This window comes from Myxine glutinosa, chromosome 1 (genome assembly GCF_964187855.1).
Source record: "Myxine glutinosa chromosome 1, kmMyxGlut1.1, whole genome shotgun sequence".
NCBI lineage: Eukaryota > Metazoa > Chordata > Myxini > Myxiniformes > Myxinidae > Myxine > Myxine glutinosa.
In genome coordinates this window covers 392,900,450-392,972,538 of record NC_136261.1, presented here as the reverse complement: position 1 = coordinate 392,972,538, position 72,089 = coordinate 392,900,450, and the positions used below count along the sequence as shown (strand labels likewise).

The following is a 72,089-nucleotide window of genomic DNA, read 5'->3' as shown; positions in this document are numbered from 1 at the left end:
TTTTAAACGATATGTGATTTGTTCCACACCTCCTTCCCAATTCCTCATTTCCATTTCATGGTTTCCAAGATAAACTCCAAGATATTTGACCCCGTCTGTTTTCCATACCAGATTTTGTGGGAGTGATGGTGGTGATATGACTGAGGGGTTACCTGAACTACACCACAAGGCTACACTTTTACTCCAGTTTACTTCACCAGAAGAGGCTGCAGAGAAGTCTTTTAAGCACTGCTGTACTGCAGCTACACTGCCCGGGCCTTTAAGTAAAACACAAACATCATCAGCATAAGCTGTTACGACAAATTTTAACCCCTCTACCCCCATATCCTGAGGCAGTCGTTTCCTGAAGGATGCCAAAAGTGGTTCAAGGGCAATTGTGTACAACAGTCCCGAGAGAGGACAGCCTTGGCGGATACCCCGTCGAAAGGGAAAGGGGGAGCATAAGTTATTATTTACTTTCAATATACAGAAAGTGTTTGTATATAACAGTTTAACATATGCTGTGAAGGTTTCACCAAAACCCATCCCCTTAAGAACCGAAAACAAGTATGCATGATCAACACGATCAAAAGCCTTTGTTTGATCCAGAAACAATAACCCAAAACTGGCAGGCACATACTTTTTACAGGAAATAATATCTCTTACCAGAAACAGGTTATCATGCATGGACCGTCCAGGAACACAGTAGGTTTGATCCGGCTGTATGACAGAGCTGATCACCTCTTTCAGCCGATTCGCTAATACTTTAGACAAGATTTTGTAGTCAGTACACAGTAAGGAAACAGGTCGCCAGTTCTCAATGAGTTGAATGTTCCCAGGCTTCGGCAAAAGGCATACGACCGCCCTTCTACAGGACAGAGGAAGTTCTCCAGCGCGAAGGCTTTCGTCAAGGACTTCAAGCAGATCCGGTCCCACAAGATTCCAAAATGTCTTATAAAACTCTCCAGGCAGCCCGTCAATCCCCGAGGCTTTACCATCTTTCAAGCCTCGCATGGCTGCTTCAAGTTCATCAGGTGAAATTGACGATTCCAGTGTGTGCTGCTTGTCCTCCTCGACTTCTGGGAGCCCAGCAATCAGCTCCTGTATCGCCTCACTGTTGATACTCTGGGCAGAATACAGGTCAGAGTAAAATGCTTTCAAGGCCGCTTTAATCTCCAGTTGGGAGGTAACCGTTGACCCATTAGCAGTACAGAGCTTATGAATTTGCTGCGAGTTTTTCACCGAATTCTCCAAGCTAAAGAAGTCCTTATTTGGCATATCCAAAGTCAAGTAACTCATCCTCATACGCACCAAGGTGCCCATTGCCCGCTGCCTCACCATTTCGGTCAGTAATGACCTTTTTGTCCATAGCAACTGATCATATCCAAAATCTTTCCCAGCCCCATTACGATTCTGTTCCAATTCTGCAATTTCGGCCTTTAATGAGTCAATTGAGAGACTTTGCATTTTAGTAGTAAACAGACTATACTGTTGACAAAACGTTTTAACTTGACACTTTGCAAGGTCCCACCATATGCGAAGGTTGGCATGCTCAAGCTTAGATGACCGGATTTTCCCCCACACGGTTCGGAAGGCATCTTTAAATTTCTTATCACTTAACAACCGAGTATTGAGTGACCAGTATGCGCTACCTCCTGATGTCAGGGGTAATTTAAAGGACATTGCCACTAAATTATGATCTGAAAACCCTGTTGGGAGTATTTGGGTAGTGGACACCACATTCAGCATTGGCTTATTGATATAGATCCTGTCCAGCCTTGCCCATGATATGACGCCATCATGACATCTGCACCACGTGTAGGCCCGTGAAGTTGGATGCTGCAACCTCCACACATCCTCAAAGCAATAGTTCTTGATGAGGCTCGCTAACACCTTTGCAGAAGCGCCGTGGGGTTCATGTCCATTCCTGTCAACTGAAGGATCAATTGTACAGTTAAAGTCCCCTGCGATACAGGTGAGAGCAGCTGGATCCAGTCCCTCTACAAAGTCCCGCAGTGTGGAAAAAATGTTCTTCTTTCTATAGGTTCACTTGGTGCATACACATTTACTATAATAAGCTTTTGTGTATTGCAGTAGAACTCCACCGCTATCAAATGTGCCTTATAGACCTCCCTATAAATAACACTCTGAGTGGGAAGCCTGGGACTTAAGGCGATGGCAACACCAGCCTTGGGTGTGGAAACCCCACTCAGCCACCATTGCCCTTTAAAAAGTTTACACCATTCAGCTGCCAAATTGTTTGTGGCATGGGTCTCTTGCAATAGAATGACATCTGCTTTTACCCTCTCCATTGCCTGGATTGCTTGAATTTTCCGTAAGGGGGCACATCCCCCATTGATGTTCAGGGAGGCAATATGTATTTCTCGCGTTGTCATTCTAAGGTGGTAGCTCACCGTCTGCCTGCAATTCTATATGTATTTCTCGCGTTGTCATTCTAAGGTGGTAGCTCACCGTCTGCCTGCAATTCTTTGTTCGCCTTTGTTACTGCTTTACGAAGACGTTGAAATTGAGGCTCTGAGAGCATGGGGTCATTTTTCTGTAAAAGAGGTTTCGAAACCTTAATGAAAGCTTGGACATCAGGGAAGTGATCTCTAATTACAACGTGACGTTGTCTAAACGTTACGTTTAAGAAATCAATGACCTTCCCTTTTGTCACCTCTGCTTGCCTCACCTGCTCCTTCTGAGACTCACTCAGGGCAGCAAGACTGCATCCTTCCTCATCAGCCTCGACCCCACTCTCACCCAGTGGTGTGTCAGGTACTGGCACCTCATCTGTGTCATTGTCACCATGGTATTTTTGTTGCGTCTGCATGGCACCAACTACCCCATCGTTGTTGTCTGCCACCGACTTATCAATCTCTTTCTCATCATCTTCCGTTGAGATGGGGGTCCTTAACTGCTCGTCGCATGGTGCAGGGTGTCCACCATCACACACGGTGACACGCTCGGTAATGCTTCGATTCTCTTCATCCTGTGAAATGGGCAGATTCGCATCTCTACCTATTGCATTACCATTTTGCTCATGGTCATCAGGTTGGTCTGTATTACCATCTTCCTGCACGAGAACCATTTTGTTTCCTTTTCCTCCATTCTCATCGCTCGCAAGAGAGCGTTTCAAGTTTCTCCTCGACTCGGTCTCCATCAGCTTCACCTCCTCGAAGTCCCTTTGTTCTTGAGGTTGCAGCCTCTCCTCCACATATGGTTGCTCCACTACCGTATGGGCTTCTCCACCAGCACCACTGTCACCCGCACCCTCGTATTCCGGTGTTGACCTTTTTTCGACACCTGGCTCATCTACAGGGTCGTTCAAGTCATTTACAGGTGGGGGTGGGGTGGGGTGGTGGGGGGGTGGGGTGGGGGGGGGGCTGCCCCAGCTGCTGTGGCATAACTCTTCCTCACATCAGGACAATACTGCCGAGTGTGTCCGTATGCCCCACATATATAGCAAATCAAGGTCTCAGTAGCTGCAAAGATCCGGTAATCATGATCTCCTATTTTAAAATTTATAGATATGTTCAGCTGTTTTGCCTCATCCTTTAGTACGAGGAAACAAAAACGTCTAAACGACTCTACATGCTTCAGCCTTCCGTTCCTGGTTCGCAGGGGGACCGTGATAATTCGTGAGACGACAGTCCCATGCTCCCCTAATTTTCGTAGGATTTCTTCATTCCTCAGAAAGGGCGGAACGTTACTTAAAATAACTTTAACCGCCGGCGTGTCCATGGACGATACCGGAACAAATTGGTCGTTCCCCAACGTTAACCCGTTTTGCACCACGATGTCTGCAAGGCTAACTTGTGACACGAAAACCACCACTTTGTGGTTCATTCGAGACGCAGCACGAATGTTATTTACCCCGATCAAGTCCCCGATTGCAAGTAGAACATCGTCCATTTGCACGTCTTCCGGCGGAACAAGGCACAGCCCGTGCTTACGCGATAACACCTCATCACTAACACGATCAGCAGTCCTTTGACTATTCCTATTAGCCATTTATCGGCAATCAACTAAACAAACTGAACAGTAACAATGCAATAAACTAACCAAACAAATCAAAATTAGTTAAATAAGTAAATAAATAAATAAATAATCGGCACGATATAACCAACCCACGTTATAAATTAATACAGGTGGCTAACCGTTACCGTGCTGTCTCTCTCTCCCTCTCTTGTCTCAAGAGCAGAAGGGAAACACGGAGAAACTTCACAAACTCGTACAAGGACACAAATGGAGTGAAAGGAGGATAGGAAAGACCACCAACACAGCACCGTACTCACAGCTCAACACCCACAGCCGCCATGATTACCACACCCACGCACGACTCACAACCATGAGAGAGAGAGAGAGAGAGAGAGATAGAGAGAGATAGAGATAGAGATAGAGATAGAGATAGAGATAGAGATAGAGAGAGAGAGATAGAGATAGAGATAGAGATAGAGATAGAGATAGAGATAGAGAGAGAGAGAGAGAGAGAGAGAGAGAGAGAGAGAGAGAGAGAGAGAGAGAGAGAGAGAGACTGAGACTGACTGTTTCTTCCTTTTATTACAAGAGTACAAAAAATCAGTTATGTTCAGTCACAAAGAAACAAAACACAATAAAATGGTCTCAAGGAAAGGTTATTTTCAAATCATCATCATCAAGTGTGCATATGACATCATTAAAAACCCACTTTTCTTTAAAACATGTTAAATTCTTGTTCATTTTAAAAAACCGGTACTCTAGCTTTAGTCTTGCATTTACAAGAGCCTTAAGGGTGAGCAGTACATCACATGACGAGTCAGAAGCGTTTCCCATTTTTTTCTTCCTGGATTTATAAATTGCAAACTTGGCCTGGCCAATTAAAAAATTCATTAAAACCACATTCCTAAGGGAAGACGGTCCTAAAACACCATAAATAAAAACATTGTGATTGAAGAGGGAACCAAGCTTCACAAAGCGTTCCTGAAGGAATGTAAAAAGAGGTTGCAATCGTTCACACTCCAGGTATATATGCGGTAGGGTTTCAATGGATGCACAGAAAGGGCATAGATTAGAGTTAGCAGTAGAAAACCGGTTCAGTAAAACATTATAAGGTAAAATCCAGTGTACAAGTTTCCATTGAATATCTCCAACATACTTTGGAGTAGGCAAGAGATAAAAACTTCGCCAATTGGGGCAATTGGGTGGTATTGGGGGTAAAACATCCCGCCATCGAAGCCTCGGGTGCTCAGAAAATGTTTTTGCGTATAAAATTTTAACGTACGCGTTGTACAGAGTTTTCTTTGGAAAGGCGGGAAGGGATAATGCAGTATCATCAGGGCTGTTCAGGCCAGGGGACAGATTAAGTGGCGGGCTGAAAACTAGGAGTTTGGGGAAGTCACCCGCTGTTTCCTCGGGGGAAGGGCCAAGTTCCTCGCAGGTATTACGATACGTTGTGGATATCCCTTGAAGGAACCGAGAGATGATCCTGACAGATTTTATTCCGGTTTTTTGTGCCACAGCGGCAGCACTCAGCCGGCAGCTCCCAGACTCTGTCATGAGGTCTTTCACTCGCAGCAGCTTGGCATCAACAAAACGTTGAACGAGTCCCCTATTATTCAAGCTGTTTTCCAGGAAGGGGTTGTAGCATAGGGGCTCGTTCAACAACATTTCCATGTTGTATGTTGCCATTTCACGGGAAAAGGACAGGGCTTGCCAGGCGTTCATCACCCCTTGGTAAAAGGTGGGCAGCAAGGATGAATCGATTTGATGAGGGTTCATTAAGAAAAGTTCTCGGTCGTAACCCAGCTTGCATGTAAGCTGTAATATGCAGTTACCCAGAGGCCTCCAGAGTAGGGCTTCATCTCCATATACAAGTTGGCGCACGATATGAAGCCGGAAGACCATAATCCGGCTGCGGATATCAATAAGACCTTGGCCACCTTCAGCGAGTGGCAAGTATGCCACGGGGGGTTGGAGCCAGTGTTTCCCGCTCCAGAAAAAGTCGACAATGCTCTTTTGCAGTGTAATAAGAAGGCTCCCAGGCGGTTGTAGGCATATCATCTTATGCCATAGCATAGAGGCGACAAGATTGTTAATGACGAGAGTTCTTCCGCGGTACGAAAGTTGGAAAAGAAGTCCTTTCCAGCGGGCCAGTTTTGCCATTACCTTGTCTGGTAATCCCACCCAGTTCTGCTGCTCAAAGGTGTTGTCTCCGAGGAAAATACCGAGGTATTTAATGCCACTTTTCTGCCAGTTCACTCCTCCTGGTAGGACAATTGGCGGGCAATCTCCAGGTCCTATCCAAAGGGCTTCACTCTTCTTCCAGTTTACCTGGCCTGAACAAGCCTGACAATATGTTTTTAGTGCCTGAGCCACCGCAGTGACGTCAGTACTATTTTTTATATAAATACAGACATCATCTGCATAGGCAGAGACTTTTAGCGGTGTGGTAAGAATTGATCCAGTGAAGCCAGAAATGTGCGTACGTAATTGGAGCAGAAGAGGTTCGATGGCAAGAGAGTATAAAAGTCCAGATAGCGGGCAACCTTGCCGTACTCCCCGTTGTACAGCAATGGGGCTACACAATACTTGATTAATTTTAAGAACACTGGATATATTACAATACAAAAGTTTAACGTACGAGATAAAAATAGGTCCAAACCCAAAATTCTCTAAAACTCTAAAAAGGTACATGTGGTCAATACAGTCAAAGGCTTTTCCTTGGTCAATAAAAAACAGACCAACATTCATATTAAAATTGTTACAAAACCGAATGGTATCACGGATAAGAAAGATATTATTAAAAATAGTACGTCCAGGAATACAAAAGGATTGATGTTCTCCTATTAGTACATTCATAAAAGGTTTCATTCGATTAGACAAGGCTTTGGCTAAAATTTTATAATCCGTACATAAAACAGAAATAGGACGCCAGTTCTCTATAAGTTGAGTGTCCGCTTTCTTAGGAATTAAGGTGGTGACTGCTCTCCGGCAACTCCACGGCAGTTGTCCATCCTCTAAACATTCATTCAATACCCGCAGTAGGTGAGGTCCAATGGTGTCCCAAAAAAACTGGAAAAATTCACTTGTCAGCCCATCCAGTCCAGGGGCTTTATCAGGTTCCAAGGCCTTCAAGGCAGCGGTGAGCTCAGGTAACCTAAGAGGATCCTCCAACTGCTGCTTCTGATCCTCCGCCAATGTTGGAAGGTTAGAAACAAGTTCCGATATTGCATCCTGGTTAATGTCATGCCGCATAAACCGTTGTTTAAAATGTTTCCGGGCACATTCCCTGATTCTGCCATCTTCATAAAGGAGTTCCCCATCATGGAGCAAGCGTGTAATCATTGACGAAGAGGCCCCCCTTTTAAGGCTGAAGAAGAATTTGGTTGGAGCATCAAGGTCGTGTATGTACCTCATCTTCAGGCGCAATAAAGCATTTTGTGCTCGCCTTTCGGATATGGAATTCAGTAAGGCCGTTTTTCCATGGATTTGTTGCCTCATTCCCTGGTAGCTCACACTTGCGGTTCCCTGAAGCTGTTCCTGTAATTCCAGGATTTCATCTTCAAGTAAGGTTGTGGTTTTTCTTTCCTCTTGAACACCATACGCACGATATTGTTGGCAGAACAGTCTGATGTGCGTTTTGGCATTATCCCACCATTGTCTGAGGTTGGAGAAATTCCCTTGGGAGGCAACCAGAATATTCCAAATTTCCGGAAAAATGTCCTTAAAGGTACTATCATCAAGTAAGTTGTTATTAAATTTCCAAAAAGCACTCTTGTGTTTCGGGCAGGGGGCAGAAATTTTGAGAAATGTTGCGCTGTGGTCCGAGAATCCTGATGGGCAAATTTTGGATGACAGAACGAGGCGTTCAAGTGGAGGATTAATATAAAACTTGTCCAAGCGAGCAAGTACAATATTACCCTGAATGCATCGACACCATGTGTATTGCCTGATTGATGGGTGCTGTACCCGCCATATATCTGTCAAATTCATTTGTTTTAAAAATTTGGTGAGAGGGATTGTGGAGGCAGGATGGGGCTCTGCACTGTTCCTGTCGAGTTGGGGTTGGAGGGTGCAGTTAAAATCTCCACCAATACAAACATGATTGTCTTGGTTTTTTAGGGCGTTTTGACTGTCGAGGGACGTTAGGTGTGTCCCAAGGTCATTAAAAAAAACTCGCCGAGCTACAGGCGTACTTGGGGCATAGATATTAAAAATAGTATAGAATTTTCCATAGTAGTGGAATTCTAGGGATGCTAAGGATCCCTTGTGTATTTCGTCGAATTTAAGCGATGAAGGCGAAAAGGAGGGGCTAAGAATTATTGCGACACCGCCTTTGCGGGAGTCACCGTTACTAAAGAAGGACAGGCCGGGGAAGAGCCTACACCACTCTGCGACACAGCAGTCGTTGGCATGGGTCTCTTGTAAGAGGGCAATGTCAACTTTCTTCTGTAATAAAAAATCCCTTACTTGAACTTTACGGACAGAGCTACATCCTCCGTTAATATTCAGGCTACAAATGGAAAAACTCATTACAGCTATAAGGAGGAGTGACCACCACTCAATTTTTTGATAGCAGTTCATTCTTAGCTTTTTGCAACCACTTCTTTAAACGGTGACGTTGGGAGGAATTGAAATTAAAAACGTGGGGCCGTTTTACCATCAGTTTAGCGGAATGTATAAAATCAGGTAGCTCCGGAAAAAAGGTTTCTATTACAACATTCCTTTTTCGGAATGTGTCCTTAAGAAACCTTTTTATCTCGGAGGGAGGGATTGGAGGGATTTCTTCTTCCTTAAGGCTACCACATTCACTAACAGAGTCATCTATATCAGATGGCTCAGATGGTGTGTCACACTGGTTTTCATCATTTATCTCCTCACCGTCATCACATCCCTCCACGTTATCGGATGGGGCATAGTCCATAGAGGGGGGGGACGGGGAGGGAGAGAAATGAGCCATCTTCAGGGGAGGGGGGGGGGAGGGGGGGGGTACTAATTTTTGTGGTTCAACCATATCAGTTTCTAGGTCAGTAGACAAGGGCGAGGATTCATCCACATCTATGTCCTCCAATACCGAGAAACGATTTTCTGTGACGAGGGGCAAATCTAGGCCAGAGAGGAGGGGCTGTCGGTTTTCAGTTGTAGGTTTTTTAAAGAGGTGACCGTTTTCATCTGTTGTTTGCAGATGTCTTTTTCCTTTTGGGCAGACTAATTGAAACTCGTCCTGGTTAGTGGGAAGAGATTGCAAGGGTTTGGGGGGAGGGGGGGGGGAGGGAGGACGTGATCATCGGGAGGGGGATCCCATCGGCTACCACGGCGGGAGAGGTAGGATCAGTTATAGCAGGCAACAAGCTGTGATTGGACGATGTCGCCTGGGGGGTGAGATCTATAGTTAACAGGAGATGGCTGCAATTAGATCCTTCAGTAGAGGGAGGGGCCCCTGTTTCAAGGGGAGGGGAGGGGGGTACGGCGGGGGGGTTTGGATTGGTGGTAAGAGGGCTTGGGTCGGTGGTGGACAGATTGGGATCAGTGGTGGTAAGGCTTGGGTCGATGGTGGGAAGGTTCGGGTCGGTGGTGGGAGGGCTTGGTTCGGCGGCGGGAGGGCTTGGTTCGGTGGTGGGAAGGTTTGGTTCGGTGGTGGGAAGGCTTGGGTCGGTGGTGGGAGGGCTTGGGTCAGTGGTGGGAGGGTTTGGACCGGTGGTGGGGAGGTGGGGGGGGGTTGCTTATTCCCGGTTCGGAGGGGAGGTTGCACTTGTGGAGAATTCTCTTTTCGGGGGCAGTCATGCTTAACATGCCCAAATTGTCCGCAGCCAAAACATTTTAGAACGTTGGTGGACACGTACACTGTATATTCGTTCTGTTGATGTTTTAATTTTATTATAAGGTTTAAATCCTTCTGGGAATTTTTTAAAATCATAAACACTTGCCGCCGGAATGAAACCACGTGCCTTAAATCGTTGTTTCGTGACCCGAAGGGAATCATGGAGATACGAGACACGATGGTACCGTATCGGGACAACTCTTTAATTAGTACATCGTCGGATACAAATGGGGGGCAATTTGATATCACGACTTTTATCGCTGGGCTATCTAGTGGGGAAATCATTACAAATAAATCTGGATCGATTGTGTTAGTGTGATTGGACTTGGACCTTTTGGATTGGACCCTTTGGACCTTTTGGACCTTTTGGACCTTTTGGACCTTTTGGACCTTTTGGACCCTTTGGATTGAAAAACGGGCCTGCTACATTTCAACGGCTGATTAATAAGCTTATTGCAGACCTTGAGGGGGTGGAGGCTTATCTGGATGATGTCATCATCCACACCATGACCATGGAAGATCATATTAAACAAATTCATGCATTTTTCAAGAAATTGACCGAGGCAGGGTTGACCATCAACTTATCTAAGAGTGAGTTTGTCAAAGCACAGGTGGTGTTCCTAGGCCATGTAGTAGGTTAGTGTCAGCTGCAACCAGTGACAGCCAAGATGGAAGCCATTGATTGCCTCCAAGTTCCAAAAGGGAAGAAGGGGCTTATGAGATTCTTGGGTATGGCTGGTTGGTACCGGTGGTTCTGCAATAATCTTTCTGATGGGGTAGCCCCTTTAACGAATTTGCTGAGGAAAGAGACCAAGTTTATTTGGGATGACAAATGTCAAGCTACCTTTGCCCACGTCAAAGCGATATTAATGAGCTCTCCTGTCCTTGTAGGCCGGTCATTTTACGAATATACCCACCACAAATTGCAATAGTAATGAAACTTGGCATTTTTGCTTCTTTTGACCCATGTAATAACATAGTAAAAGTCAAGGAATAACGAGGCATTGGAACACATTCATTTCGAGCAACCACTTTTTGACAGTTATGCACGAAAATAAGCTAATAAAAATGGCACAAAATAATGCACTTAATTTGTTATTTCGTTCACATTCTCAAAAGATGTCAGAAATGTAAGTGTTTAAGAGTGTAAGACAGGCCTTATGCCCTTGTTCTTGTTCTCAAAGTTCTTGATCGACACGCTCCATGCTCACGGATATTGCAGTTCTTATCATGAGATACAAAGGTATGAACGGAGTGCAGCAGTTACACTAGGGACAGACATACCAAACTACCGGCCAGAGCAGGTCATCCAATATATGGCGGACAATGTCGATCACAACATCCATACAATAGATGGCCTCAACACATTCCACGGGATGGGAATGATTGCGTCTGTCACTCCTGGCCCCCGCCGGACATCAACAAGAGTGCCACGTTTATCTGTGACACTGAAGGATGTTGAAGCTGTGGGTCGGATAAACATCCGGCATCTGACATCACCTTGCGATGGTCTAGATACTCTGAGGTATGAGGTTCTGCAAGATGAGATGGAAAAGGACAGATCTACCAACCTTGACCTCCTCTGGAAGCTGTCCCTCACATTGCGCTCACCACGACCAGCATGGTCTGGCATGATGCAAGCCGTGCACACTGGTGTACATCCAGGTCAGTCTGCAATCTTTCTGCTTCCCATGATCGACATGAACAGCAGTGATCCAACTTGCATCTATTCAACATTGACATTTCTATGTGAGCACGCCAAACAGTACAACGCAAAGGTCATCATCACATTTGACCAACCACTTTGGTGGAAGGTGCTTACCATCATCGAAAGCCAACCGGAGGGCAGTGACTTGCGTAAGGTTGTACTGCGCTTGGGAGGCTTCCACACGTTGATGAGCTTCTTGGGGAGTATTGGAAATATCATGTCAGGATCTGGACTGCGCTCTGTTCTGGAACTGGTGTATGCTGAGAACACTGTAACGCACATGCTCTCTGGCAAGGCATATGACCGAGCTATCCGTGGTCATCTCTTGGTTGATGCAGCACTGAACACTCTCCTCACAGAAAGGGTACTTGGTACGCTAGTGCCTGCTTGTTCGCAGGCTCAGGATGATGGCCCTCAGGGCACTACAGGAGATGACGAACCAAGTGAAGACGCGATAATGCAAAGCATAGATGAGGCACAGGCAGCCATGGATCCGCATGATACCGAGGCAGGACAGGCAGCCATGGATCCGCGTGATACCGAGTCAGGGTCGCAAAGTGTGGGAGCTGGCCCAGTTGACCTGTGTGAGCTACGAAACCTGTATGATTCATTGTTGAAGGGTGAGGGTTGCACTGAAGATATCCTTTCAGCCCCGGTTCTGGACTCTGTTCGTGACATCATGAATGTTGCTCGACAATCGAAGAAGGATCTGCGTACAGCACAGCTATGGCTGCAATACATGGACATGATAGACATTCTGAGGACATTCCTGAGGTCGGAACGCACTGGTGACTGGCGTCTGCACGTGCACGCTTTGCACGACATGTTGCCCTACCTAGCAGCTGCAGGCCACAATCTGTACACAACATCTGTGTACATCTACCTGCAGCGACTGGCACAACTGTCTATTCAGCATCCGGAGGTCCACCATCAGTTCCAGAATGGATTTCACGTAGTGCGGCGTTCAGATCGGTACTGGGCCGGCTTGTCCACAGATCTTGTGATCGAGCAAGTGCTCATGAGAAGTGTGAAAACCACAGGGGGACTAACAAGGGGTCGTGGAATGAGCGAGCCGCAAAGGATCACGTGGCTGCTGTCCACCCCCATATGTGCAGAGGTCAACATGGCTTTGCAAGAGTACACATCAGTGCAGTATGGGACCAGTGACCAGCACAAAGAACAAAGCGCAGCTCGACAAGGACGGGACACAAATGACACGCACAAACTTATTCGCTACCTGTCATCAAAGGATCCCTTTGGAAACGATCCAACTCTGCAAAGCATTGACACTGGCATCACAGCTGGAGATTCGGTCAATGCTGACCAAGCAGCGTCAGTCGGCAGGAAGATCTTAGATGGAATGCTTGACAAAAAGGTTCTTGATCACACGTTCAAGAAGAAAGATCAGGTTGTGACTCTTGACACACGTTCATCATTGAAAACTGGCAGACAATCCGTTCTGATAGATCCACAACTGTTGTTCCAACGTCTGAGTACGGCAGGATCACGCTGTGATGACCTCAAAGATGTCTTCAAGTACGAACTAAGCAGTTTCCCACCAGCACTTTTTAAGACCACTGATATCCTGCTTGAGGCCGACAAGCCAGCGCTAGCCGAAGCCATTTGGAAACAACTCCCCCTTGACGTTCGCAACACAGTGCTGCCACAGAATGTGCAATATGTTCTGGATGGTGGGGCATTGCTACACAGAATTCCTTGGAATTCTGGCGAGACATATGGAGGAATCGCCAGTCACTACGTGCGATATGTTGGAGACAGGTATGGTAACGCTGTCATAGTGTTCGATGGATATGTGAGCGCACCCTCCACCAAAGATGTAGCGCACAGCAGGCGCGTTCGATCTCACAGCAGTCCCCTTGTCAACTTCACAACGGACATGGTATGTACTATGAAGAAAGATGACTTCCTTGCCAACCAAACAAATAAACAACGTTTCATCAATCTACTGAGTGATGACCTTCAACGGCGGCACAACGCTGTTCATCATGCCAGGGCAGATGCAGATGTTCTCATAGTGGAGACAGCCATTGCATGTGCAAACACCAAGGACACCTTGGTTGGCGACGACACCGATCTTCTTGTTCTCCTTTGCAGTCGTGCAGGGCCCACATCTCACAACCTGTTCTTCCGACCTGAGCCTAAGCTGACGTCAAGGAGGCAAGCAAGATGTTGGAATATCGAGCAAGTGCAAAAGACACTTGGACGCAATGTTTGTGACAAGCTTCTTGTTGCACATGGACTCCTGGGTTGTGATACCACGTCAAGAATTTACTCGATTGGCAAATCAACAGCCTTGAAGAAGCTGAACTCCAGTGCGTATTTCTCCGAGCTTTTGGCAAACTTCAACACTCCTGGAGCGTCAAAAGAGGATGTCATGACAGCTGGAGAGAATGCCCTGGTTTGCTTGTATAATGCCCAGCCCGGGGAAACACTGGACATGCTGAGGCTTCAACGCTTCCACCAGAAGGTTTCAACAAGCACTGTCAGAGTTGAGCCTCGTACCCTGCCCCCTACATCAGCATCTGCAAAGCAACATTGCCTACGGGTGTATGTTCAGGTTCAGCAGTGGCAAGGAGTTGCCATGGATGCCAATGGTTGGGGATGGGCTATCCGTGATGAGAGAATGGTTCCCGTGATGACCGAGATGAAGCCTGCTCCAGATTACCTTCTAGATGCCATCCACTGTGGCTGCAAAACAGACTGCAGCACCCTACGATGCAGCTGTCGCAAGTACAGCCTGGAATGCTCTTACGCATGCAGTGAATGCAAAGGACTTCACTGTTCTAATGTGACCTTGTCAGAACCAGAAAGTGATCCAGAAGAAGAATAAGCTCTTAGGTTGGTGCTTGAATCGCAGTTCATTCAATTATTAAATAAAACACTTTTTTTTTTCAATTTTTTTTTTTTCAATATTATTTTCAATATTATTTAACGATTTTTTTTGTATATATAGTACGATATGAACTTGTTCACATAAAGCCATTACATTGCAGGCCTCAGGGACATAAAATTGCAGGATCTCATAAGGATTTAGCACGGAAACAGTTTTTGGTCTGAAAATTTTATGCAGATTTTCGCTTAAAACCTTCTCTTAAAGATTGCAAAAATTGGAAATGTTCCAATGCTCCGATTCTCCTTGACTTTTAGTATGTCATTCTCCACTAAATTTGACATTGAAAAATGCATGTTTCATTACTATTGCAATTTGTGGTGGGTTCGACCCCAAAATGGCGTAGATTGACTGGACTATTGCAGCCACGGATTTTCAAGAACCATTTAAGTTGGCCATTGATGCAAGTGATGTGGGGGCTGGGGTAGTTCTATTACAGGAAGATGGTGATGGCATGGACCACCCGGTGTGCTACTATTGGAAAAAGTTTAACAAACATCAGGCAAATTATGCCACCGTGGAAAAAGAGACCCTTGCTCTCCTGCTAGCGCTTCAGCATTGTGAGGTGTATCTGGGAACGACTACCTTTCCTATAAAAGTCTTCACTGATCACAACTCCTTAACCTTCATTCAAAAAATGAAAAATAAAAATCAGAGGTTGATGAGATGGAGTTTGGCTTTGCAGGAGTTCAACTTGGAAATTGAGCATGTAAAGGGCAGGGACAATGTCGTTGCTGATGCTTTTTCCAGAGTGAACTAACTTTGGAAATTCCTGTAGGTTGTTTGGAAGTTTTGTTGCTTTATTTTGGCGAATATAAATTATTGTTGCTCACGTGAATTGATCATTTGGGTGTGAGTTTTACTTTTGTTTATCAAAAGGGTTTTTGCAGGAAAAGAAAGTTTTCACTATTTTCAAACTTTCTTTCTTGAGGGGGGGAAGTGTTACGGATTCGTCACTTCCGTTGTTGTGGTTCTCATCCACTGTAAACATTTTTGGTTCCATGTACTATTATTGTTTTCAAAAGGTTTATTGTTTATGAACTGTTTTCTATTATTGTTTATTGTTTATGAACTATTTTGTTTATGAACTGTTTTTAAAAGGTGCAAAAGTTAGTGTTTAAAGAAACCGGAAACCGGATCTGGAACCGGACGACGAAGAGGAGGAGGAGAAAAAGGAGGCGGAGCAAGTGAGGTTTGACAAGAAAGCCGAGCTGCTTTGAGGCCCGGAGGAGACACTGGCGAACGGGGGTCATGAGTGAACTTTGGGTTTCCTGGGAAAGGGATTCCTGCGACAGAGTTATCGCTGTGACAGATAAACCTGCGTGTCAGGTTTTTCGGTTGATTCCGAAGAGAATCGTCGTTCGATGGCAGTTACGCCTTGAGTACGGGGCCCGTTGGCCGTTTTTGCCTCGCGCCCGATTTCGCATTGCTCTGGGCTCTTCGCCTCGCTTCAACCATTTCACCGCACCCAGACGTTAACCTGGTGTGTATGTGTAACGTGTATTTTGAGTGGGAATTTGCGGTTCGCCGTAAAGGGAGCCGTTGAACGTCCATACCCAAAGGTGTGATTTCCCAGTCGCTTCTTGATGGTACTTTTGCCCATCTTTGGCAGTGTGACTCAACCGAATGGGATTCTGGTCTCAATACGACATTGTTCTGACGATCACTGGAGCATGGATCGACTTCGCCTTGATGCCGGGATAGAGACTTTGGGGATGTTCTTTTCGCTCACTTGGAGCACAGTGAGTTATATTGTACGAAACTGATGGTACCATCATAGGAATGATATATTGGTTGTACAATTGATTACATACTGTTGTTTTTGTGCTGTTATTTTTGTGTGACCTGAATACAATACATGTTTGTTGGTAACAATCGGTGTGGTTTCACCATTGATCTTTGACACACAGAATAACACATCTTTCTGCCGTGACTCCTCTCGGGGCTCGGAGGCACACCGTGACCGCGGTTTGGGGAGGAGCAAGTAATACACTGGAGGATGCGTATGTGCATATGGCCAAGAAGAATGCAGAAACAGAAGAGACTAGGACTTACTCAGAGTAAGAATGAATACCAAAGCAATGAGTGGATGGACAGAAAGGAGGAACAATTAATCATGATTTTGTGTGCTTATTTCAAGAAATAGTAATACAAAACACACTACTGTACTACAGAACAAAGCAAGGTGTTGGTTTTCCAGAACAACTATTTCCAATATTGACCTTTTGTATCCAAAACTCCATGTCGGTAAATGAGGGGTATTGCACAGGTAAAGCACTGCTAAAGTAAATTTCAGCTACTTTGCAGCTAGATCCCGGGTACCAGGTGCAAGATACCATTCTGGTGTAGGTTATGTATTGATTTGATGGACAATGGGTAGATTTTAATTATCATTGACACATGGCAATCAACTGATGATCTCTCTGAAGCATTGCTAAATTTCAAACCAAATCATACCGTGGTACCCAAAATGGACACGTCCAAATTCACCTTCATCTGCCAGGATCGTTGGAATCTACTTTAAGAGGCAGCATGTGCTTAATTACTCACACGAGGGAGTAATGCATTCGATCGTGTGTGTGTGTGTGTGTGTGTGTGTGTGTGTGTGTGTGTGTGTGTGTGTGTGTGTGTGTGTGTGTGTGTGTGTGTGTGCACGCCCGCGCGCGCGCGCGCAAGATATCTGGAAAAGTTCTGAACGGATTTGAATGAAGGTTGGTGGGATGATTGCCCTTGGGATAAGGAAGAATTGATTCGTTTTTGGTGAAGCTGAGGATATTATTCCAGATCCAGGAATTTTTTGAAGGATTTTTTTACCATTGGAAGATCGGGCTCATTTTTTTTTGACATTATCTCCTATATATTCTATATTTAACATTGTGACATGAAAATAGTTTTCATATTTGTTGTAAATGTAGTTTAAACTCGTGGTTATGCGATAGAGCGGTGTATTTTTTTTGGCAGCGTCGTCTTCAATGTTCATTTGTTTTTTCTCTAATAAAGACATATTCTGTCATTTTAAAACCAAATTGTGTATTAGGTTTCCCCGTTTCATAAAATGTATCGTTTGATACGTACAATGCTTTAAAACTGTTTATTTTATTTTATTTTTATTTTTTACCTCAGAAGAGATGTCGACATTTACCTCAGCGAATGTCAATCGCGGTGTCAGTATTTGATGAACTTATAAAGACTTCGGTGACTTCTAAGTGTGACAAGCATGTGCACGGGATTCTTCCCAGAAGAATGAGTGGTCGCATTCGCTTGTATGAGTTAAAATGAGCGAGTTTTGTTTTCACGTTTGGGCCAGTTTTACATGTTGTATCCCTAAGGAATGAAACGAACGTTTTTCCTGGCTTACAATTTTATTTGAAGTCACACACGCCTCAAAATACACTCACCTATATGGAAATGAACGCTGAATCTGAAAATGTAAGTAAAATTGCCTTGTTTTTTTTTTTTTACATTATCTTCCATATTTATATCTAAATATATATCTTCTAAATATATATCTGTGCAGTGTCTGTCTTGTCTTGTGTTGTCACTGAATACCCCTCAAACTTTTGTGAAATCGTACTATTCCAACTTGATCCACGGCGGGAGTATGCGCTCTACTGAGTGGCGTTCTAGTTCATGTACGTACTTTGAATAATGATTTCACGTCATACTAATTTATCATAAAACTTTGAATTCAAGATGGCAGGCACACCAAACTGGTTACAACTTATGTGGAAGCTTTTCTTTTTTTGGGGGAAACTTTGGTATTACAGACATGGGTATTGTCATCATTTTAAACACTAGGGCATGCCCGTACTATATATATATCTAAAATTATATCCCCCCCCCCTCTATTTACATGAAATGGTTTGGTCCATTCGCAAAGCCAAAGCGAACGGCTTGCGAGTACGGTGACAATCCCCCCCCCTCTATTTACATGAAATGGTTTGGTCCAAAGCGAACGGCTTGCGAGTACGGTGACAATCCCCCCCCCCCCCTCTATTTACATGAAATGGTTTGGTCCAAAGCGAACGGCTTGCGAGTACGGTGACAACCCCCCCCCTCTATTTACATGAAATGGTTTGGTCCAAAGCGAACGGCTTGCGAGTACGGTGACAATCCCCCCCCCCCCCCCTCTATTTACATGAAATGGTTTGGTCCAAAGCGAACGGCTTGCAGAGTTTGGTAAAGAAATCGCCATAGCTCGGTAACTACTTCTCCGATTAATATGAAACCTTGAAAAGGCACATCCTCGGGTCCCCCGCAATATACCTGGCAAGTTTCAAGTATATCGGACCCGTGGTTGTCGAGAAACAGCGGTCACAGACAAACAAACACACAGACACACAGACACACAGAGATTACTGGAATTATAGATAGACTAGGGCATGCCCGTACTATATATATATCTAAAATTATATCCCCCCCCCCCTCTATTTACATGAAATGGTTTGGTCCATTCGCAAAGCCAAAGCGAACGGCTTGCGAGTACGGTGACAATCCCCCCCCCCTCTATTTACATGAAATGGTTTGGTCCAAAGCGAACGGCTTGCGAGTACGGTGACAATCCCCCCCCTCTATTTACATGAAATGGTTTGGTCCAAAGCGAACGGCTTGCGAGTACGGTGACAATCCCCCCCCCCCCCTCTATTTACATGAAATGGTTTGGTACAAAGCGAACGGCTTGCGGAGTTTGGTAAAGAAATCGCCATAGCTCGGTAACTACTTCTCCGATTAATATGAAACCTTGAAAAGGCACATCCTCAGGTCCCCAACAATATACCTGGCAAGTTTCAAGTATATCGGACCCGTGGTTGTCGAGAAACAGCGGTCACAGACAAACACACAGACACACAGACAAACACACACACACACAGAGATTACTGGAATTATAGATAGATAAGTGTTATTTCTGCCGATGGGCTGATTAATGCATTTTGTGAATAATGGCGGCCATCTTGGAATTCAAGATGGCAGATAAACCAAACGAGATACAACTTAGATGACATATTTGGAATCCTTGGTATCACAAACATCGGTATTGCCACCATTTTAAAACTTCAATAATGCTTAGAAGCCAAGTTATAAGGCAAAAAAGATGAAAAATGGTGGCCATTTTTCTTTTGTCAAATTTGAGGGTCAAAATTTCAACATTCAGCCTGGCAAACAATTTTTTTGAATTCAGCATTCTCAAATTATCCTAAAAAACTTGTTTGCCCAATTTTAACATGAAATTCCGACAACATGCAATTTTTCTCAATTCTGGACCCGTCTATTAACCACACAAATATCATCGACATAACGACACGTACGAGACAATATTTGAGCTAATCCTACTTTTTCGCCTTCATCAGTGTTTGCACAAATGAAAATTCACAGAAAATAAGAAAAATGTCCGCCAGAAGGGGGCTGCAATTCCCACCCACGGGAATACCCTGAAACTGTTGAAACATAATCCCACAAAAGTATTAAACAAAATAAAATTAACAGCATCCTTAAACTTCTGCTTATCAAAACAATGAAAACCTGAGTATTTATTTTTTGAAAAGAATGTTCCATCAAACCTGACACATAAAAGCTTATTAAAAGAGCTAAAAACCATGTCAATTATTTTGAAGAGTGAATCCCTTACTTGTGCTAAATCCAAATTTGTATATGAAGTTGAAAAATCAAAAACCTCAACTGACTTGATATTGAAGCATCTAATCCTATCTAAGAACTCCAAAGTATAATTAATGCTCCAGAAAGTGTTCACACCAGAATTCTTCTCAATTGCCAAACAATATTTCCTGAACTGTTCCCTAACAACTTTTAATCCTCAGTTAACTATAACCAAAATCCGTTTGATGGTACATTGCCTGGAACCAGCAAAAAAACCTATACTTGTGTGGGTTCATATGAAACATTGGGATCCAGAAAATCCAAGGAATACAAAGATTCACCTCTTTACATTTATTTAATACTGAAATGATTAACTAAAACTTCCTGATGCTCAGAGATAATATCCTGGAGCGACTCATGACAAGGAACATTCGTGCTATTTCCTATGCTCGTGAAGGCAACCGTATCGAAGCCGAACTCTCTTAATAAAACCTCCACAAAATCATTCGCCGCCTTATCCGCTGGAGCTGTGACGTATCTATCATGCAGATCCTGAATATCTTTACGAACACTCGCCTTGTCCAACACTGGTTTAGACCGACCCAGTGAAGGCAAGCCCCGACAAGTAAAAAACTTAATCCTATTTTCCAGGACTTCCACAACTCTGTTAAACCATGCATTGAAAGTGTTTACAGATAACTTAAACTTGTAATTTTAACTTGGCAGCAATCAGTGATGGCATGAAGTGCAGTCATGTCATGATGGTATATGCCATACAAGGCTTTCAACTGGTTTGATGAACAGCTCGCTGTTTGCTCAAGGTTACTTGTGGGGGATATGGACAACTCCAAACTCTCCGCTGATTGATATAATTGATCATAATGGAGCATTACGTATTGTTATGAATTTGGGGTAGGGGATAATATATAGATTTAGGGAGATCTGTATAGGTAGGTGTCTGGCTGTCGTAATAGGGAACCTCACCTGTAATAAGTTCTGTGTTCAGGCAGTTTGTCGGATTAAGGTGTGTCTTCATCCCCATTACGAGGAATGGGGCCTGATAAATAGTTTTAGAGAATAAGGATAAGACCCCTGTGTGTGAAACCTGGTGATCACACCTGTGTCCCTGATGGCAACGCACTCTTGTAGACATTAGATAGGCCCATCAGTGCACCACATTAATTAAATCCCCTCCCCACCCCCCTTTACAATGACCGACGATAAAACTGACTCGAAGAAACAAGCAGGAAGGGGCCGTGCAGTGGTACACCATGGCGATCAAGCATTGACCAGGCAGGCTGGGAGCCACGCCCAGTACTAGTGATTGGCCAGTGGAGGAGCGAGCAACAAAGACCACACCGATTGGCAGAGTAGGGGAGGACATGTGATTGGTCAAAGGAAGGGCAGAGAGCTGCTCCATGATTGGGGGTGAGAAAGGTAAAGGAGTGACACACTGATTGGCCACCAACCCAAGAGACCACGGCCAATCAGTGCAGAAGGCGTGAACGAACGACCAACAAGCTACGCACTGGTTGGAGGGCAAGCGCCAGTGACGAAAAAGGGCGTGAAAGGCGACAAGTTAGCGATGCACTGGTTGGAGGGGGAGGGAGCTGACGTCAGGAGACCACCAGTAAAACCGCTCGCTCGCCAGCATTTTGAGCTTCTCTTCCCTTGTTCTCTCGTCCCTGGTTCCTTCCTGCCCGGAGCTCTTCCCTTTGCCTTTTGCTCTGGACTGTCCCTTCGTGCTGGACCTGTTCTTGCCTTTGGACTTTGGTGGAGAGACCAGCGCCGACGATCATCCTCCCCTGTTGTTCGTGCTCCTGGTGCCTGCGTGCTGTGTGGTGCGGGACGGCCGGTGCAGAGAGGTGTGTTCGCATCACGCCCGAGCGGTTTGCACCAAGCGGAGCCGCGTCCGGACACGAGCTTGGGGCCTGGACGACAACAGACAGACAAGACGCACCACATTCCACAACACGACGAGACATTTATTTTATTCATCCACTCCCATTGTTTCGTATCTGAAGTCTGTGCGGGGACGTCCCAACTTAGGTTTTAGTTTCTTCTGTCGCGTTTCCTTGTTCTCGGTTTCGTCAATAAATATTTATTGTTATACATTTTACCTCCGTCTCGGGTTGAGTTCATAATTTGCAGGGAGAAGACATCGTCAGGCCAGAAAAAGTAAGCGCGGCATCCTCCCCCAATCGCCCGGCCCGTGTGTCGATCTGCCATTGATTTGAGGAAATGCCTCCATTAAAGCTCGATTCATCCATGGTGACGCTCGGTCTTAACAAGGAAAAACCACACGACAACTGGAGTCAAGGAGTGAGATACGGACCCGACGGACAACTTTTTGTCCAAGGGCGAGATCGACAGGGTCGGGCGTACATCGCGCCCGGCATTCGGACGCAAAAATTTTCAAAGTCGGAGGTGCTATAAACGATTTTTTAGTCAATTGGTGTGTGCGAAACGTGAAATTACGGTTCGAAAATTTAAATTCTTCTTTTATTCTTGAGGTAAAATACGCAAGCATGAAACGCGTTAGCCAACAGGGCAATGGCGGACGCCGACCTGGACGCACGTGAGGGAAATGCCGTTGGAATTGGAAGTGGGCCGAATGCTGGGGAAAAGCATAGTGATGGAGCTTTCCCCACTGTCAAGACGGTCCCAAACGCTTTCCAGGTCGAGATGATGAGTTTTTTGAAGGGAACGAGGAATGACATTAATGCCCATTATGAACAAATGAATAGCAAACTGGATGCCCACATTGCACAATTTAAGGAATGCACGAATGAATCAAAGGAAGAACTAAATAATTGTGCTGATGGGGCACCGGAGCAGGGAATTGTCATAGGAATCAAATTAAAACGGGAGACTGCATGTTTGGAGGTGAATGGGGAATGTGAAAATTTTAATGAGGAATGTTGGATACATGAAGGCCTGGGAAGTTATCGGGGCCAGGTGGGTGTCACAACACAGCGACTGGGGGATGGATTGGGATCCTTGCTGCACAAGTGCAGTTGTGCAGAGCAAGAGGTATTGGGGGTCCGTGTGGCGGAACCGGACCGGGTGTGTAATGATGGAGGCCTGTGGGGGTCAGAAATGATTGATGTGAATTATAAGCATGATGTGAGGAGACAGCGGTTGGGGACCTGGGACAGTCCCATGGAGGACAAGGTTGACCAGGTCCAAAGGAGTTTGTGGGTTGAGGTGAGTTGGTCCGGGGAGGAGGTTGAAGTGACTGAGGGGACCCTCACCATGCACACCAATTGGGTACCAGAGGCTCCGAAATTGAATAACTAGCAGGGGGAGTGTGTTGGCTCCAAGCTGGATTTGGACCTGGGAGAGTCGGGAGATAGAGCCTCGGATAATTTAATCCCCATAGGGAACTTGGAACAGCTGCAGGGAGGGGCAGAACAGCCTGGAGGAGTTGTTACCTGCAGCTGCGGGTTGGCATGGGAAATCAAAATTTTTAAAAGGAAAAATAAATTTATGTTTAAATGGGAATTTGATTTGGCACAGCCTTGGAGGGAGTTGGTCCCTGGGCTGTGGAATATGGACCTGGAGAGGTCATTGGGGATGGCGTTGGGGAAAATTTGCCCCTTTCAAAATTTGGGTATGCCAGCCAGCTGGGGGGCTGTGCTGGCGAGATTTGGATGTGGGGTTCGACCCTGGATGTCATGATACGAACTGGGCCCCACGGGGGGTCTGGTGGAGTGTGGCGTCCCTTGTCCATCGGGGTGCCGCCCGAGTGGATGGCTCGGGCAGGTAGGGTCACCGGACCCTGGTGGGGGTTACGACCTCCAGGGGTCTGAGGTGGTTTCTCATCGGCCTAGGATGGCGTATTAAGAGGACAAGTCGGGGGGGGGGGGGTGTTGTGGGTCGCGCTTTGATGGTGGCACTGCAGATGGCCAACATGGGCCTGATGTGGTGACCGCCCAGGCATGCGGCCTGACACCCTCTCCCTGAGACTCTGGGACAGCCAGCATGTGATGACCTGCCATGCTGTGCTGGTCTATGGACATGGGTCGATCCGCATGGACATAGCATGCCGGACAACCATTGGGGCATCTGTGGAACGTGATGGTGTGAGAATGACCTTCCGCAGATGTTCCGTTATGATTTGTGGACTCTTGGCTTGGAAAGAGAGCCATGGGAGTGTTGAATTGGGAATGTGTAACATGCCAAGCATATGGGCCAGGCTCGGCTGGCATGTGTATGGAGAAGCACCCTTCTTTGGTGAGATTAGTAAAATGTGAGAAATGTTTGGCATGGGTAATCTGAGGGAAGATGCAAATTCAAGGGTTCATTTTGTGATGCTGTGGTGGTCACTGACATCAGTGGCACCATTATTGATCCAGGTGTGTCAGACCAAAGTGTTGGAGGCTGGGTAATATCTGGGATCATCCTCCCCTGTTGTTCATCCTCCTGGTGCCTGCGTGCTGTGTGGAGCAGGATGGACTGTGCAGAGAAGGGTGTTCGTGCCAACCGGAGCCACGTCCGGACGCGAGCTTGGGGCCTGGAGAGCAGACAGATAAGATGCACCACATTCCACAACACGACAAGACATTAATTTTATTCATCCTCTCCCAATGTTTCGAATCTGAAGTCTGTGCGGGGACGTCCCAACTTAGGTTTTAGTTTATTCCATCGCGTTTCCTTGTTCTCGGTTCCGTTAATAAATATTTCTTGTTGTACATTTTACCTCCGTCTCGGGTTGAGTTAATAATTTGCAGGGAGAAGACATCGTCAGGCCAGAAAAAGTAAGTGCGGCATCCTCCCCCAATCGCCCGGCCCGTGTGTCGATCCGCCATTGATTTGAATAAACGCCTCCATTAAAGCTTGATTCATCCATGGTGACGCTCAGTCTTAACTGGGCAAACCATACGACAATATTCCCAATAACACAGACAGTGCATTTGAACTTTAAGAACCTCTCTTTATCGTGAAATCCTTCACAAATTCAAGTTTCATGAAATGCATCTGCAGGATTCTTTGAAAACAATTTTACAACAAGGGTGTTCTCCCCATATCACACATAATGAAACATGGACTTCAGCAAAGATTGAGTAAAAATTAATGTTCAAGCTGCCATGGAAAGATGCCATCTGAGCATAACCAAAAAGGAACAAGAAAAACAACTAAATCAAAAAGAAAACAAAATTCACAACACTGGTCACAATCAAAAAAATTCAAATGGAACTTGGCTGGATACATGGCAAGGACAGAGACAAGAATTACAAACTGTAAAACTCAGGAAGACCCTGAAAGAAGCACGATGAGATCCAAGATCAGTTTGAGAGATAAAGTTATCATTTGTGTTTTTGGCATCAAATTTACAACGATTCTCGATTATGAGAATATGGAGAATCTAATAAATTTTACATTTTTTTTTTATAGGCTGTAATTTTCTTTAAACTTGATCAGATGGGGTTAGCATTTTGAGGTTAGCATTGTTGTCTTTTGGCAGCAATTTGCATTCATTGTTGTGGACATTCTAGTGACAGCCAGCTGTATGGTTTTCATAAAGGGGTGTGGGATGCTGGCTGGTTGTCATGGATTACAGATAGTACTCTGAGAGGTTGTATGACAAGGTATATCCCCAAAGCACTGTATGCTTTCACGATAGCTTTCTCCTTGCTGGTTCACAGCATACCTTGCCTGCTGCTGTGGATCGCATACATCGCTGAGGATCCGGATTCTCTGTGGCTCCGACTATCAATGGTACAATTGCAGATTTCATCAATTTCAAAATCGACATCACATCTTTTTTCATATCCTGGTATTTCAGATTTCAGCTCTCCTGTATGGATCTTCATATGTTTATTCAAATTGCCTTGATGAGAGAAACCTTCATCACATATCGAGCATTTGTGTGGTCGCTCTCCTGTATGGATCTTCATATGTGATTTCAAACTGCTGCTCTGAGAGAAACCTTTGTCACATATCGAGCATTTGTTGGGTCGCTCTCCTGTATGGATCATCATATGTTGATTCAAATTGCTGCTCTGAGAGAAACCTTTATCACATATCGAGCATTTGTGAGGACGCTCTCCTGTATGGATCGTCATATGTAATTTCAAACTGCTGCTATGAGAGAAACCTTTATCACATAACGAGCATTTGTAAGGTTGCTCTCCTGTATGGATCCTCATATGTACTTTCAAACTGTCGCCACGAGAGAAACCTTTATCACATATCGAGCATTTGTGAGGACGCTCTTCTGTATGGATCCTCATATGTAATTTCAAACTGCTGCTATGAGAGAAACCTTTATCACATAACGAGCATTTGTAAGGTTGCTCTCCTGTATGGATCCTCATATGTAATTTCAAACTGCTGCTATGAGAGAAACCTTTATCACATAACGAGCATTTGTGAGGACGCTCTCCTGTATGGATCCTCATATGTACTTTCAAACTGTCGCCACGAGAGAAACCTTTATCACATAACGAGCATTTGTGAGGACGCTCTTCTGTATGGATCCTCATATGTAATTTCAAATTGCTGCCACGAGAGAAACCTTGATCACATATCGAGCATTTGTGAGGTTGCTCTCCTGTATGGATCCTCATATGTAATTTCAAATTGCTGCTCTGAGAGAAACCTTTATCACATATCGAGCATTTGTGAGGTCGCTCTCCTGTATGGATCCTCATATGTAATTTCACTTTGCCGCCATGAGAGAAACCTCTTTCACATATCGAGCATTTGTGCGGTCGCTCTCCTGTATGGATCCTCATATGTGATTTCAAACTGTCGCCACGAGAGAAACCTTTATCACATATCGAGCATTTGTGCGGACGCTCTCCTGTATGGATCGTCATATGTAATTTCAAACTGCTGTTATGAGAGAAACCTTTATCACATATCGAGCATTTTTGAGGATGCTCTCCTGTATGGATCATCATATGGAATTTCAAATTGTGTTTATGAGAGAAACCTTTGTCACATATCGAGCATTTGTGCGGACGCTCTCCTGTATGGATCCTCATATGTAATTTCAAACTGCCGCTTTGAGAGAAACCTTTATCACATATCGAGCATTTGTGTGGTCGCTCTCCTGTATGGATCCTCATATGTTCATTCAAATTGCTTTTTGTCTTGAAACCTTTATCACATATCGAGCATTTGTGGGGGTGTTTTCCAGTGTGAATCCTCATGTGTATTTTGAGGTAACTCGTTGAAGCAAAATCCATTCTGCACACATTACACTTGTAACGTATTTGCCTTTCTGGAACCTTTTCATGTTTGTTTAATTCAATATTAATATTGGTGTTGTGAGGCCCAGTCAGGCACTTGAATTTTATCGGAAGTCGGTCTTGATTTCGTGATTGTTTCTTCAAAAATTGCTTCTTCATCACTGTCAAACTGCGACTGGACCTTATTTGTCCCATATTACTTCTGGATTGTTCTACAGAAACAAAAAACACAACATTTTCTTTTTTTGTCAAAATCAAAATATTGAACAATATTCCTAAAATTATATATTTTTTCAACATCAAAGATTGAATGTTAATTTTTTGCATTTCTACTCACCAGTTGCAAAACAGGAAGCACTTCCGTTTGTCATGTGAATATCATCTGAACCTTCCTTTGCAGAAGCACATTTTGAATCTTCTTTGGCAGATGAATCGTTGTTGTGTTGTCTGTCTTCCACATTTACAGAAAAGACATCACCTGTGTACAAATCAGCGTCAATCTTTTGCAGGGAAATGAGATTGAGAACGTTCTTGAGACTTCATGGAACATGTTACGTCATGGAATGTGAACATCAATTTATATATAAAAATGAAGTTAAAGATTGTTTAAAAGAAATCTTAAGCGCTAATGAGGCAGTCTTCTCAATCACCCTGAAACACCGCCCTATTTCACATGTCCAAGTACTGCTGCACCGTAGGTTAGTGGAAGTAACAAGGCGATTTGTGTTCAACAATATTTAAGCATTTAATTCAATTTAAAGAAAATAAAGATTGGAAAATTCATTTTGAAAAATTTCTGGAATTTACCGACATTGCACAGAGTTTATCACATCACTCCAACACAATACATTAGTTATTTATTATCTAAATTATCTAAATATCACAGAATCAGCACCATCACAGGACATTTAGTCCATCTCTTCACTGCAACCTCCTCCCAGCACATGTATCAAAATAAGACATTGCTAATTAGACAGTTGGCTCCAAACCTTACGAGGAAGCTACTTTTCCAATGCCTTTTTTGAAAATACCCCATTTGATGTGGCATACTCTGTAATATAGGGTCGGTGCTGCTGAAGCAGTTCCTTGGCAAGGGTCAGGCTGGGCAATGTGCCATCTCCATATCACCAACATTTAGCTAATCACAGCCGTTATCTAATCAGGTTGAGACAATGACATGAGGGATGGATATCTGCAATATGAAAGCTAAATGTCAAATGGTTTTTGAAATATCGTGTACACAAAAATACATGGACAGATGATCGGTCGGTCAAGCTTATTATACACGAATATAGTCACAAAATAATTGAAGCACACATAGTAAAAACAAAAAAGGTGTCTGTTGATGGTAAAAAGCAATTAAACTTTTTCTGGCTGATTTTTTCCCTTTTTTCTGATTGTCTCCGACCTTGTCTGCAGGGCAGAAAAAAAAGTTAAATTGTTTTTACTTATTTGGCGATAATTATTTTGATACTATATTATTTTGTTACTACATATGACGACTATTTTGTTATCATATTTCATACCTGTCCCAAGTTCGGTAAAATAAATAAATCCCTTCAACGTTTCACAAGTTATTGCGCTGACAAATGGACAGACAACCCAAGTTCATAATACCTGCATATCGGTACATAAAAAGGTACGGGAACATTTGTACATGCTCACAAAATGCGGGGAGTTGTTGTTGTTGTCCTCCTCTTCCCTTTGTAAGGGGTGAGGTCCAACGGTACCAAGCCCCTGCCCTGCTTTGACCATGATACTCCTCCACTCCATTCCACTCCGTCTTCAACCAACTCTCTGCACCCTCACTTTACTGAGATCTTTCTTCACACAATCCTCCCACCTGAACAACAGTCTACCTCTCTTCCTCCTACCTTATTTCCTCAACCCACTTTCTTTGCCATTCTTTCTTCCCCCATCCACACCAAATGTCGAGCCCATTTCAGCCGACATTTCACCAATGTCCCCGTTAAGCTCATCTACACACCAATCTCCTCCCTCAGTTCATCCATTCTCCTTTTATCCACCCTCTTCACTCCAGCAATCCTCTTCACTCAGTTGTTCTTGCAAATCTGCAGCTTCTGTTGTTGTCTCTCTGTCAGTGCCACCATCTCCAGACCCAAAAGGCAGTCCGGTGGTACACACCATACCAGAACCTTCCATTCAATCTCATTTAATTTTTTTTGTCTGCCATTACTCTTTGAATCCTCTTCCACACCTCTGCCTCTGACTTACCATCTCCAGTCACTGCCCCCCCCCCCCCCCGCCCAGAAACTCAAACCTATTTCCTTCTCTGATCTCATTCCCCTCCAACCTGATATTCATTTATTTTCTCTTCTGCCCAACCCACATCACCTCCGTCTTCTCCATGCTCATTTTCTGCCCATGTTTCAAAAATGCCCCCTTCCACTCCCCCAGTACTTCCTGCATTGCCTGCCCACTCCCCACCACAAGTCAGATCATCCTCACACAATATTCTCCGCATAATATCTTTCATGCTTACCTTCCTGCTTACCAGCTCCATCATCATGATGAACAGGAGTGGACAGAGAGGACGTCTCTGCCTCAAACTGATGTTCACATTGAACTCCAACATCCAAGGACCAACCAAAACTCTTGCCTTTGTTCCCTTGCACACCACTCCCAATCCCGCCCTTCACCAACCTCACTTCTGCTTCTGTCACTCCCATCCATTTCAGTGTCGCCATCACCATCTCTCTCTCGAGACAGTGCAATAGGCCTTCTCCAGATCCACAAGTCCCAATGCCATTTCACCTTGCATCTCCAACCTCCTCTCCACCAGATGTCTCAGCATGAACATCCGTTCTGTCATTCCCTTTCTGAACACCTGCTGCCCTTCTCAGATCTGCTTCTCCACACTCTTCCTCATACTCTCATCCAGAATCCTCTCCAGCACCTTCATAACATGACTAAGGAGTGTAATTCCCCTTAACTTCCCCAGATCTTGAAGACTCCCCATCCCCTTTCATGTCGGAACAATAAACCCTATCCTTCACTCCTCTGGAATTGACCCATCTCTCATATGGACATTCAACAACCTCTTTGTTCACCTGACTCCAACTTCTCCAGCTGCAATTATAATTTGTGTACATGCCTCATCAACGCCGAGCTTCTTCCCCTTTTCATCCTCTTCAATGCCGTCCGCACTTCCTCTTCCGTGATCTCTGCTTTTCCCTCCACATAACTCTGTAGTTCCAGCTCACTGTTGCTTCCTTCCTGATTCAACAGCTTGGAAAGATCCTTCACACACCTTCAATCGTGCACCCCTCTCTGTCACTGGCCTTCCACCTCTATCCTTCATCTCCGCCCCTCCTTTCATGTCTTTCTATCCTCATTCCTGTCACGAGCCAATTTATGGATAATCTTTCTCCCACCATCATCTTCGAACTTGTTGTACACTTCCTCTTTCATATCATTCCTCGCCTTAACCACATATTTTCTTGCTGCTTTCTTCTTCTGCCCATACAGGTGTAGCACCCCGCATCAGGCTATCTCCCTCTATCATCGATTTTCAATATCCTCTTCCAAATCTCCTTCTTTTCACCAACTTCCAAGCCCGATATCCCTGCTCTCAAATGTTGTACTTGTGTGCTTCCCTCTCTCTTCCCATCTTGACTCCTGCTCCTTTTATCAAATGTTTTATGTGTCAGTTTGTCTTTTTGTGATCTATGCTAGCTCTTACACGAGCCTCGATCTTGTATACAAAAAACAAACAAACAAAAAAACTGCCTTCGCTACTTCCTCTGTCCACCATACCTGGTTTCTATCCCTCGACAATGCACCCTCTCCTGACGTCCTTCCACGCAACACTTCTGCAATTCCCTTACATGCCGCTGCATACTTCCATTCCTTCTCCAAACCTTCCGCTTCTTCGCTACGTTGCTCATACCTGACCCTCACCCTCTCCTTGTACTCTTCGGTTGTGGTCCACATAACCAACAAAACACACCATTTGCCTCGAAACCACCACCCATGTCATAACTATCCATCCCTCCCATCGTCCCACTCTGACCACCTGCTGGCTGATGTCTCCCGAAACTTTTATTCCTACGCCATTACTCAATTCATCCTCACTCGGGTGCAACAGCATGTATCCTCCTACGAACCTCCTGGCCCTATCCCCCATCTGGTCTTCTGCACACACACAACACTTCCAACCTCCTTCTCTGCATCATCTCCACCACCTCAACCCCTCTCACAATCCCCCCCCCCCCCTCCACCCCTCCAACCGCATTATTTCACGCATTCAAACTACCGATCCGAGCTTCGCTTCTGAATCTCTGCCCACCTGGCCGAACGAATTACATGTTGATGAGTTTGTGACACTCATAGGAAAATTTAAAAGCTGAAATATGCATATGTAGGAATGGGAAAATGGGAAGGTGATTGGGGGATTGGAAGAGGAAGGAAAGAGGTTTTGGGGTGGTGGAATTAAAGAGGGTAATCCATCTATGTGTGTGCCGTCCCTTGGATGTTCATTAAACTGGTGTCTCATTGCTGCCATTAGTTGGTGGGCGTTATGCAGGGAAGTAATGCTGGATTATTGTGTGGATGCATCGTTTTACTATATAATCGGAATACTGTATATGAGTTCTAAAGGTTTTTGAGGAATATCCATTTGGAAAGTAGTTCCCTCTTCCAGATCAGCTTCACCTGCACACAAGTCCACTTTTTTGGGGGGGGATTCAAAGTCGAGGCTCGCGCAAGAGGAATACATAAAACACAAAGACAAACAGAAAACACATAAAACATGCAATAAAGGGAGTGAGAGGCAAGAGGGGGAGAGAGAGGGAAACACAACAACAGAAGAGAACAGGGACAGTGGTAGATCTGCAGAAGGGAAAGGGGTGTGGTGGGGGATGGGGAAGTGGAATGGGGAGTGGGAAACGGTATAAAACACAAAGACATTACTCGGACTTTAAGGAAAGAAAAACGGAATTTGAAAAATGGTGGATTTGGGTTGTATTAACGGGGGTAGAAAAGATCAAGGTTTTGAATAAGAGAAGATAAGAGATGGTGGAAAAGAGAAGATAAGAGATGGTATAAAAGAGAAGATAAGGGATGGTGGATAAGAGAAGATAAGACGTGGTGGATAAGAGAAGATAAGAGATGGTGGATAAGAGAAGATAAGAGATGGTGGATAAGAGAAGATAAGACGTGGTGGATAAGAGAAGATAAGAGATGGTGGATAAGAGAAGATAAGACGTGGTGGATAAGAGAAGATAAGAGATGGTGGATAAGAGAAGATAAGAGATGGTGGATAAGAGAAGATAAGAGATGGTGGATAAGAGAAGATAAGACGTGGTGGATAAGAGAAGATAAGAGATGGTGGATAAGAGAAGATAAGACGTGGTGGATAAGAGAAGATAAGAGATGGTGGATAAGAGAAGATAAGACGTGGTGGATAAGAGAAGATAAGAGATGGTGGATAAGAGAAGATAAGAGATGGTGGATAAGAGAAGATAAGACGTGGTGGATAAGAGAAGATAAGAGATGGTGGATAAGAGAAGATAAGAGATGGTGGATAAGAGAAGATAAGAGATGGTGGATAAGAGAAGATAAGAGATGGTGGATAAGAGAAGATAAGAGATGGTGGATAAGAGAAGATAAGAGATGGTGGATAAGAGAAGATAAGAGATGGTGGATAAGAGAAGATAAGAGATGGTGGATAAGAGAAGATAAGAGATGGTGGATAAGAGAAGATAAGAGATGGTGGATAAGAGAAGATAAGAGATGGTGGATAAGAGAAGATAAGACGTGGTGGATAAGAGAAGATAAGAGATGGTGGATAAGAGAAGATAAGAGATGGTGGATAAGAGAAGATAAGAGATGGTGGATAAGAGAAGATAAGAGATGGTGGATAAGAGAAGATAAGACGTGGTGGATAAGAGAAGATAAGAGATGGTGGATAAGAGAAGATAAGACGTGGTGGATAAGAGAAGATAAGAGATGGTGGATAAGAGAAGATAAGAGATGGTGGATAAGAGAAGATAAGAGATGGTGGATAAGAGAAGATAAGAGATGGTGGATAAGAGAAGATAAGAGATGGTGGATAAGAGAAGATAAGAGATGGTGGATAAGAGAAGATAAGAGATGGTGGATAAGAGAAGATAAGAGATGGTGGATAAGAGAAGATAAGAGATGGTGGATAAGAGAAGATAAGACGTGGTGGATAAGAGAAGATAAGAAGTGGTGGATAAGAGAAGATAAGAGATGGTGGATAAGAGAAGATAAGAGATGGTGGATAAGAGAAGATAAGACGTGGTGGATAAGAGAAGATAAGAGATGGTGGATAAGAGAAGATAAGAGATGGTGGATAAGAGAAGATAAGACGTGGTGGATAAGAGAAGATAAGAGATGGTGGATAAGAGAAGATAAGAGATGGTGGATAAGAGAAGATAAGAGATGGTGGATAAGAGAAGATAAGAGATGGTGGATAAGAGAAGATAAGAGATGGTGGATAAGAGAAGATAAGAGATGGTGGATAAGAGAAGATAAGACGTGGTGGATAAGAGAAGATAAGAGATGGTGGATAAGAGAAGATAAGACGTGGTGGATAAGAGAAGATAAGAGATGGTGGATAAGAGAAGATAAGACGTGGTGGATAAGAGAAGATAAGAGATGGTGGATAAGAGAAGATAAGACGTGGTGGATAAGAGAAGATAAGAGATGGTGGATAAGAGAAGATTAGAGATGGTGGATAAGAGAAGATAAGAGATGGTGGATAAGAGAAGATAAGGGATGGTGGATAAGAGAAGATAAGAGATGGTGGATAAGAGAAGATAAGAGATGGTGGATAAGAGAAGATAAGAGATGGTGGATAAGAGAAGATAAAAGATGGTGGATAGGAGAAGATAAGACGTGGTGGATAAGAGAAGATAAGAGATGGTGGATAAGAGAAGATAAGACGTGGTGGATAAGAGAAGATAAGAGATGGTGGATAAGAGAAGATAAGAGATGGTGGATAAGAGAAGATAAGAGATGGTGGATAAGAGAAGATAAGAGATGGTGGATAAGAGAAGATAAGGGATGGTGGATAAGAGAAGATAAGAGATGGTGGATAAGAGAAGATAAGAGATGGTGGATAAGAGAAGATAAGAGATGGTGGATAAGAGAAGATAAGGGATGGTGGATAAGAGAAGACAAGAGGTTTTACCCAATACTGCACATAGATGGTCGATGTCCAAATTGCAGTTATTGAAATTTAGTTAATTACAACTTAATTACAAGGTTTAAATAAACATTTCCGAATTAAATAATTCTTTTATTTCAAAGAAAGACCAAATTATTGTTAGAAAAAAGCAATTTCCACATTGTGTTCATTTTATCGACCAGTGGGTTGGAGTTTGTTTTCAAATGAAAATTTTGTTTTTTTTTAACGTTCTCATTGTTCAACCAAATATTTCAAAGATATAAAGAATATAAAGATAACATATAAAGATATAAAGAATATAAAGATAACATATAAAGATATAAAGAATATAAAGATAACATATAAAGATATAAAGATAACAAGGAAATTATGTGATGAATTTCACTGTTTAAACAAGGATAAGAGATTGATCAGCTATCTCCGTGTGCAGCCGGCCTGTTCAAGAGAACTAAAAGTCCAAGAAAAACATGGCACGCCATCGCAAATCCCCACGCTTCATACCCAAAACAAAGTTGAAAGATGGCAACAAGTTCCACCAGGAATGACCCAATATCAAATTTTTAGGGTTTCCTTTCCATTTGGCCTGTGATGCTAAATTCTGGGGCATGATCCGGGAGTCAACGAAAAAGGTTATACATTCCATGTGTCCTCAATGCTGATTGCATATACAAGTTTACATTTAAAAAAAAAATTTTCTTATGCGCCTCTAATGACATTTTTTGCTATTCCACCTTTTGGTATTGGTATACTATTTTTACCCTCACCTGACGAGAGGGTATTGCATTTGAGTCCGTTTGTTTGGCCGTCTGTTTGTCCGCACAGAATACATATGATTTTCTGTGCAACTGTTGGTCCGATTGACAGGAAATTTTCACCATAGGTGTAACTCCACCTGTATAATTTTTCTATGGTAACCATGACGTCATATGTCACGTGGTTCGGCCGCCTTCATGGGAAAAAAACAAAAAACTTTGCACCTCTATATCTCCGAAAGGGCTCAACAGAAAAAATTGAGACATGGCTCATTGTGAAGAACTCTCCATGGGGAATCAAATATGTTAATGATCTCATAGGTGCCTCCATTATGACGTCATAATTCGAAAAGTACAAAACTTCATCCGATCAAGATGAAATGTCGAGCATAATCTCGGAATAAATTAGTGGAGAAAAAAAAATGATGTCATCGGTCACGTGGTTCGGCCGCCATATTTGTTTTAACACAGCCTAAAAAACCACTGAAAATACATCCTGGTGAGGGTATGCAATCTCTGATTGCTCTTTCTTGTTGGTAATGTACCCAGGGGGTGGGGTCAAAATGATATGAAGCTTGCACGTTTTTGCCATGTGGTGATCATAACAACCAAGTTTGTGATTTTTTACACTACCGTTCAGGAGGAGACAACATGATTGACAGACGGACGGACCGACAGAGCTGATGACAAAATGACTTCGATGAAGCGTCTTCATATTTTTCAAAAAGCGTGGGATAACAAGGATAAGCCTCCCATGGCTAAAGAGAGGTAACAAACTACTTCCTGCATGCAAATAATTTAAATGCACCATTTAACATGGAACACCTCGGAATTTAACGTAATTCCCAAAAAAGAAAAAAAAACAGAGGCAATTGGCCCCAATTTTTCAAATGCTGCGAGCAGACTTTGGTACATCACGGGTGATGATGGTTGTGGTCAGGTTTCATCGAAATTGTTTGTGTCGTTCTAATGTGGGTGGATGGGGGGGGGGGAGGTCAAACCTGGACCCACTTTGACCCTGGTAGACCCTCTGAGATCTCGATTTTTTTTATGCCGTGAGAAAACTCGAGTTCCAACACACAAAATATAATCTTAGCCAGGTTTGGTCACAATGCCATCAGCAGTTTCATAGAAGATGTTCCAAGTGTTCACGGACAAACTGACCACTCAACATCCCATAAGCTCCCCGGAAAAATGTTCCAGGTGAGCTAAAATTTACCTTGTGCCCATATCAAAAATCCATTCATATTAAACAAGACAAGGCTGCACCAAAAGAGATTATACAAGTTTCAAAGATACAAAAAAAAATGGCAGAAGATCAAGATATGTGTTGACATGTGATGTTGTGTATAAAAATATATATATATATAAATATATCACACACCAGACGTGGGTCTTAAACCATCATCCTGAGAGCGAAGGCTGCAGACATCATTGAAACCGATTCCAGAGAAACCAGAAACGTTGTCCAGCTGCACATTTTGGAATCCGAATATCTTTTCACAGAAACTGGAAAGTTCCAGAATAGCATTCTCCAAGTTGATGAAAATGCTTCCCAAAAGCGAAGAACCTGCAATCTGGACATGTTGCGGCTTCGAAAAAGAATTCATAAATTTACAGAAGTCAGCATACATCGCAAATTGAAATTTCTCTTTGGCGAGAGAGAGGAGTTCGGTCCGCAATGGATCTGACTCAGTACAAGCTCGAATAACCTTCTGATTCTCAATTCCAAGCGTATCAATCACTGCTTGGGCTGTTTCTGCTCTCAGGCCTTGAGACTTGAGCCACACCAAGAAGCTCTCCATTTCACCGATGACCTGCCAGGGATACAATCAAAACCTGTGTTAAACACAGAAAAGTTATACATGCTATTTTCCTGACTAAGTTTGGAATTTTTGTGAGTTATTTCCATTGACAATCCAATCAATTATTATCCAATAAATCCGGGCATATGCATCCAGTTTGTTCACCCGCTGTGCCCCATTTTGTAAGTTTCCTTATCAATCAGCATCTCACGAATGTGAGTTTTTATATACCGAGACAAAGATAATCCCAGAGCAAACTAGGAGACCATTCAGCCCATTATGCTGCACCACATCAACACCAGACCAACTTTATCTGCAAAAACGATGCAATTTCATTGGGGGAATGAGGGGATGAATGTGGATGAGATGTGGCACGGCCAGGGATTTCCCAAGCGCATCAAATACAAATGGAGAACTACCTTTATGTTAATTATTTAAATTTAAAAAAGAAAAAGCAATATTCATATGTGTGTACATACATGTATATATCATGGTTCTTGAAAGTATTGTGAAGGCGATTTGCGTTACAAAATATTCAAGTATATAATTCAATTTAAATGAAGGTTTAAAGGTGTAAATCTTACTATAATGCACCAAATATCCGTCTGTCCGTTCGAAGGTACCGCAAAAATGGCCGAACCGATCGGAACGATATTTTGGGTGGTTAATCCTGGGACCCCTTGGACTAAAATAGGCTGTATTGTTTTTCCAAGTTTTCCAAGTTTTCCAATTTTCCAAACATGATGGAATAATATTTGCCGATATGAACAGTGATGTGGCTTTTGTTGAAATTCTTCAAATGCCGTTTAGATTTTGATGAGAATTACGAACCTGCAGCGAATCCGGAAGTGCACAGATGATGGCAATGCACGGGTTTGACAACATCCCAATACAAGTCATTCATTTGTCATGTTAAATCGTTAAACGTTAATCGTGTGAATCGTTTTGTTCAAGGATAAGCCTCCCGTGGCTAAAGGCATGATTGGAATTGAGTGAATACAGGTATGATTTTGAATTCGTAATTGTGTTCACCCAACCGTACGGAACTTCACATCAGGATTTAAATATTTGTTTGTCACAAATGTTGTTGAAAGTTCATTTTTCTTATTAATGCTATTTAATTTGTGATTGGAGTTATGCTGTTTGGAATGAAAAAAGAGATATCGAGTTCAAGTGAATGACGAAATGCAGTGACAGTTTTACGTTCTAAACGTGAAATTTGCGGATCACCATATACAGATTCGCCACAAACCCACGATCGATGTTTCTTCATGTGAACGTACCTGTTTGTTTGCGAATGGGCACGTTTTTCAAGGAAGTCCTTCACGAACTTGCTGTCCATGTCTGACGTGCGACTGAAGGTGCCACAGGAATGTGGATTTTATTGGTTTCCTGCTTTCGCATTCGCCGTTTCTGCATTGTCTGTTTGCTTATGGCCGCCCACCCGTGCTTAGCACGGGTTCCTCACTGGTTTAAGAAATTCAAGGTTTACCACCATTTATCCACCGGCTATTGCACCACCTTATCATTCTAACACCGTGGTTCCCAACCTGGGACCCATGGCCCCCTGCGGGGGGGGGGGGGGGGCATGGTGTATTTCTCTGGGGGCCACGGGGTAATTTTAACCATACTAAAAATTTAATATTGTTTTTGGTTTTTTTTGACATTGTTTTGACTTTGATATTGTTATGTTTTTTTTCCGATTGTGGATTTGACGTTGTGGCTTCTGGGAGGAAAAAAAAAGAAAGTATCTTGACGAATACATAAAGCTTGGATTCACGTCCATTACCGTGTCTGGCCAAGAGAAACCACAATGTGTGCTGTGTCACAAGGTTTTGAGTACTGAATCCATGAAGCCATCCAAGTTGAAGTTGCACCTCGAGACAAATCACGCACAACATGTAAAGCAGGATCCCGAATTTTTCAAGCGGCATGAAATAAATTTAAAGCGACAGAAGTTGGATGAGGGAGGAGCTTTTCAACAACAAAATGTTGCAACTGTCCAGGCTTCTTATGAAGTTTCTCTTGAAATTGCAAAGAAGAAAAAACCCCACTCGATTGGGGAGACACTCTTCAAGCCTTGTACCCTCCTCATTGTTGAACGGGTTCTCGGCAAGGCAGAGGCTCACAAAGTTGAACAGGTGTCTTTATCGAATAACACAGTGCAGCGTCGTATCCGTGACATGTCGGAAAATGTGAAACAACAGATCATCAATGAGATTAAGGCGGCGCCTTTCGACTTGTATTCTTTTCAACTTGATGAATTGACCGATGTTAGTTCCTGCTCCTGCCATGCTTGGTTCCAAATCCGGATTCCAAGAAAAAGTGAAGATGCTGGCACCACAAGCGAAAGGAACCCACTGTATGAGCACAAGGGGCATTCTTAGGAAAAATGCCAGGGGCACAGAAAAGGCCCCTCTGTGTGGTATGTGCCATGTGGCAAACGATAGAAAAGGCCCCTTAATATGGAATGTGGCAAACGATAGCAAAGGCCACTTTATATGGTATGTGGCAAACTATAGAAAAGGCCCCTTTATATGGTATGTGGCAAACTTTGGAAAAGGCCCCTTTATATGGTACGTGTATGGTATATGGTACGTTATATGGTACTATAACGTGTATGTCGATGAAAAGTATTTAGTAAGAGTAAATCCACTACCTGCAAGCGAATGATCTACAAGTTCTTCCTGTTCTATAAGTTTATCATAAACGTCCGTTAATAAGAACCCCTGGAGTGATATGATAAAGTCGGGTTTTGTTCTCATATAGCGTACTATAACAAGATCCTCTTTTTCATAATATGATTTTTCATTACCTCATTTTTCACGATTTGTTTTTATCAATTCCATTTTTACACCCATATAAAATTTAAGGGGATTAATCTCAGCCAACGCATTCGTCTCAGCCAACGTATTTACATCTATCTATAATTCCAGTAATCTCTGTTTGTACGTTTGTCTGTGACCGCTGTTTCTCGACAACCACGGGTCCGATATACTTTTAACTTGCCAGGTATATTGCTGGGGACCCGAGGATGTGCCTTTTCAAGGTTTCATATTAATCGGACAATTACTTACCGAGCTATGTCCAAAAAACGATTCAACCAATCAGAGAGCAGCGAACTATCGCGTGTGCCGAACGTGGCGGACACACTCTGCCTCGGATGGCACATTTGAGAGCGTATTCATTTATTTCACGTTTGCAAACTATGTTGGCGTTAAACTATGTTTTAAAACTAATAAAAACGAATTTGCGATTCATTCGCTTTCCTGCGCGTTTGTGCACGCGATGGCGATTTCTTTACCAAACTCCGGAAGCCGTTCGCTTTGGACCAAACCATTTCATGTAAATAGAGGGGGGGGGGATATAATTTTAGATATAGATATAGTACGGGCAATGCCCTAGTCTATCTATAATTCCAGTAATCTCTGTTTGTACGTTTGTCTGTGACCGCTGTTTCTCGACAACCACGGGTCCGATATACTTTTAACTTGCCAGGTATATTGCTGGGGACCCGAGGATGTGCCTTTTCAAGGTTTCATATTAATCGGACAATTACTTACCGAGCTATGTCCAAAAAACGATTCAACCAATCAGAGAGCAGCGAACTATCGCGTGTGCCGAACGTGGCGGACACACTCTGCCTCGGATGGCACATTTGAGAGCGTATTCATTTATTTCACGTTTGCAAACTATGTTGGCGTTAAACTATGTTTTAAAACTAATAAAAACGAATTTGCGATTCATTCGCTTTCCTGCGCGTTTGTGCACGCGATGGCGATTTCTTTACCAAACTCCGGAAGCCGTTCGCTTTGGACCAAACCATTTCATGTAAATAGAGGGGGGGGGGATATAATTTTAGATATAGATATAGTACGGGCAATGCCCTAGTACCTTTCAATGGCGGGTTTGACTGTTTCAACCGCCTCAGCTATTGATTTTGGTTCTGGGGGTGTCAAATTAAAAATCCTTATTCTAATATGGCCCTTAAATGCTCCATCAGAGTCCTTAATAGAGTATCCAAGCAACTTCTTGTGTTTTTGTGATTTAATATGAGTAGGAAAGCTCCTCTTCAAGACGGTCTTATCACAAACAGTACAATATTTTGTTTCTCGTTTAGGCGGGATCATCGTATGTAAAAGTTTGGTGGTGTGTCTTTTAGACCGAAGATGCTGAGGAAAGCACCTTGTTAAAACGGTCTTAGAACAGACCTCACAATATTTATGGTTGAGATCAATTGGATTTATCAGCTGTGTAAGATTACGTGTGTATTTGTTGGATTGAAGGTGTTTTTTGTAATTATTTTTATATTCATGTTCGCAAACACTGCAATATGTTAACTTCATTTTATAATAACACACTATTTCTTTATACGAAAAATCCAATTTTTTTTTCACAACGTGGAATGAATAAAATTAAAATGTTGGTGTAAATGTCCACCCCAATGCATCAAATAAGTTATGACAAATCTTATCATGAAATTGTTTCCGCTCAATTGTTTTTAAACCGGTAAAATCTTCAACATGACATTTATGATTATGTTTATGCAATAACTGAAATAATAAATATTGTATATTCAGAAAAAAATTTCTGTCTAGTTTTTCAACCTTATCTTTACCATGTTTTTCATAGTATAGTTTTAATAATTTTTTTAAATCGGTAATTAACGCTTGTTCTGAATGAGAAATATCATCTAACCATTTTTTAGTCAATGTTACATATATTAGATTAATATTATCATAATGTTTAATATATTTTAATTCTATTAGAAACATAGTAATATGAAATTTTGTAATGTTAGAATATTTTACAATATCACACTCATCATCTATTAAAAGTCTACATGCTTTATTTTCATGCAAAGCATCATAAATTCCATCAGGTATTTTATAATATTGGTTTCCTTGATATTGAGCACTACATTTTTGAAAATGAGAAACTCTATTGTAAATATATTTCCCTATTATATTTACTCTCTTATAATCATTATAAGTCATATTAGTGTCAAAGCTTAATTGTTGGTTACTAGGGCATGCCCGTACTATATATATATCTAAAATTATATCCCCCCCCCTCTATTTACATGAAATGGTTTGGTCCAAAGCGAACGGCTTGCGAGTACGGTGACAATCCCCCCCCCTCTATTTACATGAAATGGTTTGGTCCAAAGCGAACGGCTTGCGAGTACGGTGACAATCCCCCCCCTCTATTTACATGAAATGGTTTGGTCCAAAGTGAACGGCTTGCGGAGTTTGGTAAAGAAATCGCCATAGCGTGCACAAACGCGCAGGAAAGCGAAAGAATCGCAAATTAGTTTTAATTAGTTTTAAAACATAGTTTAACGGCAACATAGTTTGCCAACGTGAAATAAATGAATACGCTCTCAAATGTGCCGTCCGAGGCAGAGTCTGTTCGCCATGTTCGGCACACGTGATAGCTCGCTGCTCTCTGATTGGTTGAATCGTTTTTTGGACATAGCTCGGTAACTACTTCTCCGATTAATATGAAACCTTAAAAAGGCACATCCTCGGGTCCCCAGCAATATACCTGGCAAGTTTAAAGTATATCGGACCCGTGGTTGTCGAGAAACAGCGGTCACAGACATACAGAGATTACTGGAATTATAGATAGACTAGGGCATGCCCGTACTATATCTAGATCTAAAATTATATCCCCCCCCTCTATTTACATGAAATGGTTTGGTCCAAAGCGAACGGCTTGCGAGTACGGTGACAATCCCCCCCCCCCCCCCTCTATTTACATGAAATGGTTTGGTCCAAAGCGAACGGCTTGCGGAGTTTGGTAAAGAAATCGCCATAGCGTGCACAAACGCGCAGGAAAGCGAAAGAATCGCAAATTAGTTTTAATTAGTTTTAAAACATAGTTTAACGCCAACATAGCGGCAACATAGTTTGCCAACGTGAAATAAATGAATACGCTCTCAAATGTGCCGTCCGAGGCAGAGTCTGTTCGCCACGTTCGGCACACGTGATAACTCGCTGCTCTCTGATTGGTTGAATCGTTTTTTGGACATAGCTCGGTAACTACTTGTCCGATTAATATGAAACCTTGAAAAGGCACATCCTCGGGTCCCCAGCAATATACCTGGCAAGTTTCAAGTATATCGGACCCGTGGTTGTCGAGAAACAGCGGTCACAGACAAACACACAGACATACACACATACACACACACACACACACACACACACACACACACACACACACACACACACACACACACACACACACACACACACACACACACACACACAGAGATTACTGGAATTATAGATAGATTACACTGCAAAGACATTTTAATATGTGTGTTAATCATTTCAAAATCAGATAAGTTTTGATTTTTACAAAATGGACAAGTAATATTAGCGACAGGTTTAGTTTCTTCTAAAATATTTATATTCCATAATTTTAATCTTATTATTTCTCTAGCAATATCTAAAAACTCATTTATAATAGATACTGTTATGAATTTGGGTAGAGCAATATCGAGAGCCAGATAGATCTGTATAGGTAGGTATCCGACTGTCGCAATAGGGAATCTGCCCTGTAATAAGTTCTATGTTAGCCCGGGTTGTCATTATAAGCTGTATCGATGTCCCCGCTATGAGGGAGCAGGGCGTGCTAAATAGTGCAGAGATTATGGATAAGATTCCTTTGTTCGTCGTCCCCTCTATCGTAAAACCTGTGTCCCTTATGGCAATGCACTCATTTAAACACTTAGATAGGTCATTAGTGCGCAACATTAAATAATTCCCCTTCCCTTACAATGACCTTGGAAGAAGACTGACAGGAAGCCAGATCGGGGCACCGCCGGATGGCCTCCTCCAGCCGCACCACCAGCTGGCCTAGCAACATCGCGTGAGATGAGCTATAACCATGCCCAGGAGGACTGTGATTGGTTGGCACGGAAGGCACGAACCTGGAGCGAATCAGCACGGAAGGCACGAGGAGGTTCGGCAGACGGCAGGAAGCTACGAGGCTCTTGTTGGTAGCGCGCCAAAACTGATGACACATGCCAAGTTACAAAAGGACTTGCTGGCGAGATTCTCTCGTGGCTTCGCTGTGGGTATTGAGTCGTGCTGGTTCTTCGCTTTCCGTTCCTGTCGCTTTGTGTTGGAGATCGACCTCGTGTGGACATCGCTAGCCCTGCGTTGGACCTTTGGTGCTTTTGGCTTGTCGTGGTGCTCGGTGCTTTTTGGTGCTTTCGGTGCTGCGAGCAGACTGGAACTCAGGTGCGACTGGCGAAGGGCTTGCAGCGAGGCGCTCGGTGAGGCCTGACGGCGCGCGAACAGGCACGCATCGAGGCCTGCTTCCCGCCGACATCAAAGCCGCGGCGGGCTTGCGCACTTGGAGCCGACGATTCCTTGACGACTGACAGATAAGGCCGCACCCCACAGAACATTGCACAACATTTTATTTTTATTAATTCATTTCCCCCTTGCTGTATCCGAAGTGCGATTGGGGACGTCCCGATTAGGACATTTTATTTATCATCGCGTATTTTCCTGTCCTGCTATCCTTGTAAATAAATCCTTGTATTATTTTCCATTTCCATTTAAAGCCGGATTCCCGTTTGAGTTCATTCCCTCGACAGGTACCCGCTTTGCCGCTTCTCCTCTTCCCTTCTTTCTCCAGTGCTTTGAAAGCAAAATCCGTATTTGGTCGTTGCCTCCATTAAAGCCGTTCGGTCCCCCGTGAGCCCTGGTATTAACCGAAGGGTTCGCGCGACAATACTTTCTTTTTAAAGATTGGATTATGTGTGTCCATCAATGATAATGGATTGGATAAAATTGTTTTATATTTTTGTTTCAAAAATCCAGTTCGCGCAATCTACAACAATTTATCGTTAGTCATGTTTTGTAGTGTTTCTTCAACATTTATAATATTTACCTCAATATCGTTTGATGTTTCATTATGTCAAAATTAAATCTTATTTAATTTTTCATGAAGTACATCAAATTCCATGTTAAATTTATTCATTATTTCAATATTAATTTTAATAATATCTATTTTTTTTATTTAAGTTATTCATTTATATTATAATTCTCATGTTTTAAATTAAAAATTCAATTTTTTTTTCAGAAATTATATCTATTGTTGTGGTTTTTATAACCCTCCACTTTGTGAATATCTGTAATATTCCCTTATAAAGAATCCCCTGTAAATATTCCCATTTTTGGTGTGAAGGTCAAAGGTCGCACCCTAGTTAGGCCAGGAGCAACACGTAGCACACCATAGGCTTCTTCTTTAGTGATTTCATTAGTATGTGTTTCAGGTTAGGATCTGTTTCCAATAATTGAATCTGCGTTGCATTAATCAAATAACCTGGGCCCCTTTTTCCAATCCTATTCATTTTGCGGCTTTACCCTCTCCAAATTGTATTACGCGCCTCTACCAGCCACAGCCGCCTCAGCGTTCGCTGCCTTTTGGTTGTTCCTGCCCGCCGCCATAAGCCACGTGGCAGAGTGGGAGAAGAAGGGAGGAGCGGCCAGGAACATAGGCGTGGCCCCTTCAACGCGTCACGAGGGGAGGCACCAATGAACCCTCGTGACCAATCCGGGCCGAGGCGTGTTCACGAGTAAGCGGACGCGGTTTGATACGCGAGGCTTGTAATAAAAGCGCCGTCGCGGACTACTTCGAGAGGAGATGATCGGGACATGCAGGAGATGCGCCAGGGAGAGAGAAGGAGTCAAACCTAAGAGAACAGCGCAGAGACGGCGGATGATAAGAACACTGCGCAGAGGATCGCTTGGAACGATCGTATGATACGAACTGCCGTTTGGTTTTGAGGGCGTTCGGCACGCTAAACGTACGCAGCATCCCAGCCCCTCGCCTTTGTGAGGTCCGGTCGCACGCCAACGATACGCGAAGCTGCCTGCTGTTCTTCGCCCGCGGACCCGGAGCCTGGAGGGATCCCATCGCCTGGAACCATCTGCCTGGACCTTCCTCCCCTACCAGCGACCATTCCGTGTGAGTCTGTCTGTTTGTCCTGGGGTCGTGATAAGTTAAGACTGTTTAGATAAGCTTGCCCTATGTCCTTTTATTTCCTTCTTTTGTATATTCTTGCCTTTCGTTTCCTCTTTTAGTGTAGTTAATAAATCATATTTGTTCTTTCCTTACCTTTTGGTTTCCTCTGGTCCGATCGTCTTTGTCTTTTCCCCATTGAATATACGTGGCACGATTAGAACCGCTCAGAATCGGGTTAGTTTTATTGCTAACGGCTCGAGCTTCGGATTTCTAAACCGCTCGGCAATCTTCCATCTTGTCCGTGGCTCGAGCAGAAGTAGCGCCCTGCTTTGCGGCGAGGTTGCGAAGGTATCTGGGACCCCATTGTCCAGTCACCCTGGTCAACCTCAACCCTGCAAAGGAGCGCGATATCTTCTAGGACTCGGATGGCCAGTGTAATAGACGAGGGGATTAAACCCCCCTCGGTAAGGGGAGCGCCGTATTCTGATATCCATAACAATTGGTGTCGGGGAGTGGGATTTGAAGCCCGAACCAAATTTTAATCCATCGGAAAAATTTGGTCAATATTACGAGCGGCCGAAATTTTATTATAATATCCAAATTTATATCGTGCCATGGATGGTCAAGGTGATCGGATGCCGGTAGAGGAGAATGAGGAGGTAAATGAGGAGTTGGAGTCGACCCAGGACCCCAGGTAAAAGGTGGGAGTAATGCAGGAGGAAAGCAAAGAAGGTGCGGTAGCGGGGGTTGCAGGTGCACAAGATGGCGGCGCCTCGCACGTGGTCATGGCAGCGCAGGGTGGCGGCGCCTCGCACATGGCAGCGAGAGCCGAGCCCACTGTACCAACGTTTAAGGGCATACAATCATGAGCACCTTAATGGTCAAGCATGATGAAAAAAATGAAAGAAATTAATGAGGGGCTAGCAGGGGGACAGACCAGGTGTGAGGCAAAAGAATTGGAGATGGACTTTAACCGCAGGTCGAGTGGGAAAGGCACACGGGTATGCGATGAGGTAACGCGACTCGAGGAGCGTGGGTTGAGCGAGGCGGAGCAGAGTGCGGTTAAAACGACCCGGGGTATGGGGAAGCCGGCGACCGCCGAAGTAGGAGAAAAAAATATTAATAGAGCCAGCGGTCGTCGAGGGAAAGGAAAAAGAAATTAAAACCGAACAAATAGTAGTGGAAATTGGAATTGAAGAGAAGCCGGACTGAGAAGAGCACTCGTGGGGTGAAGGAATGGAAATTGTGCAAAGTCCATGTTCGCATCATGATGTTGTGCTGCATAACCCGAATAAAGATTTGCAGGTGGTGTTGGAACGAGGAGGAAGAAGCGTCCAGGTGAGTCGGGCTGTATATTGTGCGGGGAGATTTTGCAGGAGAATGTTTGGCGCGAGAGGGTTTTCCGCGCGCTTGGGATCGCGAAAGCACCCAGGCGTTTGTGGGAGGTCCGTGGTGCGGTGTGAATAGCAATGTCACACGTGTGAGGAAAAGGTGTGTGAAGGTGGACGGCGCGCGTGTGCGAATGGCGCGAGAGCGCGAGAGTGTTATCGAGTGTGAGGGAGAGTGCACATCGGAGTGTGGAAGTGGAACGACGAGTGATACAGAGAGTGAGATGAATGAGGAGCGGGTGCAAGGATGCACACTTGGAATGATTGAGGGTGTGCGAGGAGGCACACTTGAGTTGGTGGTGGAGCGCATGATGGGGAGTGTTACAGGGGATGTAACGGAAGAGTGCACGCCCGTGGTGGTTACGGAGTACGTAGCGGGGGAGAGTGCACGCGAAAAGTGTGCGAACAGCGAGTGGTGTGCAACAGAGTGCGGTGGTGGAATTGACGGAGTGTATGGGATGTTTGAGCAAAGAACGTAACAAGTGGTGTGAGCATGTACGGGGAGCATCGACGTTAACCGGCGCGAGCTCCCGGTCCGTGCCGGGCGGTGGGTGCTGTGAGAGCCGGCGGGGGATCGGTGTCGCGTCGCTCCTGCTCGGAGCGTCGTGCACGGTTCGGGCCGGGCCCCGCCCTGCACGGTCGAATCCACGCTTTGCCAGGCAAAGCGACCGGCCCGGATCAAGGGGAGGGAGGATGGGTCGGAACGGCGCCCCCTTGTGGTGGCGGCACTCCACCCGGGCAAGGCTGGGCCATCGCTCATGGCAGCGCAAGGCGTTGCGTAGGGATGGTGCCTTGAACCTTGGCCCGACGAAACCTCCTCCCCTGAATCGAATGCCGGACGGACCCAACCTGCAGGAGACCAAACCACCCGTATTCATTGCTCGGCTTTGCGAAGCCGAGCTTTGATGATGTAATGACGCACCGAGGCTCAAGATAGTGGAATGGATAGCGATAGTAATGGCGATAGTGATGGCGAATGGTAGCTTTACCATTCACCTCACATTCTCCGGAGCAAAGGAGCTATAGTTTTATGGGGTATGGCGGTGGAAACCAAGCCAGGGAGGGTTTGGATAATGTTAGGGTTTAGAAATGACCATAGGTAACGTTAGATTTAAGTAGCGACATCATACCTGTAGTAGGGGACGTAGGTAGATTAGTTTGGATGATAACAACGTGGCATGTGCAATAGTGTAAGGGAAGACGGGAAGCACTAAGTTAGAGGGAAAACCAGGTAGATCAGATGATGCAGTGTGTGTGCAGGAAGTGATTGAGCAGAGTATTGTGAAAGGTGTGATTGTGCGTTGTATTGAATGAATGCGCCTGCAGGGAAGGAGGGTGCAAGTGCCACCAGGTGTGTGGGCACCAGGTGTGCAAGTGAAGTACATGTGAATGAAGAATGGTTGTATAGAATAGCTGGTATGGAATACATGGAATATGGAATAGATGGTCTGGAGTGAATGGAGCATGGAGTAAATTGAGTATGGAATGGATGGTGTGGAGTGAGTAGTGTGGAATACGTGGAGTGGATTGTATGGTGCAAAAGGGTGGATGGGGAAGATGGACCCCTTCACGAGTACCCGGGGAGGGTAGTTTAAAAGTAGGTAGCGGGAGTAGGTAAATTGTGGTGGAGATTGACATCTGTGGTGCGTGTAGAAGTAAAGAAGCGTGTGATTGGTGCATGAGTAAAGTGGAATGGCTGGGCGTGTGGCCTGTTAGTGAGAAAGATTAAATGGGCACTCCGCCACTGTTAGTATGTCGGCCAGGTGAGGCCGCAGGTCGGCCCTGGGAGCCAGTAGTTGTTTAATGGGGCCCGAGGATCCGGAGGACGGACCCGGGTAGCCCGACGCCAGAGAGGGTGGTTGGGGGTGAGGGCGCCAGAGGGCCTTCCCCAGGTAGGTTAGGGTAAGGAGCAGGTAAGCTCGGGAGACAAGTGCAGTGGCGGAGGTGTGCAGGTGAGCAGACCTGCTGGGACCGCCACACGACCCAGCCCGGAAATTGTGCGAGGGCACAGGGAGTAGAATCGGGGGAGTGAGACCCCAAATTGGTGAGCACCACAGTTTGGTCAATGGGAGTTCGGTTTTTAGAACCACATAGAGTAAGATGGCCAATGGTTTGGCAGGGAAAGACCCCGGGTAGTGTAAAGTGTGTTAAAGTCACTTAGAAGGTAGTTTAGGACTGGAAGTCTCTTCGCACCATCCGCATCCACTCACCAAGGTGACAGGACTCCACACCACCGGTTTATGCAAATGTCTGGTATGTAAGACGCATCATGACGTGGGTGTGACATTGTGCTTGTTATGTTCCATCTCTTCCTCCTTAGGAGGGATTGATGAGAAATTGGGCTTTATGGCAAATTTGGTTCGAGGGATTGTGGACGAATTTGGAATCAGGGGAGATATGGGGAAGACAAGACGATAGCGACGGATTTGTAAATTGTGTAAATACGGGGTAGGGGCAAGGGTAGATTAGGTGACAGGGGGGGAACGTACGGTAGGGACGAGCTTTCTCCGCTCGCTCTCCTGCGCACCTCACCTCTGCATTACCTTGTGTTGATGTGTACCCTTGTGCCCCACTAACCCTGCTTTGTCTTCCTTCCCCACTCATGGACCGTGGTCTTTGTGTGCTGAGGGGAAAGTGCGCAGATGCCTGCAGTTGTGTGCCCGCACCCTCGCTTCTGCCTGCCTGGACCGGTACCACACATATGGACCGCACGTTGTTGTGGCCAAGCACCACATTCATGGACCCCACGTTTTGGGGCCGGGCACCTTTGCTGGGGACCGGCTATTGTGGCCAGGAGATCTTGCTTGCGGACCACGGTAAAGGTGGCCCATAAGCCGTGCAGGTGGACCACCTAAGTTGGCCCCTGCTGGCCATAATTAAAAAAGTGGACGCGTTTTGTGCCTTTTTTATTATTATTACCAACTCGGCAGCAAGCAAGAAGTCGTCCAGAAACACCGGCCCAGCAGGGAAGACGTCATCTGCTGATCATTATTGAAATGTGATGACTGTGCACCGGATGGTGCTTTTGGTGCTTTTTGTGCATATTGGTGCTTTGGTGCTTTTCAAATATTGATGCTTATTGGTGCTGGTGGTATCGGTGCAGTGCAGTGTATGTCTTTCCTCTTTTCAAAACATCTTCTTTTGTTTCCCAAAAGACAGGTCCTGGGTTCGCGTTGTAAATACCAAGTTGTGTCTTTGTAAATAATGCTCCCCACCGTCAATGTTTAGCTGGAGAATTAATTCTGTGATTCAGTTATTCTGTGGGCGTGAATCTGTTAGATAGAATGCAAAGCAGCAGGCGGGACATACTTAGTTGTTTTAAAAATGTCGCACTCAGGGTGAAGTTAATAGTAGAGGGTTACCACACCTGAGTGTCACACTAAGTTAAAGTTCTTCCGGGCCGAGTCGGCCCTGTAGGTAATGAGGGTGCAGTGTTGTGGTTTTTAGAACCCTCCACTTTGTAAATATCTGTAATATTCCCTTATAAATAATCCCCTGTAAATATTCCCATTTTTGGTGTGAAGGTCAATGGTCGCACGCTAGTTAGGCCACGAGCAACACGTAGCACACCATAGGCTTCTTCTTTAGTTATTTCATTACTGTGTTTCAGGTAAGGATCTGTTTCCAATAGTTGAATCTGCGTTGCATTAATCAAATAACCTAGGCCCCTTTTTCCAATCCTATTCATTTTGCGGCTTTACCCTCTCCAAATTGTATTACACGCCTCTACCAGCCGCAGCCGCTTAAGCGTTCGCTGCCTTTTGGTTGTTCCTGCCCACCGCCATAAGCCACGTGGCAGAGTGGGAGAGGGAGGAGCGGCCAGGAACAGAGGCGTGGCCCCATCAACGTGTCACCAGGGGAGGTACCAATGAACCCTCGCGACCCATCCGGGCCGAGGCGTGTTCACGAGTAGGCGGAGCGAAGCGGACGCGGCTTGATACGCGAGGCTTGTTATAAAAGCGCCGCCGCGGACTACTTCGAGAGGAGATGATCGGGAGATGCAGGAGATGCGCCAGGGAGAGAGAAGGAGTCAAACCTAAGAGAACAGCGCAGAGACGGCGGATGATGAGAACACTGCGCAGAGGATCGCTTGGAACGATAGTTTGATACGAACTGCCATTTGGTTTTGAGAGCGTTCGGCACGGTATACGTACACAGCATCCCAGCCCCTCGCATATGTAAGGTCCAGTCGCGCGCCAACGATACGCAAAGCTGCCTGCCGTTCTTCGCCCACGGATCCAGAGCCTGTACGGATCCCATCGCCTGGAACCATCTGCCTGGACCTTCCTCCCCTACCAGCTGCCATTCCGTGTGAGTCTGTCTGTTTGTCCTGGGGTCGAGATAAGTTAAGACTGTTTAGATAAGCTTGCCCTATGTCCTTTTATTTCCTTCTTTTGTATATTCTTGCCTTTTGTTTCCTCTTTTAGTGTAGTTAATAAATCATATTTGTTCTTTCCTTACATTTTGGTTTCCTCTCGTCCGATCTTCTTTGTCTTTTCCCCATTGAATATACGTGGCACGATTAGAACCGCTCAGAATCGGGTTAGTTTTATTGCAAACGGCTTGAGCTTCGGATTGCTAAACCGCTCGGCAATCTTCCATCTTGTCCGTGGCTCGAGCAGAAGTAGCGCCCTGCTTTGCGGCGAGGTTGGCGAAGGTATCTGGGACCCCATTGACCAGTCACCCTGGTCAACCTCAACCCTGCAAAGGAGCGCGATATCTTCTAGGACTCGGACGGCCAGTGTAATAGACGAGGGGATTAAACCCCCCTCGGTAAGGGGAGCGCCGTAATCTGAGATCCGCAACAATATATATATTTTTAGAAATTTTTGAAATTTGGAAATTTTTTTAATTTATGAGAAAATCGCGAAAATCGGAAAATCGGGAAAATGTGGAATTTGGGAATTTTGGAAATTTATGAAAAATCGCGAAAATCATAAAAATCTAGAAAATCAGAAATTTAATTTAATTAATTAAAATTTTCTGGTTGTGTCCCAGCTCTCTCAATTCCTTCCTACTCATGTGGCAAACAATAGAAAAGACCGCTTTATATGGTGTGCGCCATGTGGCAAACAATATAAAAGGCCCCTTTATATAGTGTGTGCCATGTGGCAAACAATAGAATAGGCCCCTGTATATGGTGTGTGCCATGTGACGAACTATAGAAAAGGCCCCTTTACATGGTGTGTGCCATGTGACGAACTATAGAAAAGGCTCCTTTAGATGGGGTTCACCATGTGACAAACTATAGAAAAGGCCCCTTTATATGGTGTGTGCCATGTGGCAAACAATCGAATAGGCCCCTTTATATGGTGTGTGCCATGTGGCAAACTAGAGAAAAGGCCCCTTTATATGGTATGTGCCATGTGACAAACCATAGAAAAGGCCCTTTTATATGGTGTGTGTCATGTGGCAAACAATCGAATAGGCCCCTTGATATGGTGTGTGCCATGTGACAAACGAGAGAAAAGGCCCCTTTATATGGTATGTGCCATGTGTCAAACCATAGAAAAGGCCCTTTTATATGGTGTGTGCCATGTGGCAAACAATCGAATAGGCCCCTTGATATGGTGTGTGCCATGTGACAAACCATAGAAAAGGCCCATTTATATGGTGTGTGCCATGTGGCAACCAATCGCATAGGCCCCTTGATATGGTGTGTGCCATGTGGGAAACAATAGAAACGGCCCCTTTATATGGTGTGTGCCATGTGACAAATAATTATAGAAAAGGCCCCTTTATATGGTGTGTGCCATGTGATAAACAATAGAAAAGGCCCCTTTATATGGTGTGTGCCATGTAACGAACTATAGAAAAGGCCCCTTTATATGGTGTGTGCCATGTGACAAATAATAGAAAAGGCCCCTTTATATGGTGTGTGCCATGTGGCAAATAATAGAAAATACCCCTTTATATGGTGTGTACAATATGGGAAACAATAGAAAAGGCCCTTTTATATGGTGTGCGCCATGTGGCAAACAATCGAATAGGCCCCTTTATATGGTGTGTGCCATGTGACAAACTATAGAAAAGGCTCCTATAGATGGGGTGAGCCATGTGACAAACTATATAAAAGGCCCCTTTATATGGTGTGTGCCATGTGGCAAACTAGAGAAAAGGCCCCTTTATATGGTATGTGCCATGTGACAAACCATAGAAAAGGCCCCTTTATATGGTATGTGCCACGTGGCAAATAATAGAAAAGCCCCCTTTATATGGTGTGTGCCATGTGACAAACAATAGAAAAGGCCCCTTTATATGGTGTGTGCCATGTGGCAAATAATAGAAAAGACCCTTTATATGGTGTGTGCCATGTGACAAACAATAGAAAAGGCCCCTTTATATGTTGGGGGTGCCCTGTGGCAAACAATAGAAAAGGCCCTTTTATATGGTGTGTGCCATGTGGCAAACAATAGAAAAGGCCCTTTTATATGGTGTGTGCCATGTGGCAAACAATAGAAAAGGCCCTTTTTTATGGTGTGCGCCATGTGGCAAACAATCGAATGGGCCCCTTTATATGGTGTGTGCCATGAGGCAAACAATAGAAAAGGCACCTTTATATGGTGTGTGCCATGTGGCAAACAATAGAAGAGGCCCTTTTATATGGTGTGTGCCATGTGGCAAACAATAGAAGAGGCCCTTTTATATGGTGTGTGCCATGTGTCAAACAATAGAAAAGGCCCTCTTATATGGTGTGTGCCATGTGGCAAACAATAGAAGAGGCCCTTTTATATGGTGTGTGCCATGTGGCAAACAATAGAAAAGGCCCCTTTGTATGGTGTGCCATGTGGCTAATAATAGAAAAGACCCCTTTATATGGTATGTGCCATGTGACGAACTACAGAAAAGGCCCCTTTATATGGTGTGCCATGTGGCAAACAATAGAAAAGACCCCTTTATATGGTGTGCCATGTTACAAACTACAGAAAAGGCCCCTTTATATGGTGTGTGCAATGTGACAAACTATATAAAAGGCCCCTTTATATGGTGTGTGCCATGTGGCAAACTAGAGAAAAGGCCCCTTTATATGGTGTGTGCCCTGTGTCAAATAATAGAAAAGGCCCCTTTATATGGTGTGTGCCATGTGACGAACTATAGAAAAGGCCCCTTTATATGGTGTGTGCCATGTGACAAACAATAGAAAAGGCCCCTTTATATGGTGTGTGCCATGTGACAAATAATAGAAAAGGCCCCTTTATATGGTGTGCCACATGGCAAGCAATAGAAAAGACCCCTTTATATGGTGTGTGCCATGTGACAAACAATAGAAAAGGCCCCTTTATATGGTGTGTGCAATATGGGAAACAATAGAAAAGGCCCTTTTATATGGTGTGCGCCATGTGGCAAACAATCGAATAGGCCCCTTTATATGGTGTGTGCCATGTGACAAACTATAGAAAAGGCTCCTATAGATGGGGTGAGCCATGTGACAAACTATATACGAGGCCCCTTTATATGGTGTGTGCCATGTGGCAAACTAGAGAAAAGGCCCCTTTATATGGTATGTGCCATGTGACAAACCATAGAAAAGGCCCCTTTATATGGTATGTGCCATGTGGCAAATAATAGAAAAGCCCCCTTTATATGGTGTGTGTCATGTGACAAATAATAGAAAAGGCCCCTTTATATGGTGTGTGCCATGTGACGAACTATAGAAAAGGCCCCTTTATATGGTGTGTGCCATGTGACAAATAATAGAAAAGGCCCCTTTATATGGTGTGTGCCACGTGGCAAATAATAGAAAAGACCCCTTTATATGGTGTGTGCCATGTGACAAACAATAGAAAAGGCCCCTTTATATGGTGTGTGCCATGTGGCAAATAATAGAAAAGACCCTTTATATGGTGTGTGCCATGTGACAAACAATAGAAAAGGCCCCTTTATATGTTGGGGGTGCCCTGTGGCAAACAATAGAAAAGGCCCTTTTATATGGTGTGTGCCATGTGGCAAACAATAGAAAAGGCCCTTTTATATGGTGTGTGCCATGTGGCAAACAATAGAAAAGGCCCTTTTATATGGTGTGCGCCATGTGGCAAACAATCGAATGGGCCCCTTTATATGGTGTGTGCCATGAGGCAAACAATAGAAAAGGCACCTTTATATGGTGTGTGCCATGTGGCAAACAATAGAAGAGGCCCTTTTACATGGTGTGTGCCATGAGGCAAACAATAGAAAAGGCCCCTTTATATGGTGTGCCATGTGGCAAACAATAGAAGAGGCCCTTTAATATGGTGTGTGCCATGTGGCAAACAATAGAAAAGGCCCTCTTATATGGTGTGTGCCATGTGGCAAACAATAGAAAAGGCCCTTTTATATGGTGTGCGCCATGTGGCAAACAATCGAATAGGCCCCTTTATATGGTGTGTGCCATGTGACAAACTATAGAAAAGGCTCCTTTAGATGGGGTGTGCCATGTGACAAACTATGTAAAAGGCCCCTTTATATGGTGTGTGCCATGTGGCAAACTCGAGATAAGGCCCCTTTATATGGTATGTGCCATGTGACAAACCATAGAAAAGGCCCTTTTATATGGTGTGCGCCATGTGGCAAACAATCGAATAGGCCCCTTGATATGGTGTGTGCCATGTGGGAAACAATAGAAACGGCCCCTTTATATGGTGTGTGCCCTGTGGCAAATAATAGAAAAGACCCCTTTATGTGGTGTGTGCCATGTGACGAACTATAGAAAAGGCCCCTTTATATGGTGTGTGCCATGTGACAAACAATAGAAAAGGCCCCTTTATATGGCGTATGCCATGTGACAAATAATAGAAAGGCCCCTTTATATGGTGTGTGCCATGTGGCAAACAATAGAAAAGGCCCTTTTATATGGTGTGTGCCATGTGGTAAACAATAGAAGAGGCCCTTTTATATGCTGTGTGCCATGTGACAAACAATAGAAAAGGCCCTTTTATATGGTGTGTGGCATGTGGCAAACAATAGAAAAGGCCCTTTTATATGGTGTGTGGCATGTGGCAAACAATAGAAAAGGCCCCTTTATATGGTGTGTGTCATGTGGCAAACAATAGAAAAGGCCCCTTTATATGGTGTGTGCCATGTGGCAAACAATAGAAAAGGCCCTTTATATGGTGTGTGCCATGTGGCAAACAATAGAAAAGGCCCTTTTATATGGTGTGTGGCACGTGGCAAACAATAGAAAAGGCCCTTTTATATGGTGTGTGGCATGTGGCAAACAATAGAAAGGCCCCTTTATATGGTGTGTGCCATGTGGCAAACAATAGAAAAGGCCCTTTTATATGGTGTGTGGCACGTGGCAAACAATAGAAAAGGCCCTTTTATATGGTGTGTGGCATGTGGCAAACAATAGAAAGGCCCGTTTATATGGTGTGTGCCATGTGGCAAACAATAGAAAGGCCCCTTTATATGGTGTGTGCCATGTGGCAAACAATAGAAAGGCCCCTTTATATGGTGTGTGCCATGTGGCAAACAATAGAAAAGGCCCCTTTATATGGTGTGTGCCATGTGGCAAACAATAGAAAAGGCCCCTTTATATGGTGTGTGCCATGTGGCAAACAATAGAAAAGGCCCTTTTATATGGTGTGTGCCATGTGGCAAACAATAGAAAAGGCCCTTTTATATGGTGTGTGCCATGTGACAAACAATAGAAAGGCCCGTTTATATGGTGTGTGCCATGTGGCAAACAATAGAAAGGCCCCTTTATATGGTGTGTGCCATGTGGCAAACAATAGAAAGGCCCCTTTATATGGTGTGTGCCATGTGGCAAACAATAGAAAAGGCCCCTTTATATGGTGTGTGCCATGTGGCAAACAATAGAAAAGGCCCCTTTATATGGTGTGTGCCATGTGGCAAACAATAGAAAAGGCCCTTTTATATGGTGTGTGCCATGTGGCAAACAATAGAAAAGGCCCTTTTATATGGTGTGTGCCATGTGACAAACAATAGAAAAGGCCCTTTTATATGGTGTGTGCCATGTGGCAAACAATAGAAGAGGCCTATTATTATTATTATCATTATTATTATTATTATTATTATTATTATTATTATCATGCTATATTCTATTTATATTATAAAGAATCACTTCAAAGCTTCAATGATCGTTTTACAGAATATATTTTTCAGTGTTGATAATAAAATGAGAAACTCTGAACAAACCTTTTCCTCAGAAGATCCGACCCGATCTCTGTTTCAGACGCCTGTGGAAAAGGCAACGGAACCGATGTTTGTTCAGGCAAGTCATGTTCCACGTCCAGCCCGGAAATGACTCCGGAAGTACATTCCCACCGTATGGGTGGGGGTGGAGTGACGTCACTTCTGCCTCGTAACGGCGTCACGTGCCCTAGAGCGATGAAAACAATCACACCGCGCGTGAGTGAGTGTATACGTGAGTGTTTCAGTGAGTGTGTGTTAGTTGAGTGAGTCAGTGAGTAAGTGGGTGTAAGTGAGACAGTCAGAGAGTGAGTCAGTCAGTGAGTGTGAGTCAGTGAGTCAGTCATTGAGCATGAGTCAGTGAACCAGTCAGTCAGTCAAAGTGTGAGGGAGTTAGTGAGTTTGTGAGTGAGTCAGTTAGTCAGTCACTGAGTCAGTCATTGAGTTGGTCAGTGAGTAAAACTGAGTCGGTGAGTGAGCAAGAGTAAGTCATTGAGTGAGTGAGTGGGACAGTGAGTGAGTGGGTCAGTGAGTGCATGAGTAGGTCAGTGAGTGAGTGAGTGGATCAGTGAGTGAGTGAGTGGATCAGTGAGTGAGTGAGTGGTTGATTGATTATGTGAATGTGTCAGTCAGTCAGTGAGTGGGTGAGTGATTGATTGATTATGTGAATGTGTCAGTCAGTCAGTGAGTGGGTGAGTGATTGATTGATTATGTGAATGTGTCAGTCAGTCAGTGAGTGGGTGAGTGATTGATTGATTATGTGAATGTGTCAGTCAGTGAGTGGGTGAGTGATTGATTGATTATGTGAATGTGTCAGTCAGTCAGTGAGTGGGTGAGTGATTGATTGATTGTGTGAATGAGTCAGTCAGTCAGTGAGTGGGTGAGTGATTGATTGATTGTGTGAATGAGTCAGTCAGTCAGTGAGTGGGTGAGTGATTGATTGATTGTGTGAATGAGTCAGTCAGTCAGTGAGTGGGTGAGTGATTGATTGATTATGTGAATGTGTCAGTCAGTCAGTGAGTGGGTGAGTGATTGATTGATTATGTGAATGTGTCAGTCAGTCAGTGAGTGGGTGAGTGATTGATTGATTATGTGAATGTGTCAGTCAGTCAGTGAGTGGGTGAGTGATTGATTGATTGTGTGAATGAGTCAGTCAGTCAGTGAGTGGGTGAGTGATTGATCGATTGTGTGAATCAGTCAGTCAGTCAGTCAGTCAGTCAGTGGGTGAGTGATTGATTGATTGTGTGAATGAGTCAGTCAGTCAGTGAGTGGGTGAGTGATTGATTGATTATGTGAATGTGTCAGTCAGTCAGTGAGTGGGTGAGTGATTGATTGATTATGTGAATGTGTCAGTCAGTCAGTGAGTGGGTGAGTGATTGTTTGATTGTGTGAATGAGTCAGTCAGTCAGTGAGTGGGTGAGTGATTGATCGATTGTGTGAATCAGTCAGTCAGTCAGTCAGTCAGTCAGTGGGTGAGTGATTGATTGATTGATTATGTGAATGAGTCAGTCAGTCAGTGAGTGGGTGAGCGATTGATTGATTGATTATGTGAATGAGTCAGTCAGTCAGTCAGTGGGTGGGTGAGTGATTGATTGATTGATTATGTGAATGAGTCAGTCAGTCAGTGAGTGGGTGGGTGAGTGATTGATTGATTGATTATGTGAATGAGTCAGTCAGTCAGTCAGTGGGTGGGTGAGTGATTGATTGATTGATTATGTGAATGAGTCAGTCAGTCAGTGAGTGGGTGAGCGATTGATTGATTGATTGTGTGAATCAGTCAGTCAGTCAGTGAGTGAGTGAGTGAGCGATTGATTGATTGAATACGTGAATGAGTCACAGTGGCAGATTAACATTTTTTGGGGCCCTGGGCACAAAACACCGATCTTTACGAAACCTCACCAAATCATAGACTTGGCCATAAGGAAAAACAAAACTGTTGATTTTGAGTTCAAAAGGTCAGCAAAGGCCAAATGTCAACAATTTTGGCAGATTTCTAAAAATCCTCAATTTTCATCCAATTCACTTGAAATATAAAGAGCATTGGCAGATCAAAACAATGAATTCAGGCAGCAACTATTTTTGACGTCAACATCGGCCAAAAGGTCAACAACTTATTTTCGGGATTTCGCAAGCTTCGCTCTACGTTCGACAAGTTTCTTGTTTGTCTGTTTGTATGTCAATTGCCCACAAGTTACAATTCCAACATGATCGTCACAAAACTTAACCAAGTCGTGGAGGTAATCACAACTGAGAAGCCTTTTGATTTTTAGGTCAAAGGTTACCTTGAGGTCTGATTTTAAAAGTCATTTTTCATCCAATTGCCGTGAAAGTTGAACAGCATTCGCAAATTGAATCACCGAATTGGGGAATGAACTATTTTTTGAGGTTAAAAGGTCAAATGTCAACTCAAGGTCAAACATCTAAAATCATCAATTTATGTCTGAAACAGAACTACACTCTTCGACATCATGACGTCGACAGATCTGCCTCCACCTACATTATTACATCATTATAATACTTGTACCTAGTTTGCTTTAAATCCATTCAGCTGTTCTCAAGTTATCACATTTTTACCTGACATGATCTGACCTTTGACCTCTTGATCCCAAATTTTAATTAGTTCATGTTTACATCATTATACATATCTGTACCAAGTTTGAATTGCTGTGATATTGACCCGGCCAAGTGGGAACACCAGGCCACAGATCACTGGTTTTGGAGAAGGATTGTCAACAAAGGCATCACAAAATGGGAGGAGGTGAGATGTGAGCCGAAACGACTTTTTCGAGAAGATTCTCCAACTTTAGTTTTCGATGAAGCAGACGGGACCGACATTTTTTTCCGCACCAACGCTGCGTGGATACCTCATCCATCCATCATCTACAACCTCTGTAAGACCTATACAAGTTAAGACCTATATCTGTAAGACCTATATCTGTAAGACCTATACACATTGGATATACAAGTTAATTATAAAAACTTTCTACCTGGTTTGTAGTTAAAATGAAGAATGAGGTTTTACCATCGTTGTGTGAAATTCAATGATGACGTTGTAGCGGTTCCCGCTGGATGTACACAATCGCCTTGCACCTGCCAGGGTGCGGCCAGGACGCAATCGCCATGCCGGGCTCGTCCGGACGGGCCCAGACGCGCCTCTCCCGGGCATGCCCGGACTCGCTGTTCCCGGGCACGCCCGAACCTCCCGGGCACGCCCGGTCTCGTCTTTCCAGGGCTCGCCCAGAGCGCCGGGGCACGCCCAGCCTCGACTTGCCAGGCCGCGTCCAGGACGCCCGGGCATGTCCAGACTCGCCTCTCCAGGGCTCGCCCAGAGCGTCCGGGCATGCCCGCTCTCTCCTTTCCAGGGCTCGCCCAGAGCGCTCGGGCACGCCCAGCCTCGACTTGCCAGGCCGCGTCCAGGACGCCCGGGCATGTCCAGACTCGCCTTTCCAGGACTCGCCCTTGACACCCGGGCATGCCCGGTCTCGGTTTTCCCGGGCAAACGCCCCGGCATAAATGTGTATATATATTGCTGCCCGATAAACGGGCTTTTGGAGAGTACCCGAGTTTGATACGTGCATTAAAGCAACTCGGACGAATTTCCGTCTTTGGTCACGTCAATTCTTTCGACTCGCGTTGGAGCGCAGCTCCTTCACTGGTGACCTACCGACATGGACACGGCAGTGACTCTTAAACTGCCTACCTTCTGGGAGGCTCACGTGGCTGTTTGGTTCGCCCAGGCAGACTCCCAGTTCGCCCTGCGAGGCATCACCGCGGACGACACCCGCTTCCACCATGTCGTGGCAGCGCTCGGTTCCGCCACCGCGGCCCGCGCCCTGAGCCTCCTCGAGCACCCGCCGGTTGCTGACAAGTATGACGCGCTGAAGACGCTCCTCCTCGACGCTTTCGCCCTCTCACTGGCGGCACGCGCACGGCGCCTGCTCGACCTGACCGAGCTCGGCGACACACGCCCGTCCGAGCGCATGGACTATATGCTCTCATTGCTCGGTGAGCACTCTCCGGATTTTCTGTTCCGCGAGCTGTTCCTTCGTCAGCTGCCTCACCCGGTACGCCCCGCCCTGGCTGGCACGTCGATCACAGATCCCCGCGCCCTCGCCAGGGAAGCCGATAAGATCTCCTCGGCGGGCCAGCACATCGGCGCGGCTACCTGGAGCCTGCCATCGTCCGAGGGGACGCCCGAGCACCCTGGGCAGTTGGAGGCCGAACTGCCGGTGCAACTGGCGGCCGCCATGCCGCGCCGACCGCTTCCGACACGCCGGTCGGGGCCTCCACCTGACCAGGCATGGTGTTATTACCACGCCAGGTTCGGACACAAGGCTCGGACGTGCCGACCCCCGTGCACTTTCGGCAAGTCGGGAAACAGCCGGGCCGGCGTTCATTCCCAGCCATGAGCGCCAGCCACTCGGGCAACTTGCTTTTTATTCGGGACAAAGCGTCCGGGCGGCGTTTCCTTTGTGACACAGGCGCCCAACTGAGTGTCATACCCGCCTCCGAGCAGGACAGGTGGGACGCCGTTTGCGGCCCCTCTTTGGTCGCTGCTAATGGCTCGGCCATATGCATTTTCGGCCCGCGCGACGTCACCCTCTGCTTCGGCAGCCAGCGCTTTCAGTGGACCTTTGTGACCGCCTGCGTCCCCATGGCTTTGCTGGGCGCCGACTTCCTCTGCGCGCACGGGCTGCTGGTCGATGTCAAACGACGTCGCCTTGTGAACGCCGAGACCTTCAGCTCCCTGGCGTGCATGATGAGCAGCTCCGCGCCGACCGAACTGGCGTGCGCCCTCCCGACGGCGAACGAGTTCGCTCGCCTGCTCGTGGAATTCCCGGTCCTCACGCGGCCGACGTTTTCGGCCGTCGCAGTGCGGCATGGGATTGAGCACCACATACCCACTACGGGCCCGCCGGTCTACGCCAGGGCCCGCCGCCTCGACCCGGCCAAGCTCGCCATGGCAAAGGCCGAGTTCGACGCGTTGGAGCACCTCGGCATCGTGCGGTGCTCCGACAGCGCGTGGGCCTCACCACTGCACATCGTGCCAAAGCCGGGGGGTGGATGGCGCCTGTGTGGCGACTACCGCCGCCTCAACGACGCTACCATCCCCGACAGGTACCCGATCCCGCACATCCAGGACTTTTCCGCCCGTTTGGCGGGACAGGTCATATTTTCAAAAAATTGACCTGATACGGGGATACCACCAGGTACCTGTCCGGGCGGCCGACATCCCGAAGACGGCCGTCATCACGCCGTTCGGCCTGTTCGAATTTTTGAGGATGCCGTTTGGCCTCAAGAATGCGGCCCAGGTGTTCCAGCGCTTGATGGATGGCGTGCTGCGCGACCTGCCATTTCTTTTCGTCTATCTGGACGACATCCTCGTCGCCAGCACGTCCCGCGCCGAGCACCTCCTCCACCTCCGAACACTGTTCGGTCGCCTCAGCGAGCACGGCTTAATTGTCAACCCGGCGAAATGCCACTTCGGCACGACGACCGTTGACTTTTTGGGCCACCGCATCACCAAGACCGGGGCCGTGCCGCTGCCGACCAAGGTCGAGGCCATCACCACGCTCCCGCGTCTCCGTTCCATCAAGGCCCTACAAGAGTTCCTCGGCATGGTGAATTTTTATCACGGATTCGTGCCCCGCGCTGCTCAGCTCATGCGGCCCCTTTACGAGGCCCTCCGGGGCAAGCCGGCCAAGCATGACATCGTTTGGTCCGCGGCCATGGACGCGGCCTTCGCGAGCGCAAAACGGGCCCTCGCCGACGCAACGCTGCTGGCTCACCCGGTGCTCAACGCGCCCATCGCCCTCACTACGGACGCCTCCAACTACGCGGTGGGCGCCGTCCATGAACAATGGGTGGACGGGGTTTGGCAGCCACTCGCTTTTTTCAGCCGGCAACTCCGGCCGAACGAGTTAAAATACAGCACGTTCGACCGCGAGCTGCTCGGTCTATTCCTGGCCGTTCGCCATTTCCGACACCTCCTGGAGGGCCGCCCGTTCACGGCTTTCGTCGACCACAAGCCGTTGGTCTACGCAATGGCCAAAGTCACGGAGCCATGGTCGGCCCGCCAGCAGCGCCACCTCTCCGCCGTGTTGGAATTCACCACGGACATCTGGCACGTCGCCGGCAAAGACAACGCCGTGGCCGACTGTCTTTCTCGGGCCAGCGCGAACGCGGTCCACCTCGGCGTGGACTTCGCGCTCATGGCGGCCGACCAGACCACCGACACCTCGGTGCAGGCCCTCCGGGCACCGTCCTGCTCTGCGACGTCTCCCAGGGCCAGCCTCGCCCCATCATGCCCGTTTCCTGGCAGCGCCGCATCTTCGCCTCCATCCACGGCCTTTCTCACCCGGGCCGGAAAGCTTCTCAGAAGCTGGTGTCGGCGCGTTTTGTCTGGCACGGCCTTCGACGGAACGTCCGCGACTGGGCCAACGCCTGCACGGCCTGCCAGCGGGCCAAGGTCCACCGCCACACCCAGGCCCCGGTGGCACCTTTCACTGTGCCTGCACGGCGTTTCGACCACGTCCACGTGGACCTGGTGGGTCCCCTGCCCCCATCGCGGGGGTTCACCCACCTGCTCACCGTGGTGGACAGGACCACCAGGTGGCCGGAGGCCATGCCCCTCACTTCCACCACCACCGCCGACGTGGCGCAGGCGTTCATCGCCACCTGGGTCGTGCGCTTCGGCGCACCGGCGGACATCTCGTCCGACCGCGGCCCACAGTTCACGTCCGAACTTTGGGGCACGGTCGCCCGCTCGTTGGGGGTCACGCTGCACTGCACCACGGCCTACCACCCCCAAGCCAACGGGTTGTGCGAGCGGTTTCACCGCTCCATGAAGGCCGCACTCATGGCCAGCCTTCAGGACGACGGTTGGGCCGACCGGCTGCCGTGGGTCCTTTTGGGCCTCCGCACGGCCCCCACGGAGGACCTCCGGGCGTCCGCCGCCGAGCTCGTCTACGGCCAGCCGCTCCGCGTCCCGGGCGAGTTCGTGCCCGATGCTACCAGTCCCTGGTCCGCCGCACACCAGCGCTCGGACCTCCAGGAGGCCGCCCGACGATTTGCCCCCGTGCCAACGTCCCGCCACGGTGGCCCCCAGTCGTACGTCCCCCTGGCGCTTCGCACAGCGGAGTACGTCTTTGTGCGTCATGACGCGCACCGGGGGCCGCTCCGGCCGCCGTACGACGGGCCCTTCCGGGTCCTGCGACAGGGCGGCAAGTCCTTCGTCGTCGACTTCGGCGGCCGGTCGGACCGGATCTCTGTGGACCGCCTCAAACCGGCACACGTGGACGTCGACCGACCACCACGGTTGGCCCTTCCTCCGCGGCGAGGCCGCCCCCCATCCACAGTTCCCCGCGCTCGACCACCCACCAACAGATCGGACCCCCCCCCCACGACCCTCCAGGGGTCACTTCGGCCGTGTCATCCGGACCCCCCTTAAATTGACCCTGCCGGTGCAGGTCGATTCTGGAGGGGCGTGTGTAGCGGTTCCTGCTGGATGTACACAATCGCCTTGCACCTGCTAGGACCCGGCCAGGGAGCAATCGCCATGCCGGGCACGTCCGGACGGGCCCAGACGCGCCTCTCCCGGGCATGCCCAGACTCGCTGTTTCCGGGCACGCCCGAACCTCCCGGGCACGCCCGGTCTCGTCTTTCCCGGGCTCGCCCAGAGTGCCCGGGCACGCCCAGCCTCGACTTGCCAGGCCGCGTCCAGGACGCCCGGGCATGTCCAGACTCGCCTTTCCAGGGCTCAACCAGAGCGTCCGGGCATGCCCGTTCTCGCCTTTCCAGGGCTCACCCAGAGCGCCCGGGCATGCCCAGCCTCGACTTGCCAGGCCGCGTCCAGGACGCCCGGGCATGTCCAGACTCGCCTTTCCAGGGCTCGCCCAGAGCATCCGGGCATGCCCGCTCTCACCTTTCCAGGGCTCGCCCAGAGCGCTCGGGCACGCCCAGCCTCGACTTGCCAGGCCACGTCCAGGACACCCGGGCATGTCCAGACTCGCCTTTGCAGGACTCGCCCTTGACACCCGGGCATGCCCGGTCTCGGTTTTCCCGGGCAAACGCCCTGGCATAAATGTGTATATATATATTGCTGCCCGATAAACGGGCTTTTTGAGAGTACCCGAGTTTGATACGTGCATTAAAGCAACTCGGACGAATTTCCGTCTTTGGTCGCGTCAATTCTTTCGACTCGCGTTGGAGCGCAGCTCCTTCAACGTCATCTATCTATAATTCCAGTAATCTCTGTGTGTTTGTTTGTCTGTGACCGCTGTTTCTCGACAACCACGGGTCCGATATACTTTAAACTTGCCAGGTATATTGCTGGGGACCCGAGGATGTGCCTTTTCAAGGTTTTAAATTAATCGCAGAAGTAGTTACCGAGCTATGTCCAAAAAACGATTCAACCAATCAGAGAGCAGCGAGCTATCACGTGTGCCGAACGTGGCGAACACACTCTGCCTCGGATGGCACATTTGAGAGCGTATTCATTTATTTCCCGTCGGCAAACTATGTTGGCGCTATGTTGGCGTTAAACTATGTTTTAAAACGAATTAAAACGAATTTGCGATTCTTTCGCTTTCCTGCGATATGCGACCTTCCGGAGCTCCTGTGAGAGCGTGCGCCATTACGGATAGTAATTCAATTAAAAACATAAAAACATTGTCCCAATTCAGTCAGAGCGAAGGGCGTTGTTTTAAGCGAAGAGCGTTTTATTTTTCCCCTAAAATTCAGTCGCCGGACGGTGAAAGGTTTTTTTTGGGGGCAGCTACTGGCAGCCACGTACGGCCAATCACAGGACACGTTGTTGTGTCGACGTGCCGTGTTGTTTTCCCTCGCGGTTTGGAATGTTTTTCCTTCTCATTTTTTTTCTCTTCTCTTTCTACTTGATGATGGTAGCAGTTCTGTACTCGCAAGCCGTTCGCCGTTCGCTTTGGCGTTGCGAATGGACCAAAACATTTCATGAACCAAACCATTTCATGTAAAGCGTTCGCCGTTCGCTTTGGCGTTGCGAATGGACCAAAACATTTCATGAACCAAACCATTTCATGTAAATAGAGGGGGGGGATATAATTTTAGATATATATATAGTACGGGCATGCCCGAGTATAAAACAATGCAGTGAACAAAACAAAACGAGTGAAAAACACCTCATTAAATGAACAATCAAATACCTCAACATACATTCAATAAAAAGTCGTTTTCACTCATCTTCATTCCCTTCATCAACGAACAGACAATTATTTTATCTTTAAATAAACGTTTTGCAGATCTTCCTCAGTATTAATAGCCGGCGAAGCCGGTGTTGTCAATAAACGAGTACGTATTATGTTGAAAACCTGATTATGCCTTGGCTCGAGAATCCGAAGCGCAGTGGGCGCAGCCATCTTGCGGAGGCGCAAGTATGCATCACAAATTTAAAACGTTCATTAGGAGTTTCTTTCACCCGTCGTCGTTTGAATCACAATCTTATGCACCTCCGATGTATTAATAAAATAATTTATAGCCGGCGAAGCCGGTGTTGTCAATAAACGAGTACGTATTATGTTGAAAACCTGATTATGCCTTGGCTCGAGAATCCGAAGCGCAGTGGGCGCAGCCACTTGCGGAGGCGGAAGTATGCATAACAAATTTAAAACGTTCATTAGGAGTTTCTTTCACCCGTCGTCGTTTGATTCACAATCTTATGCACCTCCGATGTATTAATAAAATAATTTAAGACCAACATCGGCCCGCTCGGGCCTGGTTATCTTCAACAAAACGCGTCACCAAACACCGGACCCAATGAGAGTCGAGCATTTGCAAAAATATGTCTAAAATGAAATCACTCACTGGATGGAGTGCTGGAGACAGCCATCGGCCGGATGCGGAAGTTTGCATAAAACAATTGCGAAAAAGTTCAATCGGAGCTTGCTTCACCCGTCGTTCTTTGATTCATAATCTAATGAAACCTCTCATTAGTAATTAAAATACGTTAAGACCAACCTCATTCTCTTCAACGAAAATCGTCATCAAACACCAGAACCAATTATTATTACGCGTTTCGGACGGTGAAAACGGCGTCAAATATTCTAAAATTGACGAAGAATTATTTTCTAGAAATCTCGCGGCCGTACGGGATGGTTTTTCACGGCCAGAAATATGGTATAAGCGGTTTACATATTTAGTTTAGAAATACGGATAGTTTTTCACGGCCGGAAATATCCGAAGTTGAGATGGAATTCACCGAATTAATCACTGCAAGCTAACGTCTTCTGGTGGACGAAGCTGCCGTGCCCGGAGAGTCAGAGAACCAGCCCTGGCGCCTGACAGCGACTGAACTTAGAAGACTACACACTTACTGTGAAAACGTATGTTAAGCCCAGTTAAAAATAGGCCTTAAGCTAGCACATCGTATAGTTACTTCCTTAAGCTTGTTGTGACATTTATTGTATTGTATGCAGGTATTGCCATCGGGGAGGACTGTCTGCTCTTCTCTTTTACCAAGTCTTACCAGGTACGGTACCTACTACACCTACCTACTACCAACTACCTACCTACCTACTACCAACTACCTAACCTACTGATGCCATGGTGATGGGTAAAATAGTGGCAAGAGGTATGCAGGTATTGGGGAGGACTGTCTGCTCTTCTCTTTTACCAAGTCTTACCATGTACGGTACCTACTACACCTACCTACTACCAACTACCTACCTACCTACCGACTACCAACTACCTAACCTACTGATGCCATGGTGATGGGTAAAATAGTGGCAAGAGGTATGCAGGTATTGGGGAGGACTGTCTGCTGTTCTCTTTTACCAAGTCTTACCAGGTACGGTACCTACTACACCTACCTACCTACTACCAACTACCTACCTACTACCAACTACCTAACCTACTGATGCCATGGTGATGGGTAAAATAGTGGCAAGAGGTTTTGGCTTCGCCGGCTCATTGCGGCTTTGCAGTCGGTACTCGTAATAAAATGAAACATCTCCGAACAAACCTCTCCAGATGAGATGAGGTCCGATCATGAGAAACTTCGTCACAGTTACAGTCCGAGGGCCCGAGGCTGACAATCTCACCCGGAAGTACTTCTGCGTTATTTAATACTTCTTGTTTTCGCGCATCATTCTTCTTCCTCTTGGTAAGAAGATTGTTTGTGGCGTCGGCAATTTGAGGGTCGTCGCTGCATCACGGTGCGAAAATAAAAGGGAAGTTATCGGCCTCCTTTTCTTCTACGTAACATTTAAATGGCGTTTTAAGGGCCAGGAGCCTCTATCTACACCACTCGCCTCGCTAAATCAGCGGCTGAAGCAAATAATAACGGGAGACTTTATATTGTTGAACGCGGTTATTCTGCTCGACACGCTCAGCGCTCCTCACCACACGTCATTTCAGAGGGATGGGCATCTTTGGCTTTGTCTGTTTTCTCGAGGATTGAGGGACGGCGGGAATGGTGGGTGGGGGTGAGTGGTCGGGGGGATAATGGTGGATGGGGGTCTAAGAGTCGTGGGGGGAGGGGAGGTATAACATTCGTGGGGGAGGGGAGGTATAAGAGTCGTGGGGGGAGGGGAGGTATAAGAGTCGTGGGAGGAGGGGAGGTATAAGAGTCGTGTGGGGAGGGGAGGTATTACAGTCGTGGGGGTAGGGGAGGTATAATAGTCGTGGGGGGAGGGGAGGTATCAGTCGTTGGGGGAGGAGAAGTATAATATTCGTGGGGGGAGGGGGTATAAGAGTCGTGGGGGGAGGGGAGGTTTTAGAGTCGTGGGGGGAGGGGGGTATAAGAGTCCTGGGGGGAGGGGGTACAAGAGTCTTGGGGGGAGGGGGGCATAAGATTTGTGGGGGGGAGGGGGTATAGGAGTCGGGGGGATATAGTTGTTGTGGGGGGAGGGGGGTACAGTTGTCGTGGGGGGAGGGGGTATAGGAGTCGTGGGGGTAGGGGGGATACAGGAGTCGTGGGGGTAGGGGGTATAGGGGTCGTGGGGAGATGGGGGGTATAGGAGGTAGGGGGTACAGGGGGTCTTGGATGGAGGGGGTATAGGGGATCGTGGGGGGAGGAGGGGTATCGGGTTCATCGGAAGAGGTTGGGTATAGTGGTTTGGGGGGAGGGGGGTATAGGAGTCGTGGGGGGAGGGTGGTATAGGAGTCGTGGCGGGAGGGGGGTATCGGAGTCGTGGGTGGAGGGGGGATATGGGAGTCGTGTGGGAAGGGGGGTATAGGAGTCGTGGGTGGAGGGGGGATATGGGAGTCATGGGGGAAGGGGGGTATAGGAGCCGTGGGGGGCCCCCCTATTCCCCTTCTCCCCACGATCACGATCTCCATCTCGATTATCAAATCAAAGTAACATCAAAAGTCGCGCTAATGAATACGGATAAGTCACGAATGTGTTTCTTCGGTGCTGGTGCTGGTGCTGGTGGTGGTGGTGCTGTGCACACACAGCTCGTTTGCCAAAAGGTAGGCCACAACGCGTTGTACAAACGAAAGCACTTTATTATAAGCTCGCACAGCACTGGGCAGGCTCGACCTTCGAGCCCGCATATATGTCCCGAGGCCATGCCTTGCCCCCGGGCGTGGCCGGTCGGCCGAAAGGTGGGGCATGTATCTCAGTTCCACGCCCGGACGCTCGCGCCACCCACTGGTGCGCGGAATTATTGATCACTGACATTGTGTCCGCCACACGCGCCCCCCCAGAATTCCCGCGCACCTGAAGGGTGAGCCTGTGGGGAAGCCGGATGACCCGGCCGAAACACCCTCTGGCGATGCGTGCAGGGCTGGGGGGTAGCGGGACGGCGGGGATGGGGGGTGCCGGGGGTCAGCCCGCCGGGGGGCGGCCTCGACGCGGAGGCAGAGCTGCTTGCGGGGGGTGGTCCAGGTCGAGGTGGGTCGGCTTGAGGCGGTCCACGGAGATACGATCCGGAGCACCGCCGATGTCCACGGTGAAATGCTTGTCCCCGGTCTCCAGCACGCGGAAGGGCCCGTCGTATGGAGGCCGCAGCGGTGCCTGGTGGGCGTCGTGCCTGACATAAACGTACTCCGCTGTGCGAAGCTCCGGGGTGATGTGGGAGGACGGGCAACCGTGGTGTGCCGTCGGCACTGGGGCGAACCTCCTGGTGGTCTCCTGCAGGGTGGAGTGCTGTTGCGCCACGGACCAAGGGGCCGTGGAGTCGGGGATAAATTTACCCGGTACCCGCAGTGGTTGCCCGAAGACCAGCTCCGCCAAGGACGCGCGCAGGTCGTCCTTGGGCGCCGTCCTGAGGCCCAGAATGACCCAGGGGAGCCTGTCGGCCCAGCTGCCGTCACGGAGGCTGGCCCGGAGCGCGGCCTTCATTGAGTGATGGAAGCGCTCGCACAGGCCGTTGGCCTGGGGGTGGTAAGCCATGGTGCGGTGCAGCTCGACGCCGAGCCCTTGCGCCACTGCTCCCCAGAGCTCCGGGGTGAACTGGGGGCCGCGGTCGGACGAGATATCCGAGGGGGCACCGAACCGAGCAACCCATGTGGCGATGAAGGCTTGCACGATGTCGGCCGCAGCCGTCCCCGCCAATGGCACAGCCTCCGGCCACCGGGTGGTGCGGTCCACCATGGTGAGGAGGTGGGTGAAACCCCGCGAGGGGGGCAGAGGTCCCACCAAGTCGACATGGACGTGGTCGAACCGCCGCTCGGGCACCGTAAACGGGGCCAACGGGGCTTGGGTGTGGCGGTGGACTTTCGTGCGCTGGCACGCGAGGCACGTCCTGGCCCAGTCGCGGACGTTCTTCCGGAGGCCATGCCTTACGAACTTCGCCGCGACGAGCTTCTGGGAGGCCTTCGTGCCCGGATGGGACAGGCCATGGATGGCGTCAAACACCGGGCGCTGCCAGCCAGCGGGCACGATGGGGCGAGGTCGGCCGAGGGAGACATCGCACAAGAGGGCAGTGCCCATGACATCGAACGGCACCTCGGTGACGCGGAGGCCGGGATGGCGGTCCGCAAGGCCTGGACGTCGGGGTCGGCGGTCTGGTCCGCTGCCATCCGGGCGTAGTCGATCCCAAGGTGGACAGTGTGTGCGACGGACCATGAAAGGCAATCCGCCACCGGGTTGTCCTTACCCGCAACGTGTCAGATATCCGTCGTGTACTCGGACACGGCAAAGATGTGACGTTGCTGCCGGGCCGACCACGGCTCGGCGACCTTGGCCATCGCGAAAACAAGGGGCTTGTGATCGACGAAGGCCGTGAACGGGCGGCCCTCGAGAAGATGGCGGAAGTGTAGGACCGCCAGGTGGAGCCCGAGCAGCTCGCGGTCGAAGGTGCTGTACTGGCGTTTGTGCAGGCGGAGCTGCCGACTAAAACACGCCAGCGGCTGCCAAGCACCACTCACCCACTGCTCGTGCACCGCGCCCACCGCGTCGTCCGACGCGTCGGTGGTGATGGCGATTGGTGCATCGGGCACTGGGTGCGCCAGCATGGTGGCGTTGGCAAGGCCAGTTTTGCGCCTGCAAATGCCGCGGCCATCGGCTCCATCCAGGCGATGGCACCTTTGCCCGGCTTCCCACGGAGGGCCTCGTGCAGGGTGCGCAGGAGCTGGGCGACGCGGGGCACGAAGCGGTGGTAAAAATTCACCATGCCCAGGAATTCCTGGAGCCCCTTGATCGTGCGGGGGCGTGGGAAACTCCTGACCGCCTCCACCTTGGC

At 46.6% G+C, this 72,089-nt stretch overlaps 2 protein-coding genes across 4 annotated transcripts; both read right to left on the bottom strand.

Annotated features, from left to right (window-relative positions):
* Positions 1-2,182: 2,182 nt before the first annotated feature.
* Positions 2,183-10,460, bottom strand: LOC144893664 (uncharacterized). Its single transcript, XM_078784865.1, has 3 exons — positions 10,436-10,460; positions 2,440-3,294; positions 2,183-2,381 (listed from the first exon to the last, which is right to left on the bottom strand). The coding sequence occupies exons 1-3, from the start codon at positions 10,458-10,460 to the stop codon at positions 2,377-2,379; spliced, it is 885 nt and encodes a 294-aa protein (XP_078640991.1). The 3' UTR covers positions 2,183-2,376.
* Positions 10,461-24,917: 14,457 nt separating this feature from the next.
* Positions 24,918-68,524, bottom strand: LOC137416607 (uncharacterized). 3 transcript variants are annotated; one of them, XM_078770315.1, is made up of 6 exons: positions 68,423-68,524; positions 57,433-57,473; positions 36,505-36,937; positions 27,532-27,672; positions 26,264-27,406; positions 24,918-26,095 (listed from the first exon to the last, which is right to left on the bottom strand). In XM_078770315.1, the coding sequence occupies exons 3-6, from the start codon at positions 36,923-36,925 to the stop codon at positions 25,638-25,640; spliced, it is 2,163 nt and encodes a 720-aa protein (XP_078626441.1). In that variant the 5' UTR covers positions 36,926-36,937; positions 57,433-57,473; positions 68,423-68,524; the 3' UTR covers positions 24,918-25,637. The 3 variants fall into 3 exon arrangements, with proteins under 3 accessions (XP_078626441.1, XP_078626439.1, XP_078626440.1); XM_078770313.1 differs by having other exon boundaries at positions 24,918-27,406; positions 57,433-57,616; positions 68,423-68,514; XM_078770314.1 differs by having other exon boundaries at positions 24,918-27,406; positions 68,423-68,495.
* Between the last annotated feature and the right edge of the window lie 3,565 nt (positions 68,525-72,089).

What these genes read in the sequence shown, in the direction of transcription:
- LOC144893664 (XM_078784865.1), bottom strand. Translation starts at nt 10,460, where the DNA reads ATGGCTTCCATCTTGGCTGTCACTG. An exon ending in TTCCATCTTGGCTGTCACTG is followed by an intron (nt 3,295 to 10,435) that starts GTTGCAGCTGAC and finishes ACGACCCTGTAG; the next exon opens with ATGAGCCAGGTGTCGAAAAA.
- LOC137416607 (XM_078770313.1), bottom strand. Translation starts at nt 36,925, where the DNA reads ATGGAGAGCTTCTTGGTGTGGCTCAAGTCTCAAGGCCTGAGAGCAGAA. An exon ending in TGGTTTAAGACCCACGTCTG is followed by an intron (nt 27,673 to 36,504) that starts GTGTGTGATATA and finishes ATTTGTACACAG; the next exon opens with GTGATGTCTTTTCTGTAAAT. An exon ending in TGCTTCCTGTTTTGCAACTG is followed by an intron (nt 27,407 to 27,531) that starts GTGAGTAGAAAT and finishes TTGTTTCTGTAG; the next exon opens with AACAATCCAGAAGTAATATG.